We start from the raw sequence: 72,089 nt of genomic DNA on the forward strand, positions 1-72,089 counted from the left end.
ATGCTTCTTCACTCTTCGCATGGATGTCTTAGCATCTGTGGCACATTTTGGGACCACTTGTAGCTCCCAATCCATGTTCAGGTTGTTGAACACTACAAAACTCAGGCAAGTTCGGCAATCAATTATCAATGTTGTGATAGATGCAAAACATGTTCAACATTCTTGTTTGCACTTCAATGTTGCTGAACGTCAGAGGGAGATAAGATGGACAATGCCAAGAAGAGATATTGGAGAGTGTTCGATGTCAATGCTCATGGGCACCACGAATTGGGAATGTTAGAATGCCAATGGTTGATTAATGTTAGTGCTCAAGTCAGCACCAAATGTGGGCACTGTCGATGTTTGATGTTTGTTCTAGCATTGCAGATTAATCAAAGTTTGGATCACATGATGCTTGAATATGGTTTCTTCAAGGAAATGTCACATGATGTGCTTAATCTGTTGATACAATGTTCTGGGAACATTCTGCACATCAAATGTCTAGTACAATCAACATTGACATGATTTCTTTCAAGGCGCAGTAGAATATACTGAGCACTCCCAATTTAAAGATGAGGATTTTCAATGAACATGGTAGATGCTTGCAGATGATGCAAATTTAAGAGAAATACTCATCTTTCCAAGCACTTGTTGAATGGACTTTAGGGATGACATGACAGTGCTGAGCTGGAGATGTATCATTGGGTTTGATGGATCTATATGTTATTGGGGGATTGGGCTTGTTGGGTGGATGTGCAATGCTATGACAAAGCTCTACAATAATTGACTTCTCTAGATTGAAGATAAAGAGTCATGGTGGCTTGGTGTAGATAGCTCAGCCACGATACGAATGCTACCTATGTGACTCAGCTGATCATTTGGAGTAGATTGGGTGGTTGCCAGGAGAGATATAAAGTAATAAACTTTGCATCAAATCAACCGGAGCTCTTGATTAATATCTTTCTTGTGATTTGATTGATTGCATTTGTACCTACTAAGAAATCACCATAACATATGAGGAAATCATTGTTGGGTAGTACGAGCAGTCATCTAAGAAATTATCGCCATGCAAGATTACAGAATCATAATCAGAAGAAACAGTTTCATTTCTTAATAATGTTGTCCAATCTGCAAACTTAGTGTAAGAGAGGTCGCAGGGAAGGACTTCCAACAAGCCAACTAGCTTGGAGGAGAAGTAGGAAATGAAACTAAGACAATTCTTGAACAAGCGTCTGATGAAAACTTTCTTTCAAAATCACAGGCTCCTGTGGCATTGAATGAAGAAGAAGTCACTGTTGTAACTTTGAGGGGGTTTGGGATCTTGCATTTGAACACCCTCATTCATTTGAAGGCCCAAAGATATTTTTTTACAGGCACTGTACTTTTGAAACGTTTACATGAACAGCTTAAAGTTCTTTCCTTAAGTTTTTGGTAATCTAGTAATCTAAAAGTCTCCAACTTACCATAGCTCGAAATCGATACAACAAACAAAATTAATCTGTCCTCAACTCCTTATATTCTCAATGAGACTAGCAAATTCAATGGTAGAATTCGCCACAATTATTTATGATCACTACGCGCCTTGCTCAAGCTCATTTATAAGAAAATGTTTTGATAATGCAAAATGTGGCTTTTTCAAGTCAACGTGTTTTATAATTGAAAGTGGTGAATCCAAGCCACATGGAAGCTAATTTACAGTAGTTTGGAGTGCACTGAAAAGTATGGTTAAAACAAGAACATTGATTATTAAAATTATTGATAGTTGAATTCTCAGATAAGTGCAACCAAGTCTATTTTCTAAAGTAAGGACACAATGGCCTGAAAAAATAGTCTGAGCCAAATCAATAGCAATTTTTCACCAGATCACTGTGGAAGGTGGAGTTAAAATCTGAAGAAGCAATTTTTAATGTCATTAATGGATTACTAGTCCAAGGGAAGATAAATGTTCATTTTTAACGGTTTGACTCAAACATTGAATATGCCAACTGCCAATTTCAACTTCCACAAGAAGACCTCTCACAAAATGCACAAGTCCTCAGTTACCATACAGAAAAAGGAACATTAATCAGAGTGACAAACCAAACAACTCATAAGCAAATAAATTCTAAGTTTTTTAATTGGCATCAAAACATTACTCACATTTAACTCACTAAAAATTAAATAGTCATCTTTATAAGATTGCTTTCGTGTAATTCACTAAAAATTAAATAGTATCTTCAATAGATTGCTTCCGTGTAACTCACTACTACACTCCAAAAAGCTTTTGTATCAGATAGAAATAGTGTAAATAGCTCAATCAAATGCAAAAATAACCTCTCATCTAGAAGAGGGATGTTCCCTTCCCCTTCTTATCTCCACCAATCTCAAAGTGTTTGCATCCCTGCAAAACAAAAAGATATGATAAAGGCATGTACTCATGTGTAAAAATAATGTAGTTTTAACTTTATATACTCTTTTCCATCAAACACCAATTTGAGACTAAAAAAGAAAATCTCATAGCAACTTACCTTGATTGGATGTTGTGAGACATGTTTACAAGACTGGCATTGCAACCTCAACACAATCTTCTTTGTTGTTTTTGCCTACAACATTTGCAAAATAACATAATCGTGAATTTACTAATCTAAGGGCTTTATATGTTGAACAGTCCACCATTAGAAGATCATAATATTATAAAGGCAAATCATATTAGTAGTCATAAAGTTCTGCTTACTTTCTTGTGAAAGACAGGTTTTGTTTGGCCTCCATAACCTGATTGTTTTCGATCATACCGACGTTTTCCTAAAAAAATGAAGTAAAACTAGTGATCTAATTTCGCTGTCTTACCCCAAAATAAAACAAAAAAGCAAAAATGAAAATAGAAAAACTTTGGCTTTTATATCTAGATAATACAAAAGGAAAGACTCACCCTGGGCTGCAAGATTGTCCTTGCCTTTCTTGTACTGAGTAACCTTGTGCAAAGTGTGCTTTCTGCATGCTTTGTTTTTGCAGAAAGTATTCTTAGTTTTTGGAATGTTCACCTATCAGAAGATTAGCATAATACAAGGTCAAAGAAGTATTAATACCTTGAAAAACACGAGCATGAACTAGTCATGTTAAAGAAAAAGTTAAATTTGGAGATTCATTACTAATCTCAGTAGTGTGCACTCTTTCAATTAATGTTCTGATGGGAAACTCAAGAACTGGTGATTTAATAGTTTAGAACTGTTTAGTATACAGAAGTCAATACTAATCTAAGCACAGTACACTCTCTTCAAACTGTGAACACAACTAGTAATAATTTAGTTTCGAATTCTAACAGATTAAGCAGTTAACCATAAAATATTCAAGCACCATTCTAATTATGGCAGCAACAATAATAAACACTTAATTGGGAATTTAAACAGAAGCTGCAGTTCACTGTACACATTCCTTGAACACCAATCTAACTGTGAATATGAATGATGCAAACTTGTGAAGATAAAATTATATTATTAATACCCCTTACTTAGTTCAATTTGTTTTCTTAATATAAAGAAAAAGATTACAAACAAGTCAATTTCCACTCAGAAGAAAACTACACCATATATGTCATTAGTACATAAAGATTTCTTCTTGATGGAAAAGAGTATATAAAGTTCAAACTATATAAAGATTACACCCAAGTCAATTTCCACTCAAAAGCTTCCAATTCCACATGAAATCAACAGGCTTGTAAGCATTTTCCATACATGTCATTCAATATATGCAGGGAACAAATTTCGGGAGTAAATAGAATCTTTTAAAATCATTTGTTTAGACCTTGAATCAAGTCCTCCAATGAACAGATTTCACTTCATGAAAATATGGAAAGACTTATCAAGCTTCCATGAGCTCATTTTCTTTGGTGCTTTTTTTGCCAATGCATCCCAACTATTTAAAGGGTCAGATAGATGCCAATTTCCCCACATTCTTTGCACCACAAGCTATCAAACTAGCAGCATTGAACAAATTTTATGTTTCTCAACATGTTCTATTGTTGGATAGATTTATCGATAAATTCCGCATGGTGTGTAACATAATCAAATTTGTCAAATCTCCTGGGCACACACAAATTTAATTTTAGAAAGAATGAAGCTTTTGATTTCCAATTTTCTATCACCAACACAGTTCTCTCATATCTTTCTTAATGCATAAGATAAGTGCACATGTAGAAATTCTATCTTGAGATGGAACACCTCTAAAACTATCTGGATGGGATAGGTAATGTCCTGTGTGTATATTGGAAACAAGCAACTGCTAGACTGATGATCAGTTGTTCGAATCCCAGCTGGTCTGTGAAAGTTCAACATTGTATTAGAGTCAGGCAAGGTTAGGAGGGCCAAGCACCTCCGGTGTAGCCTAAGAAGATTCACTCCAAGAAATCCACACCAGATCAATTATAGGCTAGCCATAGAAGGCTGGCTAATAGCTCAATAGAGCACTTCAGTAGCAAGTGGAAGGACTTAAGTTCAAGTAACTCCAGATTTGGCCTCTGTCAGAGGTTAGATGCCAAAGCAATCAATGTCTTATAGCTAAGTTACCGATGCTGGTTCTGACACCATGCCTAAAGTGGTTTAACAAAATAAATTGGTGCATTCTTATCCTGTAAAACCTGGGGTCGAGAGTGATATACTCAATGAGGATCCTGAGAATATACCTCCAAATTTTTTGGATGGATTCTATGTCATAGTAGGTGTCAATCTTGACAAGATTACCTTTCTCCATTTTGTCCTTGACAAAAATTCTAACTGCATTGGTCGACATCTTTTTGTCCCTATAGAAATTCATGCCTTCTTGGGGAATGTTAGTCACCTCCGCAATCAAGCCCTAAGAAATTTGATGGGTGACACCATCAATTTTGACTCTCTCATTGCTCTATGTTTCTTTTGCATGATTTCTAATAACTCCCCCTCTAACGAGCAATTTAGCAAATCCTTTCATTATTAAAATGGGATTTTATTTGTACCCTACATTCTATCTTGTTAGATCAACTCAATCATTGTAACCAAAAAAATTTCTCCATTCATCCATGTCATCACCGAGTTTCTGGCAATGGCATCATTGGCAAACCAGTCAGAAATCGAGTTGGCTTCCCACTAAGTGTGGCTTCTGTGAGTCTTTTTGAACTTTCCCAAGTTAGATTTGATGTCCTCTATGATGTTGGAAATCATCCAGGAAGGCACAAATTGACCTTTGATGCAATTGATGATGTTTAGGGAATCACCCTCAAGCCACAAATGCTCGATCCTGGAGGCCAAGGCCAACTTAACAATATGTCTGGCCAGACTAGCTTTCATAAAGTGGTTTTTCTGGTGACCAAGAGGGAATGAAATGGCCATGAGTCCTCTACCTGAACTATTTCTAATTATGCCTCCACTTCTAGCTACACCAAGGTTCCCCTTTTTTGCCTTGTCAAAGTTGGCTTTTTTTCATTCCTCAGGGGGAAAAGACCATCTTGCTTCCTATATTCTCATGGCCCTATCTTTCTTAATAGATTTTTTGATTCCACCTTCCTTGATATTTCCTCCTTTCATTATTGCAAAGTTCTCTTGAATGAGACCTTTGATTTTCTCAGCTATTATGAACTCCGGAGACTCTCTTTCTCTAAATATTCTGTTGTTGTGCTCTTTCCAAATTCCCTAGTAGAAGTGTGGGAGAGTCCAAGAACTCATTAACTAAGAGTTCAAACCAAAGTGATGGCTTCTCTACTGGCAGAAGAAGTCCAAGATACTGGTTGGGGGGCACCAACTTAATCCAAGATCCTTAGTTAAGAAGATCCACACCTTAGAAGAGTAGGGGAAGTGGATGAATAAATGATTGACCATTTCAAGTTCATGCTTATAGAGGCAACATCTATTGGTGATAATTTGGCTTCTCCTGGATAAATTATCCAAGGTTAGAATTTTGACTTGTAGGAGGAGCCAGAAGAAAATGTTGATTTTAGGTGTGAGACCATAAATCCGAGCTTTGGCCCAAATAGGTTTCTCCATCCTATCCCATAAAGAGAAATAACTAGAAGCAATAGAATAAAGTCCATTCAAGGTGTCTCCCCAAATAATTCTCAGATTTTTACTCACTAACTTTTGTGTCAAACCTTTCTATGCATTGCTCTGCCCATCTTACATATCTGGGGTGGTTGATTAGTGGTCCCTGACACGTCTAGTTGTCTTGCCAAAATAAAATTTTGTCACCTTTTCCTACTTTCCATTTGGCCTTGGAGATCTTATTCCAATTGTAGGACCCCTGGGGAATCTTAGTCTCATAAATCGGGAAAGTGAGAGATTGTATTCTTAGATATTTCTCAAATAGGATATCCCTCCAAACACCTGTACTTTGAAAAATGCACCATAGCTATTTAGCTAAAAGGGCATTATTGAGATGTCTAATTTTTCTGATACCTAGCCCCCCATGGAATTTTGGAAGGAAAACAAGGTCCCAAGAAACAAGGTGGTATCTCTTGTGATCTTCAGACCCAGAGACTCTCATGCTAATGTTATGTTCTAGGACCTCTAGGTGCTTTTGGAGCTTTTGGAGACTTGGAGCATTCTTGCATTGTAGGTTAGTTCTCATTCTAGTTGCATTATAGAATACCTTTTAGCATAGTTTCCTTTATGCTTTAGCTTAGTTCTTCTTGTCAGTTATTACATTTCATTTAGTTTAGATCTTCCATTTTCATTGCATTCATTGTGATTCTTGGATGCTAATACTCTTTATCTCATCTTTGAATCTCTCCATGGTGCACTTTGCAAGGGTTGCATATCTTGGTTCATTTGAGAGCCACCATCTCATAGTCTCTTGCACATCATAGATAGAGAACTATAATCCACCTCTTGTGATGCTCTCTTTCATGGGTATTCTTGAGAATAATGTTTATAGAAGTGTGACACATTTTGTACACACAATTGGCCTATGGAATTTTACTGATATATTTTTTATTAGGTTTTTCCATGTAAGTGTCATGTTATGTAATTTATCTCTTCTAGACTAATTTTTACGTTGCTATATTTTTCATTATAGTAAGTAACTTGTTTCATTCTAGAATAATCGTAAATAAATAACATAAACTAACCTTCATCATTTATTCTTCTTGTCCTTTTAGATCTACACACATCTATATGAATTAACTTCAAAGTTTGTGGGGTAGAATATTCCTTTTTCTTGAGATTTGTCCTTGTCTTTGTTCCTAATTAACATTCTCTATACATAGTGTTATAAATCTTGATAATCATTGGTGAATCTATAATAGTATTCAAAGAACTAGTCTTTATCATGTTGTGAAGATTGATGTGTCTCATCTCTTATTAGATATTTAGTATTCACTACTCTGCATAAATAAATAATTTATCCCTTTATTTTTTGATGTATTATAAATTATCATTTATCCTTACAACTTGTACAAATAGCCTTCTAAAAACCTTGATGGTATCACATCTAAACTTGTGAAATATAATCTAGTACCCATTTCTACAGTGCGAGTTAGAACAAATTATGTCTCAAACCTTTATCATAATATTAAACATCATTAGTTTTATGCTTTCCATTAGTGAATATGATTCTCTTACCACAAATAGGTGTAGCTTCAAATTCATTAGAAAACTTAACTAGTATATGATTTTTTATTTGAATTTGAGGAACTTTCCTCTATCACATGTCATATGATTTTAATATATAGAATAAATCATCCCCAATTTTTTTCTTCACTTAGATGTAGTGTGGTCCTCACAGCTATTGACCTTTCATAGTTTTAATGATATTTTGACTTCCAAACCTCTAGTTTCCATTCTCTTTAATTGCTAAGAACAAAAAATTATCATTTGAATCATTTGCAACTTCATCTTATGATGAATAGGTCTCAGGGTACTAAACAAAGAATTCTCTTATGCTTATCATTTTCATCAATGTTACTATTTATATCACCTCCTATATAACTAACCTTCTTTTTATTTCCATTAAAGGATTCTTATAGTTATCCTCTTTAAGAGTGCATCTAACAATATAATGACTTATTCTTCCACGATTCAAGTATTTGAAAGACAAATTAACATTAAATTTTCTTGATCCTCCTTTTAATATTCTCATTAAGTTTTATTTCTTGTCATTTGGGTCATTTCTTGTCTAAGATACATATTTAATCTTCTTTATAGCCTTGGATACAACATCTTTATTTGTGTTTTGACTACTTTTAATTTTTTGTAATCTCAAAACTAAAGATTAATTCATTGACATGACCTAATTCTTATATATCCATGTTATGAGTTTCCTCAACAAAATAGAATTTTGGTTTATAGGCTTTAGTCATAGTTCTCATTACTCTCTTTGAGACATCATTATCTTCTATGATTCTGCTAGTACCTTTGATTGCACTTATACTTAGTGTTGGTAGATTTCAATATTTTCATCTTTAGATATCCTTAGGATTCCAAACATATTCTTTAGACTTTGCAACTTGACTTTCTTGATCCTTTTTTCTCCTTCATACACACTACTTATTTTTTTCCCAAAATTGTTTTGTAGTTATGTAGTTCATAACCTTCAATTTTTTTGAAACTCTAGGCACTAGTTATATGATTTCTATCTTTTGCATTATTTTTGTGTACCTTGATCTCATCTAGACAAGGAGAACCAACTAGATTTGTATATCCTTGCTTCACGATATGCCAAATTCTAAATGGAATGAAGTCCAAATATAATTCCTGTAATGCCTTGCCAAGGGATCCAAAGAATTAACCTAGAATTTCACTAAGTTTAGTAGCATTTTTTTTTTCTAACATGAAAGTAAATACCACATATAACTTATGCACAATAACGGAAGCAATAGCAATGTCCATCTGAAATTAAACATAACATACATAATAGATTACATTCTTTAAGATCCCTTAAAGTTGGATTACATCTAGATACATGAATCCATCTAATACAACATCCACATGAAATAATAATGATAAGTCCAATGTTTATACATTACATTTCAAAATGCTCAATCATCCACTGTACATGTCACAGGGTATGACAAGCTCAAAGATTATACATACATAGAATAAGGTACATCATCCTATTCTAATCCATGATACATCAAGTAAAGATAATCACATGGTACACATGATACATCATCATAGAAGGTCAAACATAATAAACTAAGTGCACAGTTCCTCCCAACCATTAATAGCATCATTCGACCATCGTGGATCCTAGCCATCCCTCCGTGCGTAACATTCCAAATCATCGAAGAGATCATTGGTACTAACATAGTAGGAAAGTCACTCCTAACATATACAACATCATATGCAGAAAGTAATCTAACATGCAAATAAAATCATAAAATAACATAATATAACATATGTTAATCATCAATGAAAAGGATACATATCCACCATCATGTAGGACGCATCAGCCACGATGTCTCAATGAATCTCAAAATGATAAGAGTGGAAAAATACACTACCACTCGACTGCGTGGTACCTAAGTGGTCCACTCCCACCGTGCTGAGGAGATAATCTCAAGTCCCAAACAGGCTATCCAAAATCACATAGTACAAATTTCTATAAGTCCAAGAATCCTAAAAGTATACTAACTCAAAGGTTCCAAACACAAAATCTAACATCTAATCCCAAAGGCACACAATGACATGTAGGAACCTAGTATGCAAGCGGGAAAGTGCCATTGCAATTATCACATACAAGTTACCCTGGTAGTTAGCTAAACTCCATGGGTCCATACTGATCTCATGCGGCCACTAGTATCCTCTCATATTGACGAGGCATACTACGAAATGCAACGTCGCAACCATGTGCTCTCACTACTCCCATCCTAGCCTGTATAAGCACTCAAGGCATGGGTGAGAACAAAAATCTTATCTTTTTAGGTTCATTCAGTTAGTATTAGGTGTGAATGTTATCACTTATTAATCCAACTTACAATGAGTTACCCTGGCAGCCTCTTAGGGCCCCGGCCCCCATTGCAAGCCACTTCTCGTCACTACATGCAGATATCCTACCCTAACGCTCATGGAATCATAAATCTCAAAATCACAAAAGATAATCCATAATAAAATCATCAAATATGCATAAAAGCATCAAATCTCCATGAGCAAACATCCATAGAAAATCATGAACACAACAGCTCTCTATTGGCAACTGAAGTATCACTGATAATCAAAGTATCCAATGGTTCTCAATAACCAAAATATATCTCAATCATACTAATGGAAGACTCCAAAAATGGTTGAGTCAAACATGTCACATCATGACATCATCAAGAATAAATCTACATCATAGTCCCATCATGGCAACTAGAAAATAACCAAGGTTAACTGATCGATGACCAAAATAATGGTTAAGTTAAGTGTCTCGTACATAAGAATCTCAACTATAACAATCAATAATTACAAACAATACATAGAGCATTCCATCACATAACCATGGTTGGGTTTATAAAGATCGAGATTAAAACATCATCATGACATCACAATCACATAACTCCCAAGCCTCTGGTAGACATCCTATAACTCGTCAACACTAGTCAACCCAAAACCCAAACAATAACATAACGAATACACAATGTAAACACATGTTTTGGTTTTTCTAAATTTACAATTTGAATTTAAATGCAAAAGTCTCAGTTTACGTTTCCAAGTTTAGAGAAAGAATTTGAAGGAACATTTATACATTTAGAATGAATACAAATCCATTCTTTAATTATAATTTTAATCCAAACGTCCCCCACCAAATCAATATTTAATATACTTAATAGAACAATTAATTTTAATCATGAGCCTTTGATGTAAATCAATTATCAATTTACAATTATAAAACATATAATCGTATTTAAATATTATATACATACTTATATATATTTATTAAAATATATACATATAAATACATATGTGAATATATAAATTATTTTATCATTTAACGAAATCGAATTAATCAAATTTGATTAATGCCAAAATTGAATATGGCAAACGTTTTTAAAAACAACACACATTACATAATATGACTGCTGGTACGCAGGACCCTACGGTCGCAGTACTTGTGACAAGGTACACTGCGACCGCAGTGGGGGGTGCAAGTCTCGTCCCCCCCCCCCAACTCAATGTTTATATTATTTTTAAAATCACTAACGCGATTTCCATTTGCGATTTGGTTTAAAATATTTATTAAAATGTTTTCGCCCACGGGTATGTTATCCATTTTTTAACAAATATATATTATATATACATATATATGTATATATGTATATATATAAAGGTATATATATATATATATATATATATATATATATATATATATATATATATATATATATATATATATATATATATATATATGTATGTATGTATGTATATATATGTAAAATTAATAATATCACAATATATGAGCATATATACATATATATAGTTCTATATATATATATATATATATATATATATATATATAAGTATAAGCAAATTGACAATATAACAATACAACTTCAATTTTTTCAGAATTCCCCCATAAACTTTTGATCTGCCAAAATTTCCAATGATTAATCTAATGGGTTTGACTATGAATCTCAACCCTAGCCCCGTGTTCTTTTTAGATCCATGCATATAAAAATTCTCAAATAAATTAATCTACCCATATTGAGAATGTACAATAAATTATGAAATTCTTCAAAAGACATTTGGAAGACACGAAGAAGACAGGGAATGCATGATGCGGAAATAGCATAAGTAAAATCACAAGAATCTACCCAGACTCTAATGCTAATTCGCTATTCTTCAGAAAACCCGCAGAGCAAGCTCCTCCCTTCTTCAAAGTTCTCGAGTCCTCCAATGCTCCAATTTGCACTCCAACCGCTATGTCTAAGCCTCTATGAATGCATGAATATAAAGAGCTTTCAGGAAACATCTAGAATGCTTCTAGAAATAGCTAGAAGGTGTCACCAACTAAGCATGGGTCTTTTCCAACCTTCAAGATGAGCCATAGGGTTGTAGACACCATGTGCTTAATTGATGCACTAACCCCCGTGTTGTTGACACTTGAGAAATAGAAAAGTGTGTTAACTCCCATGCAAGCTTATAACTCCAATTCACTTTTTATATAATTTCTATTTAAATATTTATAACTTCTATTTTAATCTTTATAACTTTTCATTTTAATTTTTATAACTTTTATTATTATTATTTATTTGTTACTTTATTATTATTTTATAATTATTATTAATTTTAATTTCTAATTTTCTTTTATTTAATTCTTTTTCCTCAATTAATTCTCATTTAATTAATTATAATCAAAATATCAAATAACATGATATTTTATATTAATTTTCTCAAATAATTAATTTATTAATTAAATCTATTTATTAAGACTTAATTAATATAAAATTCACCATAAACCTCCAAGATAAAATATGAAAACCCATCATAGAACAAATCACTCAAAATCAGTCTAAGGGGTTAAAAATCATGAATCATGTCATCCAACACATTCAATGGGTAAAATATCCAGATACTTGTCCTACCTTACTAGGACAATTGGCTTAAAGGTTTGGGGTTTGGACTTGAGAATTTATCTCCCTTCTCTTATCATTGAGATAGTATAATAGGGTACGCTCATCCCTGCAATTCAGAGAAGTCAATACCCGATACCTACAACCTATAGAAAAACCATGCATGTACATACAATATATAATGCTAAGCTAAACAGACAATGGTAGTAAGTGGTGCATCATGTAGATCCCGACTAAGCAGGTGACTACAACTCCCTTCCTTAACCACATCAGAAATGCCATACAATAAGAAAACACACACACCATACACATGCAAGTATGGGGTAAGTATCCATAATAAAACACATGAGATAATAACCATCAACTAATCATCAACCATAGTTGAAAACAATATAATGATCATCATGTATGCATGAAATGTAAAGTCTAAATGATCTCATCGCATAACCATTGAATCCATAACAAAATATTTGATAGTGTCAAAACAATACCACTAATCCATCAACATAAAATTAGTCCATCATAGTCTGATAATAACAACAACAATGTCCAAAAAAGATGTGAACGAGGGTAGGCACTACATCCACCCCCCCTTGGGTTAGGCTTACTCCTGGAAGCCTACAAACAGGTAGGGATATAACTCCCTCAATCTAGCTGCATCCTCCCAAGTAGCTGAAGAATCATCAGTAGGGTCCCATTGGACCCTTACCTGCTCGATGGTTCGACCCCTGAGGGTCAACTCTCGTTGCTCCAGAATACAAACCGGCTCCAAAGCCAACTACCTGTCCTCTACCTGCAATGCATTCCAATCAAGAACATGTACAATATCAAGTATATACTGCCGAAGCACTGAAACATGGAAAACATCATGAATGCGAGCTAGGCTGGGCGATAGAGCAAGGTGGTAAGCAACTGGGCCAATCCTCTCTAGAATCTCGAATGGTCCCACAAAACGAGGTGCTAGCTTAGAACCCTTTCCATACCGGATTGGACTCTTTCATGATCGCACTCTCAAGAAAACCTTATCTCCCACAAGAAACTGCTTATCAGTCCTATGAGCATTAGCATACTTCTTCTGCCTATCATGTGCCGTAGTCAAGTGCTCACAGATATGCACCACTTGTTGCTCCATATCACAAAGCATCTTAGGACCCAACAGGATGCGATCCTCTAGGCTATCCCAACTCAATGGTGTACGATAAGGACGTCCATATAATGCCTGAAATGGTGCCATGCCAATAGAACTATGATAATCCTCCCAATGTGTCTACCTATCCATCACATACATCCGTAACATATCTTCCAAAACTTGATTCACCCTCTCTGTCTAACCATCAGTCTCTAGATGATATGTCAAACTGAAGTTTAACTGCGCTCCAAGCTCATGCTGCAGTGATGTCCAGAATGCAGATGTGAATACAGGGTCCCTATCAAAAATGATCTTTTTAGGAATACCATGTAACCTCACAATAAACATAAAGACATTAGCTACAGAAGTTGCTATGTAGGAAGACCTAATCAGTGAAAAATGCGCCACCTTAGTCAATCAATCAATGACGACCATGATAGCATCATGACGTCGAACTATCATAGGTAATCCTATAATGAAATCCATGGAGATAATATCCCATTTCCAAGAAGGAATGAGATTAGGCTGCAAAAGTCCAGTTGGGTGCTGATGTTCTACCTTAACTCTCTGACACTCAAGGCACCTAGCCAAAAAATTAGTAATATCTCGCTTCATCCTAGAACAAAAGAACAAACATCTCAAATCAGCATGCATCTTCTTGACACCTGGATGTGCTGAGTAAGGTGAACGATGGGCTTCTTCCAGTATCAAGGTGTGAAGCTCATCTAAAAATGGCACATATATCCTCCCCAAATGTCTTAATAGACCATCTAATTCTCGAACATAACCCACAAACTTACCTTCCAAAGATCTTCCTGAATCTATCTCTCTACACACTTCCTGATACCAAGAATCTGTAGGAAGTTCCTGAAGAATTCGACTTCTCAAATCCACACTAAGGGTCATCGATAATACCACATGTCTCCTGCGAGTCAAAGCATCTGCCACCACATTCTCCTTACCCTAAATGTACTTAACCTCAAAGTCATACTCGCATAGAAACTCCATCCATCACCTCTGGCGAGCATTCAAATTAGGTTGAGTAAAAATGTATTGAAGACTACGATGATCACTGTGTAGATCAAATTTGTGCCCCAACAAGAAATGTCTCCACCTTGTCAAAGCATGAACTACTGTTGCTAACTCGAGATCATGCGTAGGATAATTTAACTCATGATCCTTGAGCTTGCGTGATTCATACGCAATCACTCGTCCATTCTACATCAACACTGCCCCAATCCCTTCAAGAAAAGCATCTGTACATACCATGAAATCACCTTCTGGATCAGGTACAGCTAAAATTGGTGCACTAGTCAAAAGCTCCTTGAGCTTCTGGAAAGCTTCCTCACATTTCTCTATCCATACGAACTTCTTTCCTTTCTTTTGAAGAGAAGTGATAGGATGCGCTATCCTAGAGAAGTTCTGGACAAATCTATGATAATAACCGGCTAAACCCATGAAACTACGAATCTCTGACACATTAGTCAGTGTAGGCTAATCTATTATCACCTAAATCTTTGTAGGATCTACTGAAATACCATCACCTAAAATAACATGCCCTAAATACTAAATCTTCGATTTGAAGAATTCGCACTTAGCTGCATTGGCATAAAGCTGATTATCTCTCAAACACTGCAATACCAACCATAGGTGTTCCTCATGCTCTTTTTGAGTCTTAGAATATATCAATATGTCATCAAGAAACATGAGTACAAACCTGTCCAGATAAGATCGAAACACACCATTCATCAAACTCATGAAAACTGATGGAGCATTAGTCAACCCAAAAGGTACCACTGTGAACTCATAATGCCCATAGCGCATTCAAAACGCGGTCTTGTGAATATCTGCTTCCTTAATGTGAAGCTAGTGGTATCCTGACTTAAGATCAATCTTGGAGAATACTGTAGCTCCCTTGATATGATCGAATAAGTCATCAATCCTAGGTAAAGGATACCTGTTCTTAATAGTCACCTTATTCAACTGTCTATAGTCAATACAAAGGCGCAAAGAACCATCTTTCTTCTTCACAAAGAGCACTGGAGCTCCCCATGGTGATACACTAGGTTGAATGCTCTCTTTGGCCAGAAGTTCCTCTAGCTGAAGACGTAGCTCACCCAATTCCTGTGTAGTCATGTGATAAGGAGCTTTAGAGATAGGCTCTGCCCCAGGAATCAAATCAATACTAAAATCAATGTCCCTCTTCAGAGGCATGCCTGGAACCTCACTTGGAAAGACATCGGCTTACTCCGGCAAAATTGGGTGATCTAAAGTCCCCCTCATGGGATCTTCCTCATCAAGATCATTTACCATGACAGAAAATATCTGACATCCCTTACAGAAACTTCATTTCAATTGCAAAGCAGAAATCATCCGCAAAGATATAGGCCTCGGTATCCCAACTATCTGCACATCATTCCCTTGGTCGTCTTGGCACAAAATAATCTTCTTCCTACAATCTATACTGGCTCTATGAGATCCAAGCCAGTCCATGCCTAGAACCACATCATAGGAACCAAGGGGTATGACTCGAAGATCCACTATTGTATCAAAGCTTCCTAAGCTAAGCCCACACTTATGAACTACAAAATCTGTGGAGACCTTAATAGTTGAGGCTAGTTCCACTTGCCAACCACGATCTTGCTTCACCGCATCCAACTTACACTTAGAAACTATAGATGGTGAAATAAATGAATCTGTAGCTGCTGAATCAAACCATGCTAAAAGAGAGATACCTCTAATAGCACCTATGGTCTCAACCACTATTCCTTGATGATCTGCCTGATGTTGATCAACTACTGCAAAAACTCTATGAGCTCTACCTACATCACCAACTGTAGGCTCTGAAACGGTAGGTCTAGGTCCTGAAAACTGAGGTGCTCACTGAGGACATTGAGCTGCATAATGTCCAATCTGACCACATGAAAAACATTTCATATTTCTGCCAGAACCTCTTCCCATAGGTGGTACATTTGATTGCTGACGACTGTTCCTGCTCACAAAAGACTAGCTACTCTGAGCTGGCTGATTGGACTGATTTTGTTTATTGTGTTGAGCATTGTGGTTGTTCTTGGTGCTAGAACCTTTGCCACCGCCTTGAGCTTGAGAATTTGATCCCTTCTATTGTTGTGTCTGCTGAGGATGCTGCTGATACTGTTTCCCCTTAGAGAAAGAAAACTTCTTGTTACCACCTGAATTGTAGTTTCTTTTAGATCCTGATGCTCCTGGGGCTCCTACAAAACCACCTTGACCAAGGTTGACACTTTTCTCAACAAGGATAGCTCAATGTACCACATCCTTGAGGGTTTTTGGCTCAAATACCTTGACTCCCCCAATAATATGGTTATTCAAACCCCTAATAAAATGTTGTGTCAATTGAGCTGAATTTTCACTGAACCCTGAAAAAGACATGAGCTCATAAAACTTACACTCATACTCAGTCATTGACAAAGTGTATTGTCTAAGATTATGAAATTCATCAGCCCTTTGTTGTTTCCATTCTTCTAGTAGGAATCGTTCACGAAAACTCTCTAGGAATAACTCCCATGTGACACTGCTCATATCAATTCCCAACTTCTTCTCCTCTATCATCCACCAAGTGGCCCCAAAATTCTCTAGATTAGTGATTGCAAATCTTGCCTTAACATTGCTGTCGAACTCTTGCATGGCAAAAATCCTGTTGAGAGAAATAAGCCACTTCTTGGCCACATAACCAGAACCTTGCCCATTGAAAGGCTTAACCTTGGATCTTATAAGATCCTTCATCTGAGTGGACACAATGGACCTCTGACGATCCTTCTGAGGACTTCTAGATTTGGGTCTATGCTCTTGTTCTGTCTGATGCACTTTGGGTTGTTCTTGAATAGGAGGTAAAAATTCTAGAATAGTCTGCATCATCTGTCTCAAACCAACCTCTTCAGACTCAGCTTGGTCCTCTCTAAGGCTCTCTTCCTGCTACCTACTAGAGTGCTCTTCCCTACTCTCTACATGAGTCGATCCCTCATGGGAAGACTCATGGACACTGATAGCTCTGCCACGACCACGGCCTCTAACAGAAGACCTAGTCCCAAATACAATCCTACAAAAGTACAAGGTACTAAGTTCAGTTCTATGTTTAGGTTTAAGTTAAAATTTCCAATTTTTGAAACTAAGTGTTGAAGTATATTCAAGTAACAGTTCAAGTTCTGCTTCAGTTCACCTAGATCAAGTTCAAAAAGATACACTTAATAGTTCAAAGTTCTAGTTGTTCCAAAATACCTAGAGCTCCCAATGTAGAAACTCGGGCTTCGATACCAAATGTAATGCCCTGCCAAGGGATCCAAAGAATTAACCTAGAATTTCACTAACTTTAGTAGCATTTTTTTTTTCTAACATGAAAGTAAATACCACATATAACTTATGCACAATAACGGAAGCAATAGAAATGTCCATCTGAAATTAAACATAACATACATAATAGATTACATTCTTTAAGATCCCTTAACATTGGATTACATCTAGATACATGAATCCATCTAATACAACATCCACATGAAATAATAATGATAAGTCCAATGTTTATACATTACATTTCAAAATGCTCAATCATCCACTGTACATGTCATAGGGTATGACAAGCTCAAAGATTATACATACATAGAATAAGGTACATCATCCTATTCTAATTCATGATACATCAAGTAAAGATAATCACATGGTACACATGATACATCATCATAGAAGATCAAACATAATAAACTAAGTGCACAGTTCCTCCCAATCGTTAATAGCATCATTCGACCATCGTGGATCCTAGCCATCCCTCCGTGCGTAGCATTCCAAATCATCGAAGAGATCATCGGTATTAACATAGTAGGAATGTCACTCCTAACATATACAACATCATATGCAGAAAGTAATCTAACATGAAAATAAAAGCATAAAATAACATCATCTAACATATACTAATCATCAATGAAAAGAATACATATCCACCATCATGTAGGATGCATCAGCCATGATGTATCAATGAATCTCAAAATGATAAGAGTGGAAAAATATACTACCACTTGACCGCGTGGTACCTAAGTGGTCCAATCCCACCATGCTGAGGAGATAATCTCAAGTCCCAAACAGGCTATCCAAAATCACATAGTACAAATCTCTATAAGTCCAAGAATCCTAAAAGTATACTAACTCAAAGGTTCGAAGCACAAAATCCAACATCTAATCCCAGAGCCACACAATGACATGTAGGAACCCACTATGCAAGCAGGAAAGTGTCATCGCAATTATCACGTACAATTTACCCTGGCAATTAGCTAAACTCCACGGGTCCATACTGATCTCATCCAGCCACTAGTATCCTCTCATACTAACGAGGCATACTACGGAATGCAACGTCGCAACCATGTGTTCTCACTACTCCCATCCTAGCCTGTACAAGCACTCAAGGCATGGACGAGAACAAAACTCTTATCTTTTTAGGTTCATTCAGTTAGTATTAGGTGTGAATGTTATCACTTATTAATCCAACTTACAATGAGTTACCCTGGCAGCCTCTTAGGGCCCCGGCCCCCATTGCAAGCCACTTCCCATCACTACATGCAGATATCCTACCCTAACGCTCATGGAATCATAAATCTCAAAATCACAAAAGATAATCCATAATAAAATCATCAAATATGCATAAAAGCATCAAATCTCCATGAGCAAACATCCATAGAAAATCATGAACACAACAGCTCTCTATTGGCAACTGAAGTATCACTGATAATCAAAGTATCCAATGGTTCTCAATAACCAAAATATATCTCAATCATACTGATGGAAGACTCCAAAAATGGTTGAGTCAAACATGTCACATCATGACATCATCAAGAATAAATCTACATCACAGTCCCATCATGGCAACTAGAAAATAACCAAGGTTAACTGATCGATGACCAAAATAATGGTTAAGTCAAGTGTCTCGTACATAAGAATCTCAACTATAACAATTAGTAATTACAAACAATACATAGAGCATTCCATCACATAACCATGGTTGGATTTATAAAGATCGAGATTAAAACATCATCATGACATCACAATCACATAACTCCCAAGCCTCTGGTAGACGTCCTATAATTGGTCAACACTAGTCAACCCAAAACTCAAACAATAACATAATGAATACACAATGTAAACACATGTTTTGGTTTTACTAAATTTACAATTTGAATTTAAATGCAAAAGTCTCGGTTTACGTTTTCAAGTTTAGAGAAAGAATTTGAAGGAACATTTATATATTTAGAATGAATACAAATCCATTCTTTAATTATAATTTTAATCCAAACGTCCCCCACCAAATCAATATTTAATATACTTAATAGAACAATTAATTTTAATCATGAGCCTTTGATGTAAATCAATTATCAATTTACAATTATAGAACATATATTCATATTTACATATTATATACATACTTTTATATATATATATATATATATATATGTGAATATATAAATTATTTTATCATTTAACAAAATCGAATATGGCAAACATTTTTAAAAACAACACACATTACATAATATGATTGTCGGTACGCAAGACCCTGTGGTCGCAGTACCTACGACGGGGTACATTGCGACTGCAGTGGGGGGTGCAGGTCTCGTCCCCCCCCCCCCCAACTCAATGTTTATAAAATGTTTATATTATTTTTAAAATCACTGACGCGATTGCCATTTTCGATTTGGTTTAAAACGTTTATTAAAACGTTTTCGCCCACGGGTATGTTATCCATTTTTTAACAAATAGATATTATATATACATATATATGTATGTATATATATAAAGGTATATATATGTATGTATATATATACAAATATATGCAAAATTAATAATATCACAATGTATGAGCATATATACATATATATATAGTTGTATATATATATATATATATATGTAAGTATAAGAAAATTGACAATATAACAATACAACTTCAACTTTTTCAAAATTTCCCCATAAACTTTTGATCTGCCAAAATTTCCAATAATTAATCTAATGGGTTTGACTATGAATCTCAACCCTAGCCCCGTGTTCTTTTTAGATCCATGCATATAAAAATTCTCAAATAAATTAATCTACCCATATTGAGAATGCACAATAAATTATAAAATTCTTCAGAAGACATATGGAAGACACGAAGAAGACAGGGAATGCATGATGCGAAAATAGCATAAGTAAAATCACAAGAATATACCCGGATTCTAATGCTAATTCGCTCTTCCTCAGAGAACCTGCAGAGCAAGCTCCTCGCTTCTTCAGAGTTCTCGAGTCCTCCAATGCTCCAATTTGCACTCCAACCGCTATGTCTAAGCCTCTATGAATGCCTGAATATAAAGAGCTTTCAGGAAACATCTAGAATGATTCTAGAAACAACTGGAAGGTGTCACCAACTAAGCATGGGTCTTTTCCAACCTTCAAGATGAGCCATAGGGTTGTAGACACCATGTGCTTAATTGATGCACTAACCCCCGTGTTGTTGACACTTGAGAAATAGAAAAGTGCATTAACTCCCATGCAAGCTTATAACTCCAATTCATTTTTTATATAATTTCTATTTAAATATTTATAACTTCTATTTTAATCTTTATAACTTTTTATTTTAATTTTTATAACTTTTATTATTATTATTTATTTGTTACTTTATTATTATTTTATAATTATTATTAATTTTAATTTCTAATTTTTTTTTATTTAATTATTTTTCCTCAATTAATTCTCATTTAATTAATTATAATCAAAATATCAAATAACATGATATTTTATATTAATTTTCTCAAATAATTAATTTAGTAATTAAATCTATTTGTTAAGACTTAATTAATAGAAAATTCACCATAAACCTCCAAGATAAAATATGAAAACCCATCATAGAAAAAATCACTCAAAATCAGTCTAAAGGGTTAAAAATCATGAATCATGTCATCCGACACATTCGGTGGGTAAAATATCCAGATACTTGTCCTACCTTACTAGGACAATTGGCTTAAAGGTTTCGGATTTGGACTTGAGAATTTATCTCCCTTCTCTTATCATTGAGATAGTATAATAGGGTACGCTCATCCTAGCAATTCAGAGAAGTTGATACCTGGTACCTACAACCTATAGAAAAACCATGCATGTACATACAATATATAATGCTAAGCTAAACAGACAATGCAAGAAGTGGTGCATCGTGTAGATCCCGACTAAGCAAGTGACTACGACTCCCTTCCTTAACCACATCAGAAACGCCATACAATAAGAAAACACGCACACCATACACATGCAAGTATGGGGTAAGTATCCATAATAAAACACATGAGATAATAACCATCAACTAATCATCAACCATAGCTGAAAACAATATAATGATCATCATGTATGCATGAAATGTAAAGTCTAAATGATCTCATCACATAACCACTGAATCCATAACATAATGTCTGATAGTGTCAAAACAATACCACTAATCCATCAACATAAAACTAGTCCATCATAGTCTGATAATAACAACAACAATGTCTAGAAAAGATGTGAACGAGGGTAGGCACTACAATTCCATCCTTGCCTTCCTAAAGACACAATTTGATCTATCAAACTTTGATACTTTGTGACAATTACCATTCACCATCCCAAATATTCCTTAAATGGTTAACCTATTGCATGAGAATCTTAGCTTTGGCACCAATTATTGAATGAACCACAAGATTGGGGGTGAATTGGTCTTTAACAAATCCTAAACCTTTTCTAAAAGAACACTTATTAATTATCTTTATTCAACTAATCATCAATGAAAGATAATGTAATGAACACCATATTTTATATGCAAACTCAATTTGAGGAAAACCATAATGAGAATCACACTCATTATATGAATAAACTTGAATATAATGTCAAAGTTAAGGAAGATCACTAGTTTTTATTTGAATTTACAAGTAAGAATTACAACCTTAGTGAAAGATACAAAAGACTTTGACTAAGATGTACAACCCCAAGGCAAGATATAAGATTGTATAAGTTTCCAAAAGGATTCATTGTCTTCTAACATGCACTAGGAATAGATGAATAAAAAATGTGTAATATCTATAGGAGTTGATAAAATCCAACTCCATAGTTTGCCAAGATCACCTACATGCAAATAGCTTGCTAAAGAGAAACTGAAGGAGCAAGAACTTGAAGCAAACAATGCAAGAGAAAATATTTCACAATAGGAAAATGAAATAGCTATGTGAATTGATGAATTTACAATGAGAGAGAGACCAAATATAAAGGCCTCATGGAAGCTTGTAGAACAAGCTGGAATGAGGTAGAAGATAAGGTTGAGAACTAAGCACACTTCCACAAAAAGGTGGAACATGCTAGAAGGGAACAAACTCCCGTGTTGTCAACAACTAACCTGTAGTGCCTCTCTCGTTTGACTTTTGTTAGTCATCCTAATGGATGCAACCTTGCTGATTTTCTGTTGTGATGGGATCATGATTATGACCCTGAGTGGTCTACACTGTCAAGGTGTTTCAATTTATGTTTCTGTATTAGTTCCTTTGATTATGCTTTTGACTGATCTAGGAGATTATGATGTGATTTTTGGTTCATTGAGGTTTGTGCCAGTAGTTACCAGGATCGATGTGGTATCATGAGGTTGTTCTATGATTACCCTGAGATGTGTGCAGAGATTGCACTGTGTACTATTACCATGCTACACTGGACTAGGTTCCTGTAGCAGTGGTTAGTCATGTTTATGACTATGTTTGCTTATGTGTTTTAAATGCCTTTTTAATGTAGAGCAATCAATCATTATTAAATGTGTAAGTAATTAAATAGATTTTTCATGAGGGATTATTTGGTTATGTGATGCAGACATTTACCTTGTTATATTTTGATCTGAGAGATATATGTTACTTGTGATGTTTTACTTTTGTGACGACCTGAGGTTCAGATGTCATACCTTGATGTTAGTATCATAGATTTTAGACTACTATGTTGTTCAGTTAATCATATTGCATGATGATGCCATTTTGAGATGACAGTGTGTTTTATGATGATATCTAGCTATCTGGTATTTGGACATACCTCTAATTTTGTTATGTGATGGATTTAATGCTATGGTTATTTACTTCATTCCTACGTTGTTATGCTTTATGCAAACGTGAGTGATGTAAATAGATTATTTTAATATAATTAATTAAATGGCTAAATTAGGTGATTTAATGCATTTATTACTTTGGCTATGTTATTATATGCAATTGCACTTGATCGTGTTGTTTAGTGTGCAGGATGTATATCCCTGGCAGTGGCACATGGAGTTAGTGATTCAGTCGTTCATATTTTACCAATGTCGCCTTTGTATGGTCGACGTATCCTTAATTAAATGTTTAATGTAAACCTTTCGGTGATTATTAAATCTGAACTCATTTGCATTATGTGATTAGACCAGTAAGTGTGTCGGTGCATTTAGAGTTTCGCTTTGTCATGAAAGTTGTTTAAGGAGATTTATGTGTTTTTGGGTTTTTGGGCTTTTTAATTAATTTATTTTAATTTCTAGCAGCTTTGCTATAGATGAATTCCTATTTATAGGAATAGCCTATTTTCGTTTGGGTCGATTTGGGGTTTAACTAGATTGGCTGGTTATTTGCCCTAATCGATTATTCACCCGAAAAGTGAATAAGTATCCAAAGAGGAATTTAATTCCTCACGTCTCACTTTCAAATTGGAAAGTTGGAGAGTAAAACCCAAAATCCTCTTCATGAGGATTTACTGTTTTGTTCGTTGTGGGAGCTACGGGCGTGGGATCGTCGCGAGGTTGAGCTCATTGGATCCAGCTCGGAGAAACCTTGGATTGCCGTAATTTTCAGCCACTTCTGCGAGATATTTATTTTATGGTTCAGATTCCTGTTTTGCCCTTTTGGCTGTGAGGTAGGGCTTTCCTGTTTTGTTGTTTTTGCTTTGTTTCAGCTTTTGTTTTTGGTAGCCGTTTGTTTGGAGGCTGAGAACTAGTGTTCCCCTCCGTTTTTGTATGTTGGTTCTACCCAGTTGGGCGGGTATGAACATTTCCCTATTTTTTGGGATGAGGGTTTGGAATTTTACGCTGTTATGCTGGCCGTTTTTGCATACGGTGTCCGATTCCATTTATTTTTGGATTTTTGAAGTTTTTGAACCCAAAGGCCAAATGGGTTTTAATTTTAGAATTTTTCCAAAATTTGGGGTTTTTACCTCATTTTGCGTGCCACCTTATTTTCTCGAATTTTCTTGGCATAATGTGGGTCGTGGACCTTAATGATCTGTTTGGATATCAGTCAAACCACTTTTGGGCTTTTATGTTATGTTGGGATGCGTGTTGCATCCGTACTCCCGACGTTGTGTTTGGTTGAGTGATTTTACACTTGTTATGGTTTTTGTTGGACCTTTTCTTTTGTTTCGTGAATGCTAGGATTCGTGTAGAACCCATACTCTCGGATTGAGGCCGATTGAGTGAGTTAATGATGTTTGGTCTTGTTGCAGCATTGGGATTCATGTAGAATCCATACTCTCGAATGAGGCCGATTGAGTGATTTAATGATGTATGGTTTTATTGGCTTGGGATTCGTGTAGAATCTGTCTTTCTCGTGTTGCTTTCAGTTGGGTGTTTTCTTTGCATTGTGTTCTCATTCCTGTCCTTGTGTTATGATCTTCGTGATGCTGGTGCGTCACACATGAGTATGTGCGCGTACATTTGTTGGGTGACTTGTGAGGCCCGATCTTCCGTGGATTTGCCGGAAGTTATGATCATTGGGGTTGGGATGGGATTATGCATGTGGGAGTATGCATGCCCACGGGCACTTGTCGTAGGATAAGCATGGGTAGGGTAGACTAGCATATGGAGGGGGCTTCTATCCTGTAACCTGGTGACTACTTCCCGGTTGGCAGAGGAAGTTTTATATAAGTGATAATTAAATTAAAACTTTGGGTGGTAATAAATACAAGATAATTAAAATGTGTGGGTTGTGCACCTTCCCTCGTGAAGAGTAGCTGCCCTACGTTGTGCACCTTCTGTTGAGAAGAGTAGCTGCCTATACTAGCTTGGGCTTGTCGATGCCAAGCGACTCTCCATGATGTCAGTCCCTACGTAGTAGCCCATTGACGTGTCTAACCAGGACCTGTAGTCTATGCATTGTCTATGTCTTGGATTCAGTCATCATACTGTCTGGCGTGAGTGTTAGCCTTGGATGTTGTGCTTTATGTGTGTTTATGGTTGGATCATTATCTCCATCAGCACGGTGGGTGTGGACCTATGGGTGCCACGTGGTTGGGAGGCGTAGCTACCTTCACCACTGCTAGGGATCGGTGTACAAAGACGATCTTTTGTCCTAGTGCGACTGTTGCTGGATGTCTTCACTTGGTACTTCGGGTTCCAGAGTATGCTTTCTTGTGATTTATGCTTTCATTGGGATGCTTGTATTGTTGAGATAATGGGTGTTGCACACATTGCATAATATTGTTATATTTTATTATTTTATTTTATTATGTAATGTTTCACCTAGATGAACATGCAACATGTAAAGATTCCCATGGAATATTCTTGATGAGTTGTATTGTAACATTGTGAAAATATTTTATGTAATTATTTAATATTGGGGAAAAAAGAATTAAATGCCCAATATTAAATGTGGGGTCAGTGGGTTAGGTAGCACATGGTTTATGTAATACCACTTAGTGGTTTTGTGGGACTTGCTACTATATAAGCAGCCACAAGGGTAGTTGTTGTATAGAGAAAAAAGAGAGTGACAAGGAGAAGACAAAAGGCAAGAGTCGAGCGGGACAAGGCTTGACAGGTTAGCCAAGGGAGCATTTGTGAAGGTTGAAGGCATGGCATGGGATGTGTGGATTCATGCTTGTTCACATAGTTTGCTTGGTTGTGGCTATGGCCATGAAGGCTTCCATGGTTGTATGGCAATGGTATTTTTTGCTGAATAATACATGATGATGGATGCTTTTGTAGGCTGAGTTTTTTCCCTCAATGAGGGTTTCCCAGGGTATATCTTGTGTCACAATTTTGTGGGTATGTTGTCTATTCTCTTGCATGTGGATTTTAATTCTGTGTTTATTTTAGATCTATTATGGGTTATGTGGAAACGGTTATATTCCTTATTGCCAAGTTTCCTTACATGTATATCATGTTTAGATGATGTTATTTTATTTGGCATATTCCCTTATTATGATGTTTAGCATATGATTAGATGATGTGATTTTCTTTAGTAGTATATCTGTTGCTTACTGTTGTTTAACATGTGATAGGTGATGTTATCTATTGTAGGATTATCTTATGTGTTATCACTAGCATATTAGATTTTCTTATGCTGCTATTATGCATGTTTTAGTAGTGACGTCCCTATTATGACAGTACTGACGATCTGGTCGGTGGCTTGGGATGTTACGTGCGAGGGATGGCTAGGACCCACGATGGTCTTATGATGCTATTGATGGTTGGGAGGAACCGCGCACTTATTTGGTTGTTTAGTTCTGAAATGTATTTTGTTCATTGCGATGTTTATTTCAATATGTGCTTTGCTTTTATGTTTTAGATGGTTAGATGTTTCTCTTTCCTTGCTGTTAGTGCTCTTGAGTGTTCATTCCTCAATTTACGTGGATCTGGTACTCTCCGGTGTGGAGGTTTCCTTGTTGTTTAGCTTTTTCTTTGCGTTTTGTGTCGCGCTGATTTGTTTCCTAGCACGAAATTGTATTTTCCTTGCGCGAGACTATTTCTTCCTCGCGCGAAAGAATACACTTCCCGCGTGAGAATGTAAATCTTCGCGCGGTGCATAGGGAATCCTCATGCGAGAATGTGAATCCTCGTGCGAAGCTCAGTAGTCCTCACATGAAGCGGTGAAAGATCTCGCGCAAAACTCGAGACCAGTTTTCCTTCTCGCGCAAGAAACAGGGGCTATCTAGGCTTGTTGGATGAAAGTTCGGAAGTTGGTTTTGGACACCCTTTTGGTTTTTTACACCTTCTTGGTTCAAAAAAAATTTCGTAGGGGTTCAAAATATATCGTTTAAGTATAAGTTGAATATTTTAATATATGCGACAAATTGTTTGAGATAGGTTTCAGACCTCTCAGAGATAAGTTATGGATTCTAGGAAATTTTAGGGCTTCAGAAATCTAGACTTAGCCAATTTTTAGGGCTTTAGGATTTGAGGCTTAGCCAAATTTTGGGATTCTGCATTTTACCCCAGCTTGGTGTTTGTTGATGAGCGGCTGTTTCTTGTGCCCTCATCATGTGCGTTGTTGTTGTTGGCTTTGGTTGTGTGTGTCAGTTTGGTAGTGGCGTTTGGAGATTCGTTGGTTGCCAGGATGGTGGTGAAGTCTTCCGTTGTGATCATTGTGATCCCTGTATGATATTGTCATGTGCATTCATACTTGTAAAAAATAAAATATCTTGGCTTGATTTGAATCCTTTTTTCCAAGGATCTTCGGGCGGGGCATTACATTTGGTATTAGAGCCCATGTTCAAACATTGGGATCTTTGTGTTTATGTTGCCCATGTAGTTGTTGCTGCATTGGTTGAGTGCGAGTGTCTTGGTGAGAACTCGCGATCTTGTTGCTTTGGTATCTACTTGTGATGGACTTGCTTGTCCAGTAGAGGCAACTAGAGTAGTGTGTGGAGAGGGAAGTGAGTCTTCCTGGTTTTGTTAGTGGAATCGATGTGCCTTGGTTGGTTGGTTGCTTGTGTGACCCTTTTTGGATGGAACCACTGATTGGTGTCCATGTGTTGGCTTTGAGAGCCTCTTTGTTTCTCCTTGTGGAGTTAGGTGCTTTGTTTCTTGCTTTCTCCTTGTTGTAAGTTGATGAATGAATCTTATTGTGATTCCTTATTTTGTTGATATAATAATGAAATGGTTCTTTTCTTTGAAAATGAGTGTTTATTGTGAATCATTGCAAAGTAGTAGTTTTGCATTATATATTTGGGTTAATGACTTAAGTCCCCAATCGGATTGTTCTTAAGCTTATGTAAAACTGTATTAATTTGATGGATATTTAAATGTTGCATTGCATGGAAATTATTGCTTTCTGCATATGCATGAGATTACTGATGGTATATTGTTTGATGTGTGTGAGTGTGTTCTCTAACATTGCTAGGATGATGTATTCCTTAGCATTGTGTGGTGATTTATCCCTCTTGTGGGACTGTGCTCGGTCATCACTTGTAATGTGATTTGTTTGATGCCTTATTTTATTTGGCTGGAGGTGCTTTCCTCATGTTGTTGGGCTAGCATTGGTTTTCAGTATTTTTTTCCTCTCTTGGAGTAGTCATCAAATTTTATCTATCGCTCTCGTTGTGACAGTTGTCACATTTGACTTATTGTTGAAGTGAGCTCTTTTTTGTACTTACTATTGGAATTGATAATTCTCCCATTTGGGCTTTTTGATTATGTTTCATGATGACTATTTTGGATGTGTTTTATTGCTGCCTAGTTGTGTGTTGTGACTCTATCATGTTCATCTCGAACCTCTGGTAGTACGTTCAAGGGATAATATCATGGAGAACATGCTAGTGTGTCTTTGTTAGATTTAAAGTTGTTATTGTAACTGAATGGTTTAAATGGTGATTAAACTTAATGTTATTTTTGAAAGAAATTGAAAGGTATGTACTTGTTCTATAGTGACTCTTGGACCCTTGCTTGAAAATCTTTCAGTTCATTACGCATTAGTGCTTATGTTATGCTTAATTAATGAATTTATGAAAGAAAAGTAATGATGGTTTCAATATGTGATTTACCTTTCATTCCATGCCTTATGTTGTTTTGGGCATGTGTGCTCTTGTATGGATTTGGACATTTCATTCGTTGCTTGTCTTGGTGACTAAGGCTGTTGGTTTTGTCTTTGTTGTTTTGATTTGAGTGGTGGCTCAGATCGTAGGTCTTGGTCTCTCTTAGCTTCTTCATTTTGTAGTCCTTGTCAATATCTTTTCGACACTTTTCAAATGGATTCAATCTGAGTCCGGCTGTGAGGCTATGGCTTTTGGAGTTGTTGATCGGTGTTCTAAGTACCTTTTCGAGTAGAGGCCAATTCAATCATGACATATCGTATTTATGGCTATTGGAGAAGTTTAACTCCTCATGTTATTCATAACAGAAGATTTATCTTGTCTTCATAATCTACTAGGTACTTGTTGGGGTTCGTGCTTGGGTTTTTGTGTTTCCTATTGCACTGACCCACCCTTGTGAGGTGTAGTGTGGTTTGTGAGCGTTCCTTGTTGTGGATGATGTTGCCTTATCGTTTGGGAGTGACTTAGTTCTTTGACGAGTCTACATTCTCCTTTCTGGATGTTGACCTTCGCACATCTCCATTTTCTTTCTCTCTTGAGAGAGTAGACTAGTGTGGTTATGCCACTAGCTTAGTTAGTGTTCTCTTGTGAGTATGTTGATGGTTAGGGGAATTGTGAGTTCCCTAATGCATCTTGGGCTGATTTTGTGTAGAGGTTGAGAGAGACTCCCTCTCAGTCCTAATACTCTATAGTATCCTTCTCCCTAAGCTTATATCTTCATGTGGATTGTCTCAGTCAAGTTTTCTCTTTAACTGTTGACTTGAGGCTAGAGATTGAGTTTAGCGGTAGATTGCGCGTAGTTTTCCTAGCATGGTGCTAGAGGGACATGGTATTGTTGGACACATGTTACCATCTCGTGAGTTGGTATGCTGATATTTGATGATTGTGTCCACTGACGAAAGTCTTTGAACCTTGTGGAAAGGTGATATCTTGTCTGGTTGGGTTGTGTTACCCTAGTTTCCAGTGGTAGTTGAGTTTTTGTGCCTTGGTGAGGTGTCGTGCTCCTACGCTTGGTGGTGAGTAGTCCTTTGGAGTGTGTCCTTTTGTTGGTAAACTTTCATCCTCTTTGTTCTAAGGGTGAGTTTACGTGGATTTCAGAATGATCATGTGTGACATGATAGTATTCTTGGGAGTTTGGGATGGTTATTCCCCATGATTCCAACTTTTGTTGGAAGTGCTTAGTGTTTTGACCTGGTTTTGTGGTCATGTGGTTGGTGCATGTTGTGATTGGGCACTTGTTGACGAGGTAGAGAGGGATTTTCCTTACCTTGTATTGTTGACTCTATGGCTAGTTGGGTTCTTCCTAGTGCATAGAAGGTTCCTTGTTGGAGGACCTTGTGTTTGTGTGACACCCATTCTCTCATGGTTAACCTATTTGGGGGTTAATGTGTTGGTTTGAGAATGTAGGAGTGATTTGGGTTTGACTTGTAGAGAGTTGTTGATTCATTCCTATTGCTCGCTTTTGATTTTGTTCTTGGTGTGTTTGGTTTCTATTCTTGGATTGTAGGCTTCCAGGAGTAAGCCTAGTCTTTGGGGGGGATGATGTAGTGCCTCTCCCATTTGACTTTTGATAGTCATCCTAATGGATGCAACCTTGCTGATCTTTTGTTGTGATGGGATCATGATTATGACCCTGAGTGGTCTACATCGTCGAGGTGTTTCAATTTATGTTTCTGTATCAGTTGCTTTGATTATGCTTTTGACTGATCTAGGAGATTATGATGTGATTTTTGGTTCACTGAGGTTTGTGCCAGTGGTTACTAGGATTGATGTGGTATCATGAGGTTGTTCTATGATTACCCTGAGATGTGTGCAGAGATTGCACTGTGTACTATTACCATGCTACACTGGACTAGGTTCCTGTAGCAGTGGTTAGTCATGTTTATGACTGTGTTTTCTTATGTGCTTTAAATGCCTTTTTAATGTAGAGTAATCAATCATTATTAAATGCGTAAGTAATTAAATAGATTGTTCATGTGGGATTATTTGGTTATGTGATGCAGACATTTACCTTGTTATATTTTGATCTGAGAGATATATGTTACTTGTGATGTTTTACTTTTGTGACGACCTGAGGGTCAGATGTCATACCTTGATGTTAGTATCATAGATTTTAGACTACTATGTTGTTCAGTTAATCATATTGCATGATGATGCCATTTTGAGATGACAGTGTGTTTTATGATGATATTTGGTTATCTGGTATTTGGACATACCTCTAATTTTGTTATGTGATGGATTTAATGCTATGGTTATTTACTTCATTCCTACGTTGTTATGCTTTATGCGAACGTGAGTGATGTAAATAGATTATTTTAATATAATTAATTAAATGGCTAAATTAGGTGATTTAATGCATTTATTACTTTGGCTATGTTATTATATGCAATTGCACTTGATCGTGTTGTTTAGTGTGCAGGATGTATATCCCTGGTCGTGGCACATGGAGTTAGTGATTCAGCCATTCATATTTTACCAATGTCGCCTTTGTATGGTCGACGTATCCTTAATTAAATGTTTAATTTAAACCTTTCAGTGATTATTAAATCCAAACTCATTTGCATTATGTGATTAGACCAGTAAGCGTGTCGGTGCATTTAGAGTTTCGCTTTGTCGCGAAAGTTGTTTAAGGAGATTTATGTGTTTTTGGGTTTTCGGGCTTTTTAATTAATTTATTTTAATTTCTAGCAACTTTGCCATAGATGAATTCCTATTTATAGGAATAGCCTGTTTTCGTTTGGGTCGATTCGAGGTTTAACTAGATTGGCTGGTTATTTGCCCTAATCGATTATTCACCCAAAAAGTGAATAAGTATCCAAAGAGGAATTTAATTCCTCACTTCTCACTTTCAAATTGGAAAGTTGGAGAGTAAAACCCAAAATCCTCTTCATGAGGATTTATTGTTTTGTTCGTTGTGGGAGCTACGGGCGTGGGATCGTCACGAGGTTGAGCTCGTTGGATCCAGCATGGGGAAACCTTGGATTGCCGTGATTTTCAGCCACTTCTGCGAGATATTTATTTTATGGTTCAGATTCCTGTTTTGCCCTTTTGGCTGTGAGGTAGGGCTTTTTTGTTTTGTTGTTTCTGCTTTGTTTCAGCTTCTTTTTTTGGTAGCCGTTTGTTTGGAAGCTGAGAACTAGTGTTCCCCTCCATTTCTGTATGTTGGTTCTACCCGGTTGGGCGGGTATGAACATTTCCCTGTTTTTTGGGATGAGGGTTTGGAATTTTACGCTATTATGCTGGCCGTTTTTGCATACGATGTTCGATTTCATTTATTTTTGGATTCTTGAAGTTTTTGAACCCAAAGGCCAAATGGGTTTTAATTTTAAATTTTTTTCAAAATTTGGGGTTTTTACCTCGTTTTGCGTGCCACCTTATTTTCTCAAGTTTTCTTGGCATAATGTGGATCGTGGACCTTGATGATCCGTTTGGATATCAGTCAGACCACTTTTGCGCTTTTATGTTGCATTGGGATGCGTGTTGCATCCGTACTCCCGACGTTGTGTTCGGTTGAGTGATTTTACACTTGTTATGGGTTTTTTTGGACCTTTTCTTTTGTTTTGTGAATGCTAGGATTCATGTAGAATCCATACTCTCGGATTGAGGCCGGTTGAGTGAGTTCATGATGTTTGGTCTTGTTGCATCATTGAGATTCATGTAGAATCCATACTCTCGAATTGAGGCTGATTGAGTGATTTAATGATGTATGGTCTTATTGGCTTGGGATTCGTGTAGAATCCATCCTTCTCGTGTTGCTTTCAGTTGGGTGTTTTCTTTGCATTGTGTTCTCATTCCTATCCTTGTGTTATGATCTTCGTGATGGTGGTGCGCCACACACGAGTACGTGCGCGTACATTTGTTGGGTGACTTGTGAGGCCCGATCTTCTGTGGATTTTCTGGAAGTTATGATCATTGGGGTTGGGATGGGAGTATGCATGCCCACGGGCACTTGTCATAGGATGAGCATGGGTAGGGTAGGGTAGCATATGGAGGGGCCTTCTATCCTATAGCCTGGTGACTACTTCCCAGTTGGCAGAGAAAGTTTTATATAAGTGATAATTAAATTAAAACTTTGGGTGGTAATAAATACAAGATAATTAAAATGTGTGGGTTGTGCGCCTTCCGTCGTGAAAAGTAGTTGCCCTAGGTTGTGCACCTTCTGTTGAGAAGAGTAGCTGCCTATACTAGCTTGGGCTTGTCGATACCAAGCGACTCTCCATGATGTTAGTCCCTACGTAGTAGCCCATTGAGGTGTCTGACCAGGACCTGTAGTTTATGCATTGTCTATGTCTTGGATTCAGTCATCATACTGTCTGGCGTGAGTGTTAGCCTTGGATGTTGTGCTTTATGTGTGTTTATGGTTGGATCATTATCTCCATCAGCATAGTGGGTGTGGACCTATGGGTGCCACGTGGTTGGGAGGCATAGCTACCTTCACCACTGCTAGGGATCGGTGTACAGAGACGATCTTTTGTCCTAGTGCGACCGTTGCTGGATGTCTTCACTTGGTACTTCGAGTTCCGGAGTATGCTTTCTTGTGATTTATGCTTTCATTGGGATGCTTGTATATCATGTTTAGATGATGTTATTTTATTTGGCATATTCCTTTATTATGATGTTTAGCATATGATTAGATGATGTGATTTTCTTTAGTAGTATATTTGTTGCTTACTGTTGTTTAGCATGTGATAGGTGATGTTATCTACTGTAGGATTATCTTATGCGTTATCATTAGCATGTTAGATTTTCTTATGCTGTTATTACGCATGTTTTAGTAGTGACATCCCTATTATGATAGTACTGACGATCTGGTCGGTGGCTTGGGATGTTACGCGCGGGGGATGGCTAGGACCCACGATGGTCTTATGATGCTATTGATGGTTGGGAGGAACCACGCACTTATTTGGTTGTTTAGTTATGAAATGTATTTTGTTCATTGCGATGTTTATTTCAGTATGTGCTTTGCTTTTATGTTTTAGATGGTTAGTAAGTATAAGTTGACGTATATTTAATTTCTTATACTTAAGATATATTTTAATATATGCAAAAAATCGTTTGAGATAGGTTTCAGACCTCTCAGAGATAAGTTATGGATTCTAGGAAATTTCAGGGCTTCAGAAATCTAGACTTAGCCAATTTTCAGGGCTTTAGGATTTGAGGCTTAGCAAAATTTTGGGATTCTGCATTTTACCCCAGCTTGGTGTTTGTTGATGAGCGGTTGTTTCTTGTGCCCTCATCATGTGCGTTGTTGTTGTTTGGTTGTGTGTGTCAGTTTGGTAGTGGCGTTTGGAGATTCGTTGGTTGCCAGGATGGTGGTGAAGTCTTTCGTTGCAATCGTTGTGATCCCTGTATGATGTTGTCATGTGCATTCATACTTGTAAAAAAAAATATCTTGGCTTGATTTGAATCCTTGTTTCCAAGGATCTCTGGGCGGGGCATTACATAACCAATACAACTATTAAATACTAAATATTAAATAAATGCATTAACCTAAGTAAGCTTAAGAAAATAAAATAATTAATTAATTATTAATTATTTACTCTAACAGTATCTACTAATTATGTCAAATATTCAATTCCACAAATTCAACCAACTTTGCAAAATATTATTAATCTACCCATTTTCTCTTCCACATTTACTTCACATTTTCTTTATATTTAGTCCACACAAAACTCACACTCAACTCAAATATATACGTGTGTGTGTGTGTGTGTGTGTGTGTGTGTGTGTGTGTGTGTGTGTGAAACTCATAACTTGATCATCAAAAACCTCAGCTAGGGTAAACATATCTAAAGATATTTAATATTTACACAAATTCAACCACCATGAACACTTGTGCTTAATGTGGTCCACCCCAAAAATTAAAGGGGACTAAAATACTTAATAGCAGGCCTCACACAATTGAATTAATTGAATCACACATAATACAACATCCTTCATTATTGGAATCTAATGTAACATGTAGAAAAATAATTAAATGCATTGACCAATTGGCCCAAAAAGGTCTCTAATGCACATATCTTAATGTTGATCCAAACATGATACAACAAGGCCCATAAAACCCTCTTAACTCATCTTGCACATCCTTATTGAAGAATCACAATTCAATTAATATATTCCATAGAGTTAGCCAAAGATAAACATAATAATGATACCAAATAATAGACCAACCTATCTTCACTTTAAGAGAAAAATAACACAAGATATCTCAACTAGAACATTACATGAACAATCTAAATGTGCCCACCAAACCAAACACCCAAAAATACCAATTTGGAGCATTTCTTGAACCAAAGGTGACCAATATCTAGTCTCACTATCAATACATAACAAATCACAACCTCATCCTCTAAAATATTGGAGACCTAAAAATATAATAGCACAACATTAACAAATCACAAGTCCATGACAACCAAGAACACAATCCACTAACTTATTATGTGGAGGAATGCCAAACATATAACCATAAGTATTTCAAATACTTTTTCCTACACATTTCAACTCTCCAAATTATCATCTTCTAAAAACACTGCATATTGAGTTGATATCACAACCAAACATCAAAACAACATTTGAACACTCATCTTGAACCTCTATCAACTTCCACACACTAGGTAATACATCACATCATCAAGTTGATATCAATGTAAACAAGAAGTTAACATTAATGACAACACTTTACATATATTGATAACACCTTTCATTCTCTTTATTTAAATGTATTAATTAACATGTTCTTTCATAAAAAAATTATGGTAATCACCCTAATTGGTCTAGGAAAAATCTATATATCATAACCATAATTATATTGTAAGAAGAAGAATACTTTCTTAAAATAAAGGTTCCATGGGTATTAATAATGAGAACTTTTTGAAGTCATGTATCAAGTTCATTTGTAATAATGTACATGCATGAGACACTTGAATAAAATTGTTTGACAACACATCCAACTAATTTTCATTAAACCAAACTCAAAACCATTTGACACAACTCCAACTAAGTTTTTAAATATAAATAAATGAGAAAACATTAACAATCCTAAATACCTCCATGCAACTGTAAAAGCTTAAATATGAACTTGAGATGTACCCAATGACCTAAAGAATTATTTTTGAAACTTTGAAATCAATATAATATTGAACCAAGTTGGATTATGATGGTTTATATGACCTTTTTCCAAAATTGGGCTACATATGACAACTCAAAAATTTAAATGACCATATGAAATGGTATACATATTTGTATAAAACAATTTATGGATTATTATTATAAAAAATAATAATGAAACTTTATATTTATATTAATAACAAAAATAGGTTCAAAAAGGGCTCCCAGAGAAAAGAACCAAGAAAGAAAAACCTTGGTCATTGTCTGATACAAAAAAAGGATGCAAAAGAAGAAAGACTGTATCCAGCGAGAATAACTATCAACACCAATGATTCTTGACATTGTGAACCCCAAATGTATATCCCAAAACATTAACCCATTACATCAATGCTCCAAGAGAAGGGAGCTATATAAAGTTGAAGCCCCAAACCACTGTCTAATACCCAAACCACAAAGCAAGTACAGATTTAAAATAATATACATGTTCATTACAGTGTGATTATAAAAGAGCCCAAAACTCATATGAAGACAACTTAATCCAATCATTAACTACTGTCAGATAAAACACCACAAAGCCAAGCCAAGAAGTGTCATAAAAGTCACCATCATTGATCTCCATCCAAAATTCAAATTGAAACCTTGGCAAATTAGCAAAAATCCATCCGATGCAAGTGCAAGCCAGGTCCCTGAAATGTATACAATATCTCAAAAGAACAAGTGAGATCCATAAAAGTAAAACATGTGAAATCATAGAGAAGCCAAGATTTATTGTCAACTACTATTTGAGAAGGGCTCAACAAGATTCTAAGCATATTCTTTTGTCATAATATTAACAAGGTTAGGGAAATCAAGGGGACTAAGTGGGAAAAGTGAAGAGCTAATAATAACCCTATTAGTACCCAAATTAGCCAAACAATCAGGTAATAGGTTTCCTTCTCTATAAGAATGCAAAATATAACATTTAGAGATTGAATCAAGGTGAGAATAGACTTGATGCAATATATACTGAATTGACCAATTATACACATGACATTTAATACATGCTTTAATGATAATGGTTGAATCCTGTTGAACATGCAACTTAGATATAAATAGGGATTTCGCAAATTCCAAACCAAAAAGAAAGGCTAGGGCCTCAACTTTTTATTAATGCCTAGAGGGAGAGCATAAAATTTTGTTGCAATCACACGACCTTTAAAATCTCTAATGACTATGCCATAGCCAGAGTTACCTAGATTTCCCCTAGGATCCCCATCAAAATTGAGTTTGTAATAGTCCTCACTTGGAGGGAGGGGCGCAAGGGATCCACTTCATTTGTGCATAGATAAGAGGAGCCTTGGATGGACATAATGGACCTGGAAGACGAGGAACAAGAAAACCCTTCCACCATTGAATAACATAGCTATCCCAAGGAGAAATAACATGTTTAGACTTATATTTACTTATTGTAGCATTAACACATTCAATAATTGATCTCTCTAATCCTTCTAGAACTTGAGAGATTGGAGATGAAGTTTGTCTAAAAATTCTATTGTTTCTCTCCCACCAAATGGAAAAAATTACAAAGGCAAGAATGCACTTTTAAAGACATGAAAATATTGATTCAATATGTATGATTGGCCATGCCTAGAATAAATCCCACAAAGACATAGGTAATGGCTTAGGAAAATTAAGCTTATTAAGAACAAAATGCCAACAATCTTGGACAAAAGGGCAATGTAAGAGGAGGTGATATGTTGTTTCAACAACTTATTGATAGAGCAAACAATTATATGGATTAGAAATGTTCAATCCATGAAGCCGATCACTAGTTAAAATTTGATGTTTTAATGCAAGTCATGCAAAGCATCCTACTTTTGGTAGGACCAAGTTGTTCCACTAGAACTTAAAAGCACAATGTGTGGTTTGATTATACTAACTGTGTTGGAGAACTAAGTATCCTTGTTTAACAGAGTATTTTCTATCATTAGACGGAACCGAAAAGAGGCAATCTGGATTATTATTAGACATAAAGACATTCCTTTCAGCTAATACTTGTTTGAAAGAAGCAACCTAATTATGGGAGATGGGAAGAATTGAGGGGTCTTTTCAAATGACTAGCCTTGTGAATCTATGTATAGCTAAGACATAGTTAGAAAAATATATTCCCTAAGCTTGAATCACTATGTTTAAGAATTATTTTAAGGAATCAATAGTTACAAGGTGGGGGATTCCATGAATCAAACCAAAAATTGACACTCTCCTCATTGTTCACTTCCCAAGATATGAAAGAAGTAATAACTTTCTGATAAGCCATGATGTAGTCTCAAATGACAGATTCCTATGGCGGGTCCAAGGCAGTAAAAACCTTGGACAATTCCAAGTTATCTAAATATTTCTCTTGTAATAGGTGACACCATTTGGTAGAGGATTTCTCATACATTTGCTAAACTAGCTTACCACCGATAGCCATGTTCTTATTAGTAATATTGTGAAGTCCAACACCTTATGTTTTCAAAGAGGTTGAGATGGCAGGAATAGAAACTAGAAGTGTTTTCTTCTGTCCATTCATATTTTCTTACCAAAGAAAGGTGTGAACTAAAGTTTCAATTTGAGAGATGATACCTTTGGGGGCTTGCAAAATGGAGAAATAATAATTTGGAATGGCAAAGAGAATAGTCTTGATAAGAAAATTCTACTCGAGAGTGATAACCAATGAACCTTCCAAGCACTAATAACCAAGCAGATGGATTATTCTTTGAGTAACCAATTGGGATGTATTAAAAACATAAATTTTAGATTTAGTTGCATTGATACCTTATCCCGAAACTTCTATATAGAGATCAATGGATTTCTTCATATTTTGTGCTTCTTAATATGTAGATGATCCAAAGAGTAAGTATCATCAAAAAAAGAAATGAGTTATGGACAAGGATGTACCCACAATGTGGATAACTTTCCACAATTCCTTTTATTTAAAAGAGTTGATAATTTTGTTGAAGGCTTTCACCATAATGATAAACAAGAATGGAGAAAGTGGGTCACCTTGACAAACTCCTTGGGAAGAGGCACAAAAAACCTACTATTAATGAGAATATAAAAATGTGCACCCGAAATGTATGCTTTAATCCATTTACACTACCCAGAGGAGAAACCAAACTGATGAAGGACTAGGAGGAGAAATGTAATAACCCCAATAGGTTATAATTACTTCAAACACCAAAAATCTTTATATTTCAGTTGTTTGACATTTTGTCAAACACTTTGCAAGCAAGCTCTGATACCACTGTAATAACCCTCCTCAAATCTGCCCTCAAAAATGCTGATGAAAGCTCAAGGAATTTCATTAAACAATTCACATGCAAGGGACGTATGACTGATATAGTATTTTAGCTAGCTTCAAATGACTTTTTCTTCAATTTGCATCAATGAGAACCTTGTGCTAGAAGACTACAACCTTGTGCTAGAAGACTACAATGGACTACACAATGACCTAATATGAGTGTGCTACTAATTTTGACAATATTCAGTGCATATATATAATCTAAGCATGAGAAATGAACACCTACAGCCAACTGACATTTTTACAAACAGTTGGTATGCAAACTAACTAGTTGATAAATAATGATATCAAATTGCTTAAATGACACCAGCAACTATTATCTTCTTAATTGCAATGAAAAATACAATGCTCATGAAATATGGCCAAGACTTTGGCATTTACATGGATTACAAAATGATAATGCTGGTATAATGCACACTTACAGCTGAAAGCTTATAACACCCTAAAAAGCAATACTAACAGAAGAACCTGGTTATAGATGGCTGTAATAATTTCCTTCAATGCTGCCCCTTCTGCTTTGCTTTTTCGATTTGCTTTTTCGACTGCTTTTTTGGATCCGTTTTTTGAACTGCTTTTACGGATTGCTTTTTCGGCCTACTTTTTCGGTTCCATTTTTTCGGGCTACTTTTTCGTATCTACTTTTTTGGACTGCTACAATGTTGAATCTCAAGACCATATCTTTCAATGGCGTCAAGATTTCCAGCTTGAAGGGATTTCGTCCTTCAAACTATTGAGACATAATCTCCAGAAAATTTTCCAATTTTTTTTTATATTTCCAAGCATACTAAAAAGAAGCTCTTCCCTTTCTTTTATAGCGTGTGTTCTCACAAGGGCTCAATCCTTCGTTTTCTTAATGTGGGATAAAACATCACTCCCTTTTATGTAACTTATGTCTCCAATGTGTTATAAAATAAAGTGGACTCTTTTAATTTAAATATTTCCCTCAAACTATAGTCTATGCATTAATAAAGTTAAATATTTAAATTTAACTTTATAAAATAGCTTTATCAATGCATAACAAATTTTATCAATGATAAACAAGTCTTCTTGCCAATTTTAAACAATTACCATCGACATACCGCTGCCACTGGATGTCCGACCATATCCAAGATGACTTACTATAAATAGTAAGTATGCCCAAAGTTGCCTCAAAACCCCTCAGAAAGACCTGCAACTGAAACTATCTAGGCCAAATGGCCTCTAAGTCCCTTTAATGTCCTGGTTAGCCTACGAGACCAAGGGGAAATAGGCTAACGAAAACATCATGCTATGAATGCTAAAAAGGGGACATTACAAGAAAAGACCTATTCAGTTTATTGTATACCTTCATCATATCTAGTTTAGCAACAAAGGCTGCAAATTTAGTGTTCTTTAATGGTATGAAGGGTCTCATGGGCTATTATTGTTCCCTTGGTAGTTTCTCGACCAAGAACAAAACCCCCTTGTTCTGTTGATATTATTTTTGGAATAATAGGCTTAAGTCACAAATAAATAACCTTTGTGATAATCTTATAGATGGTATTGCACAAAGAAATAGGGTAAGAAATAACAAAATAGTAAGGATCATTAACCATTGGGATGAGAGCAATATTTGTGGTATTAAAGTTCTTCAAAATGAAAACATTTTTCCTAGATTCTTCAAGCACCTCAAGTAGCTCAACAGAAATGACATCCCAACATTTCTGAAAAAATAATGTTGTGAACCCATCAGGGCCTAGAGCCTTATCTAGAGGCATAGAAAACACCACAAGTTGTATCTCAAAAAGAGTGAATGGGGCCATTAAAACCAAATTGTCTTGGTGTGTAATCAATGAGGGAATGGAATCCAAGATCTCACCCACAAGGTCGGAAGGGAGGGTTGCGGGGGATCTTGAGGTGGAGGGGGAAAGTAGATTAGAGAGAAACCTTACACTCTCATTTTGGAGACCCTCAACATCACAAATTAGACTTCCTAGATGGTCATGAATTGTAAAAATTGTGTTGTTAGCCTTTTTTTGCTTGTGAGATGAGTGAAAAAACCTAGTATTTTGATCGCCTTGTTAAAGCCATAGTTCTCTAGACTTTTGTCTCCAATATTCTTCTTCACTTACATAATTCAAACCACTCCTCTTGCAATACTTTTTTCCTTGAATGTCTATCCGCATTTAAACCATGGAGTAAAATGTGTTGATTAATCTCAGCTAGTTTTCCTTCTACTACCTTTTTCTCCTCAAAAATATTTTAAAAATGTGTTTATTCGAAATCTTGATAAGCCCTTTGACATACTGCATTTTCTTGTGAAACTAAAACATTTTGGTTCCTGGCTCTAGTGGGGCATCCTTCCACCATTGTTTTAGAAGAACATCAAAATGGGTATGATGATACTAGACACTTTCAAACTTAAAAGATGCTCTAGAAAAACTACTAGGAGGAGAATCTGATGGAAGAATTGACAGTTGAATAGGGAAATGATCAGATTCAGAATATGGTTATATATATGATTGGACAGTATAATTCACCAATTTCCAGCAATTTGAACATTAAAATCTATCCAATCTAACTGCAATCTAGTGGAACTTGACTCTTCTATTAGTCCAAGTGAAAAATCTAGGTTGTGGGTGAACATCAAATAGAGCATTATCATCAACAAAGTCATTAAAGACCTAGGTAGCTCTGGGAAAGGGAGTAATACCTCCAATCTTATCCCTAGGATGAAGAATGTCATTAAAGTCACTAAAAATAATAAACTTGGCACATGTTGATTGTTGAATAATACCTATGAGAGCAAGCCATAATCCTTGTTTATCTATCATAGGGGTAGGGCCATAAACATTTATCAATTGGAATGAAAGTTCATTATGTTGGATGAATAACACTTGTCAATTAGTTCCCTAATAAGGATGCTCAACCTTGATAGTCTTAGGATTCCATAATACATCAAGGCCTCGAAAAGCACATAAGGTAGGAACATGTGAGGAATTCCATGTTGACCAACATCCAACAAATTTCAGGAAATTATTTGTTGATAGCTTAGTCTCTTGAAGCATGATTACATCACATTAAATGGAATCAAGACAACGCTCGATCATATTTCATTTGTCAGGGGCATTACCACCCCTGGCATTCCATGAGAGGACCTTCATAATTAACAAGGAGAACTCTTGGCCCTCCTTGTCGATCGTTTAGTGGAAGGAAAATTACCATCCACAGTTGACTGAATCCCCACATGAATTTCTTCTTTAGCTTTTGTAGCTTTTGATGGCCTACCCCTAGGCTTTGAAGATTTCTTACTCATAGTAGGTGAGAGGGGGTTTTGTAGTACAAACAAATTTATAGGAGAAATCAAAGCTAACATTAACAAGAGGTTATAAATAAATATAATATAATATTCTAATATGTATTATTAGTATATCAATTTAAAATGTTTGTTATAAAATATAAATGAATTTAAGATATTTTCATATGATTAAAAGGTTATAATAACATAATAATTTTAATATTTTGACACTTATTATCATTATGAGTGATGGTCAAATTCGAGCCTTAGAATCAAGTTTAATAATTCATAAATATTAAAACGAGTGTTTTCTCAATAAAATGGTCAAACTTAGAGAATATTTTTAAATGCTATAATGTGTGCTTACATAAGCCCCTCCATTTCTACAATCTTTAACCAAGCCAAACAAATAGTGTTTGAACTCGTTTGTTCCATGTTATGACACGTATACTTCGCAACATCTATAAAAAACCTCATAAATATTCAAAAACGAACTTAATCTTCTCCTAAATAGTCGCGAAGGCATATTTATAGGTCCCGTTGTCCATAAATAGTGTGTTGGATTAATTTATTACTTTTATTATTATTATTATTATAATACTATTTCGTTTTAAGTTGTCCCTCACGTATTTCTGGTTCTTTATTATTCTCTGCTTTTTTATTATACATTCCACTGATTTTTAATTATATTTTCCACTCAGCATGCACGGCACTTTCACGGAAATAATAATAATGCAATAAAGGTATGACCGGAAATTAAGTATTGGCAGAGCATTTTACCCAAGAGGAACGAGAATCACCCACGAGATAAAAAGGGGAATCTGAATGTACGGATTGCAGATAAAGGCGTTTCGTAATTTTGCGGCCATTAAAAACATAGTGGTGTTCAGATCTGTTATCCCAATATGGCATCTTCTAATTCATCTGCCATTATGTGCCTGAATCAATTCGCATTTCAAGAAGCTTCATTACTACTACTGTTACAGGATTTACACAGCTTTAAATCTTCCTACACAGCTTTTTCGAAAAAGAATTATTCTATGGATTAAAAAAGAAAGAATTTATTTTTTCTGCGAGGTTGCAAAAATAATGAAAAGAAATAGACCGCCATTGATAGAAATTCCATACTTCATAAAACACGAAAGACAAATAAATGCATTGAGGATTTTCCTTTTTCCATATACGGAACAGAACAGCTGAACAAATTACCGGAGATTTTTGGAAAAAATTTACAGTAAGAAGAATTTGATAGTTTTGGAACGTTCAGACTCCATGGCTTCTGTAATGTAACGAGGAAGTCTGTTAACTACAAACTTATGGACGGAAGGTGGAAGATTTAACATATGAAACTGTAAATTGATGCAGAGAAACTTCTATGCTCACAATATCCGGCCTTAATCTATACAATTACTTGGAAAAAAGAATTGTTCAGGAAAGAATACCTCAGAATCCAGCATTCTCAAATCCGTGCAAATCGATAACTTTGGTGCAGGATTTTCTCATTAGAGCAACCTTTGCAAGCTTCTCGGCTGTTCGCCAAGCAGAGGCACTTGAGCTTGGATTCGGATTGGGCGGGGAAATTAATTCAGGCTGCGCTGGATTTTGTGAGCGCACAACCATGTCCGCCATGGACGGCGTCTGGTATTCTCTGCTGTAATTCTCAAAACTTTCGCCACGGGTTGTGGCTCTTTGCCCGAGATGCGAGCTGTGAGAAGAAAGAACAAATGCTCGTCCAGAACGTTCATAGGTCTGCCTGTTCGCCATTCTGATTTGAATCTCTGTGATTTCTGATTCGAGTGACAGGTAGAGTGAGCGATCGGAAGTTCGAGCTGAGGCTGCGGAGATTTGTAGATCTGCTTTTGCTTTTTGGAGAATTTCTTGTGCGCCAGACATTTCGCCGCGGTCGGCTAGGGTTTTAGCATCGGCTATGGCTTGAGCTGTTCGGAGGCGCAGCTGTTGCTTCTGTACGTCCAAATTTAGGGCCACCGGATGTCCGATGGAGTCCTCAGGACGCGAGATTGAGAGGATTTTTTCTTGAATTTGCAGGATTTGCTGCGAGACGGGGTCTTTGTATGAGCAATTGACAGAAACTAAATTCGTAGGGTTTGAAGAGCTCAAAATGGAAGATAAATGAAGATCCACCAGTATGTCTCTGCATTCCTCTGCGTAAAGATCTCGGAGCTTTACTGTGCCATGACTGCAGTCATCGGAAATGGAAGTGTCATAGCTCCCGGCGTGCAGACATTTCAATTTTGTGGCTGCACAAGCGGAGAGCGATAAATTTACGTCTTGCACGACGACGCTGAGCAATCCGCCGATGCACTGCGCGAAAGCTTCTTGCACGAGGCTTTCCGATTGAATGAAGGAAAATGTGCCCCCGGATTGTTCAGAAACGGAATGCATCGTTGCGGCGTCGTGATCGACGCCGAATCCAAAGGTATGGACTGGAATTTGAACTGCGGCACTCTGGATTGAAGTTACATGAGAAGTACTGCTGCGCCTTTCGCCGCCACGAGAGCTGAGGCTGTAGGTGTCATGGCCGTCCGAGAGCAACATGATGCTCGCTACGGGGTTTCGAACCCGGCGATCTTCGAGAACTTTTGTGCCTTTTCGCAGGCCTTCGGAAATATTTGTGCCGCCTGTGCAAATGAGGCGCTCGATCACTCGACGGGCGGATCTTTGCCCTTCAGGAACCATGCGCTTTAGGGGAAATACTCGCTTTGCAGTAGAAGAAAATGCAACAATGGAGAGCCTATCCGCGGGGCTTAGATTTGATATTACAAAAGCCATGGCGCGTTTGAGTAGCGAAAGCTTTGTTCCAGACATGCTTCCGCTTACATCAAGCACTGTGACAAGATCGATCGGCGCTCGGCTGTTATTTTTCTCAGAAATCTGTTCTCTTGCCTTGACGTGCACGAGAATCGTGAAATTCTCGCAGGCTTTGCCTGCTTCAACGGCTTCCACCTCAGGATGCAACGATATCTCCATTTTTGTTGTAGGATCGCTCGTTCCTTCGGAATCCGCCGCGGTTTCGAGCTCCTGATCTTTTGCTTGGCCTTCGCTCGATCTAGGATTATCGAGAGGCTCATCGTCGTCGTACACAGGCGGCTCCTGAGAAAAGCTTTGGCGATGTCCCCTAAAGCTTGCAATAGAATCATCTAGGATTCTCAAAACCGGATCCAATCTTCTCTGCTCGTCTTCTGCATTTCTCAAGGCTTCCTGACGCCTGGGAATGAGACTCTCATTTCTCGTCCCTGGAACAACTTTGTTGTCTTCCTTGGCGGGAGCCTGCCATGGCACTTCCTTCCATTTTGCCCTACAGACAGGGCAAATCAAGTTGCCGTGACGGACATTCGAGGCAATGCATTGAAAATGGAAAGAATGAGAGCATTCCGCTGTAAAGATTGCGTGACCCTGCCCGGGCTTCATCGTCTCCAAGCATATTGCACATGAGCTCTGCAAAACATTAAAAAAAGATATCAAACTTCCTGAAAGAAAAATTTCCTCATTTCTCATCCAGGTAAAGATTACACAATTTTCTGATACAAAATAGAATCTCCTCATTTCTCATCCAGGCAAAGATCAGACAATTTTCCGATACAAAATAGAAATCTACTCATTGTTTATCCAGGCAAAGATTCGACAATTTACTGATACAAAACAGAAAACTTCGACGTGGCGATCCTAAAAGACAAGCACTATCAGATTTCGTTGACCGGTTATTCAAAACAATATTGCTTTCACATAATTTCTCTTCTCCAAAGCGAAGAAAAATAACATTACGGCCATTCTTCCTGAAAATATCCAACTTCCAGAAAGCAAAATCTCCTCATTTCTCATCCAGGCAAAGATTAGAAAACTTTCAGACACAAAATCGAAAATTCAGACGCAAAGAGTGACGCGCAAAACCTAAAATACAAAGAGTATATCAGATTTCCTTGCCGGTCATTCAAAATATCACATTCACACAATCTCTCTTATACACATCAAAATCTCGCAAACAAATTAAAGATTACGGCCATTCTTCACCACAACATACTTTGGAGATTCGAATCCCGCTTCGAAACAGAGACGGCGATCGTGGCGACTGCGGCGGGCCACAGTTCGAAGCCAACTCCGTCGGCGACACATTTTCCGTCTGAAGCAACCTCGGACTGCTCTGGCATTGCAGCCGCGGGGATTGAACCGCCGACCTAGGGCTATCAGCACGGCAATTCGCTCTCGGGCTCGGGCTCCCAGCCGTTTGCTGCTGCAAACCACGAGAACTTCCATTACTATTTACTGTAACAACTACTCTCGAACCAGCCACGTTTCGTGACTCAAATCTCGAACCAGCATCATAATCTTCCGCCGTTTCATCCTCAAGCTCCGGAGGAACCGACGCGCAAACACCAAATCCAAATGCGCTTCTCGCCCTTCTCCATCCAGTGCCCATATTTTCACCAGATGAGAATTCCTCAAAGACCAATCTTTCCCCCCAAAAATAAGAAAGAACACACTCTCTTCGTTCTCAATATTCAAAGCTCATGCTTTCTCCACAGCGTCCTGTAGTTTGAATACAGAATCCCGGGTGCTGCCATTAAAGAACCAAAAAACAACCTTGAAAAACCAAAAAAGAAAGAAAAGAAAAAGGGAAAATTATTGAGAGACGCTTAAATCAGTGGAGGAGAAGCAGGAGGCACGGTGGAAAAGTTATAATGGTTGCAATCCAGAGAGGTCCGAGCGTATGAGGAGAGTTCGTAACGGAGGGCCCGCGGATCAAAGCGACCGGCCAGCGCCGGTGAAAGGAACGGGCATTTTTGCGACCAGTCAACACCCGTGCGTGCGTACGTAGGCCCTGACATAGACACTAACGTAAAGGACTGCAGCGTATGCCCATTGCACCATATAACATGCCCTGCAACTTTGAAATTACGGCAACTAACGGAGATTAGACAGTCTTTCACAAATCGGTTACTAACAGTTTGAATGCCTTCTACAGATTTTCCAACAGCAATTTACCATTTTATAGATCGTTAACTACTTTTGGGAACGGGCTAAATCTGGGAGGGTAAGGCACGAACAGTGTGTGTTAATAAGTGTGTAAACTAATTTTGGACGAAATTTTATGATTGTGTTTGAGTTAGAATTTATATTTGGGATGGGGGACCTTGCAGGTCTCATTTTTATGATATATGGATTATTGTGAATGATTATGGGAATCAATTTTGTTTTTGTCAATTTATGCATATGCATTGTTGTCATGTCTAAACTTTTAAATTACCATTAAAAGTTTCAAAAAACGATCGTACATGTACTAATAGTTGATTGTTTTTAGTTTTCTTGGTTGTTGATTAGTCCATTTGTGTAAAAAATACTATTTTTTGGGTGACGAACTATTGAGGGGTCTTAGTGGTGAGTATCAAGCCAACAGTTTTAGACCACCTCGCACTCTACAAGTTCTACAAATAGCTTCGTAAACGCAAGGAAGTTGAAAGGTTGGCTTTGAGCTCTTCAGTCAACTACGGAGGTTCACCGAAAAAATTGACAAATTTTAATATACGGATTAGGAATTGTAGGTGCACAAAGTTAGTTTGGGCAACTACTGGGTCATTTCCCTTAGTCATCAAACATAGGTTAATAAGTTTGATGTTCTCAGTTTTTTGAAAGTGATTGTGTAAGTTTTTTTGTCTTCAATGTTTCGGATCATACTACATGATCCATCATCAAGATGCAAAAGAGTCAGGGAGAAAAAGAAATGTGGATGGTATCCTAATGATGCGTCATGTAGTATGATCTAAAATGTTGATGACAAAAAATCTTACACAATCATTCCCAGAAAACTGAGAACATTTTGCATGGATTGTAGAAATCTGATAGCTTTAAAAAGTTTGACCCAAAAACTACATATTTTAACTGGGAGAACAATACCACTATAAGACTTTGTAGATCGAAAAGATTCCCACATGGAAGATCTATTTTCACTCTCATTTCCATTTCGATCCATTAGAGAATGTTGTCTTAAATTTAGCATATATTGATAAAATAATGTGTGAATTTCCTATTGTACTTTTATGCTTAAAAGTGATTTAAAAATATTTGCCTAGACAAGGAGTCCTCAATGATGTGTTATCCTAGTAATAGTCATTGTGCAACATATAAGGTGTCAAATGAATTAGGATTAGTGTTAGGGTTATGATTATATTTAGGATTAGAGGAAGGGTTTGACCCCAACTAGAGATATATTTAGGGTTAAGGTTTAAGTTTGGGTAAAGAATAAAGTTAGGGTCTACTTATAGATACATTAGGGTTAGGATTATGACTAGACTCAGAAATGGGGTTCATAATAGTGTCACGTTAAGGTTAAAAACTTATGATGAGAGACAAGGTTAGGGTTAGGATTAGATGTATAATTACGTACAGGAATAGAGTTAGGTACAAGTAGAGATAGAGTTGGGGCTAGTGTCAAATTCAGAATTAAGATTAAGGCTAAATTGAGGTAGAAGTTGGTCAACGATAGGGTTGGGGTTTAAGATTAAGGAAAAAGGTTAAGATTGGAGATTAGAATAAGGTGATTATTAGGATTAAGATTAGAGTTAGAGTTAGCTTTAGGTTACATATAAAGATGAAATTGAGCTTATTGTTAGATTTATTAGGGTTGGTATTTAGAATCAAAGGAGGGGTTGTAGAATGGATTGGAAATAGAGTTAAGGAGCTAAGAATTAAGGTTAAGGCTAGGTCAACAGATAGAATTAGGGTTATGAGAATGATTGCATTTTAGATTAAGAAAAAAGAAGATATGTGCCTCACTTGTGCTTCAAAAGTCTTAATTTTTCTTCTTCATATACCACATCCAACAACATCGCAAGATAAGATTTGAGATTGAAGTGGGACTTAGATCAGATTTTATTTGAATTAATCTTATAAAAGTAAGACACACACATCTTGTCTATTTCCTATTTCTGTCTACATATAATTATGATATACACTCTTTCTTTTCACAAGAATTACAAGGTGGTCACATGTAATAAAGACTTTTGAGATCTCATATAATTTGCCCCATAAAAAAACTAATTTCTTTCTATTTCCATCCATATATAATTATATATATATCTTCTCTATTAAGATTTAAAAGACAAGTTTGAATGGGTAAGTGACCAAGGCCTGCCACATGAGTCCGCCCGCCCATTCATTTGAAACGGCCCCTAGGCCTACTTGAGTTTTGTAACGGCCGAGCTCTCGTTAACATCGTGGGGCAGGCGCCGTTTTGTTTGAATTAATTTTCTTCTCCCTATCACTCCTGTGTTGACTCTGAGCCTTTTATTTCTAGAAAGGGTAAAGAACCTGCTCGGGTAATGTGCTTTTTTTAGGTATGCCTTTATCTTTGATGGTTCTTTTTCTCCCATTTAATTTGATGGCCGTATCGTAGAATTCACTTCTTTTGTGCCGTATAATGTAATCAAGACCTACAAAGAGCCGATTATTCTGGAGGGCTGTCAATGTGTTGAACAAGAAAGGAATCATGAAAAGTCTAACAGAGAAATTTAACGTCTCGCATCAAGGCCTAGATAGCCAGCTCTATTTTTATTAAACAATGCCTTAGAAATAACTAGGTAGTCCCTTTCACGAACAAGATGTAGGTAACTATTGTGATGGATAATTGACAAGTAGTTGTTGTTATTATCATTATTGTTCTTTATATGGTGGAAATTTTATAAAAGTTTGAAATAGTGATCTTACTCGTATATATATGCTCTTTATCATTTCGATTTTGAATTGAAGGTTTTTTAATTTTATTAACAAACTATAACATTTGAAATATTGATGTAAAATGTAATTCTAAATTGTTCAATCTAAAAATCGTATGCAATCAATTATACTTATAATTTACAGTATTTGAATGAATTATAGTTAATACATTTTATTAGTGCTAACAAATTTTCACAAACTGTAGAATTATCTATTTTGTACTTTCATATTTGATTGTGTAATTTTTTTAGACCGTCGACGTCTTAACCACACTATTTGATATGTTATAGAGTGAAAGAGAGCTCAAGGGGTTTTAGAATATGTTCAATAGTGTTGAAAATCTGTCAAGTATAATTTTTTAGAGCTATAAAACTTAGATAAAATCTTATGAATTTTGTTTCAAATTTGTATTTTATTTATGATAATCTTAATATCACTTATTACCATAATAGTTAAGGTGGTTGTGTATAAATAAAATTATTATTTTTTAAATAGGAAGCAACAAGAGGGTGTTAGCTTGGGGGGCATAGCACATACAAATACAAGGCCCAACAATTAGGCCAATGACAACATAAAGGCCACACAAAGTTGACATGAGGGGTGTTGGCAGAAAACAATTAAAAGAACAACGCAAAGAGGTCATTGCCCAAACAGAGTGGTCTAAATCTCACATTGCAAGGGAAGGCGGGGGAGAAACAAACAAAGCCTTTAAATTGAACACAAAGGGAAAGCCCACAAAAGAGGGCCAAAATCACACCACAAAAGACAGAGGATATGAGTTCCTTATTCACCTTTAGACATGTGTCTAGGCAATATAATTATTAGGTTCCCCAACAAAGGAGACCATGGTAGGGAAGACAATAAGACAACCGCTAAAGTGTTGAAGAAGCTGAGCCACATCAACAAAACCATGATGCAAGGCCATAAAAGAAGAGGGACTAGAAGTGACCACCCATCTAGAGGGTCGAGCACCAAAAGTGTAGGTGGAAAAATGATGCAGGAGCATTTTGGGTCAATGAGCAATATTGTGTCAACCAAAAATATTGTTTATCTTTTGTACCAATTTTTTGTTTATGGAATAACCATTGTTGCTTGTAGTTTCAATTTGTGCATGTAAGGAAACTTAGGTGTAGAAACAACTTCCTACACTAATCCTTTAAGGAAAGTATTGTGCAAATTCTATTTAAATCCTTACAATTTCAGATTTGATATTATGTAAACAACAATATTGTAGTCAACCATGAATACATAAAATAGATAAAGAAAGAAAACACAAACACAAAGATATGCTGGTGGGGAAAAACCTTTTGGTAAAACAACCCCACCCCCCCAAAACTTGCACAATGTATTATCTTCAACACAAAGGTTAGAACACACTTGCAATACAAGTTCTTTCAAGACACGAAAGACAAATTTAGTCGCAACAAAACGCTACCAACAATACACTTTTACTCTAACCTATTTGCATCCTTAAAGTCACTTATATCATGCGCTTTCCATTTTTAGGAAATCTTCCAAAGAAAAACTGTATTAGGGTTTTACCATTCTTCAGAAAAGTAGGAACCCAAAATTTTTTTAAGTTGATGCCTCGAACCCCACGCGCTAGATGGAGACTCGATTGTACAATACTTGATGATCAATTGCCACATGTCTTACCATTTTCACCCATCATCAAATCTTCCAAAGATAGCTCTTACGTGTCATAGGAATCTATCATAATCATTTCAGTCATGATCTCCTTACACAAAATTCAAGATACCAACACATGCAAGTGGAGTGACACATCAAACATGCCAACTAGACATGTACACTCACACTTAATTACATTATTTATAAAAAAATACATTTACAAAAAAAAAAAAAAAAGAATAGGGATTATCCAAGGTTGAGACATCTTATTCCTAACATTCTCCCACTTGTTGAACACCTTGTAAGAGCAACAAGAACATAACAGGAACTAATTGTTATAGGCTGAAAGACCCATACACTCCAAACACTATCTAAACTTCTTTGTAACCACTGGTTTCATCAATGCATCTACAACATTCTTTATAGGATCTACCTTCTCCAAATTTACCTTTCCATCTTCCACCATATCTCTCACAAAGTTAAATTGCACATCAATGTGCTTTTTTCTGGCATGGAAAGTTGGATTCTTTGCAAGACAAATAGCACTCTGACTATCACAAAAAATAGTAATATGTCCTACATCAACACCAATATCAGAACACAATCTCCTAAGCCAAATGGCTTCCTTACAAGCATGAGTAACAGCCATGTACTCAGCTTCTATAGTGGACAAAGCAACCACAAGTTGTCACTTACTCATCCAAGTGATGGCACCACCAAACATAGTAAACACATAAGCATTGGTGGATCTCCTATTGTCAATATCACCTACCCAATCTGAATCCACAAACCCACGAATGCAAACTAAATGCAAAGCTCCATAAGAGTTACCATGATAACAAATGGAGTAATCTGATGTACCCCTCAAATATTTGAATACTCTCTTAACTACATCTCAATGTACCTATCCAGGATTAGCCATAAACCAGCTTAGAAGTCCCACTACTTGGGCAATATCTGACTTAGTACAGACCATAGCATACATAAGACTACTAATTGCACTAGCATAAGGTACTCTACTCATGTCCTCCACCTCACTAGGAGATTTTGGACAATCATCTATAGATAACTTTGTTCCCATAGAAACAAGAACACACAATTGTCTACAATCTACCATGATGAATCTATCCAACATAGAATTCACATACTTACTTTGACTTAACCAAAGTTTTTGGTTAGACATATCTCTACTAATTTCCATACCCAAGATATACCTTGTTGCCCCAAGATCTTTCATCTCAAACTGTGCTGACAACTGAGATTGAAAATAAGAAATCATACCCTTACCCTTTCCAAGTTCAACAACATATCATCAACATATAATGCAATAATTAGAAGGAGATCATTTTCAACTCTGAAATAAACACAATGATCTAATTTTGATCTTACAAATCCAATTGACAACACAAAGGCATCAAACTTAAGGTACCACATCCTAGGAGATTGTTTCAAACCATATAGAGACTTCTTTAATCTACAAACCAAAGATTATTTACCTTTAACAATGTAGTGCTCAGGCATTGACATATAAATATCTTCCCCCAAATCACCATGAAGGAAAGTTGTCTTTACACCCATCTATTCTATCTCTGAATCATATGATGCAACAAGAGATAATAGAAATCTAATGGATGTCAACTTTGCAATAGGAGAGAATATTTCACCATAATCTATTCCCTCTACCTATGAATACCCCTTCGCAACCAATCTAGCTTTGTACCTTTCAATACTACCATCTGTAAAGAATTTCTTCTTGAATACCCATTTGCTATCAACATGTTTTTGTCCTTTAGGAAAAGGTACAAGGTCTCAAGTTTTGTTTTTATCCAATGAAGCCATCTCATCATCTATGGCCTCAATCCAAGAACCTGCATCTTCCATATCCAAAGCCTCTTTCACAAACCTAGGCTCATCAGTGTTAGTAATCAAAGTGAAGGCACAATTGGAATCTGACATAGAATAACCAAACCTTTCTGGCTACTTTCTTACTCTTGTGGATATCCTCAAGGGCTGAGGTTGAGGTTGTTCTTCCTCTTCTTCTAAACTATCAGAGCTACTAGAGCTCTCCTCATCATTTGATCCAACATGGTCTTTTTGTTTAATCTTCTCAGGGGTAAGAGGCAACTAAACAATATCTTCTTTCTTCTCTTTTTCATATGGTTATAACACAATAGGAGAAGATGTTAGCTCTCTAAAAATAACATTTTTGCTATACAACACCTTACTAGTCACAGGGTTCCAAAGCTTATATCCTTTCATACCAACACCGTATTTGATGAAAATACATTTGACAACTTTGTTCTCCAACTTAGATCTTTTCTCCTCTGGAACATGTGCATAAGCTTCACAAACAGAAACACGAAGATGTTTGATTGAAGGCTTCTTACCAGACCATACTTCCATGGGTGTCTTACTAACAAGGGCTGATGTAGTAAATCTTTTAACTAGATAGCAAGCAGTGGCCATAGCTTCAGCCCAAAACCTTTGTTCAAGACCATCTCCTCTAAGCATACTCCTAGCCTTCTCCATCAATGTCCTATTCATTCTTTTTATAACTCCATTCTGTTGTAGGGTATAAGGAGTTGTCTTATACCTCTTGATACCTTGTTCTTTACATAACTGTTTGAACTCTACTTAGCAAAACTCACCGCCATTGTCAGTTCTCAACAATTAATTTTCTTACTAGTTTGATTCTCTACAAGGGCTTTAAATTCCTTGAATCGACTAAAGGCTTGTGTCTTACCTTTCAGGAAAATAAATACATGTCCTTCTATTGTAATCATCTATGAAAGATACAAAAAAATACAAACTTGGAGATTTAAGAAACTTTTATAGGACCAAATACATCGGAATGAATAAGATCCAAAACATCAAAAGATTTGTGAGAACTAGAGTAAAATTGAACACAATTTTGTTTATCATAGACACAATGTTCATATAAGTCAAACTCGAGATTGCAATCATTTAACCCCTCAATGATGTTCTTATTTTTCAAGGTTCTAAGACCCTTCTCACCAATGTGGCCAAATCTCATATGCCACAACATTGTCTTTTTCTGTAGGAAGCTTTCCTTCCAATGTGTTTGCACCCTTACGTATACATTTTGTACTACCATCAGAACCAATAACTATAGTCTTCTTTACTACTCATTTAGATGGTGGGGATGAAGTGATAGCTACTCTCTTCTTTGAAACAAAAGAAATATTACACTAAGAAATGCATGCATCAAGCTAAAACAGAGTACCTCTCCTAGTACCCTTAGCAAGCACCATAGCTCCTCTCATCATCTTACATCTATCTTTAAAAAAAAACATGCACACCTACATCATTCAACATATAGTTTACAAATAATAGGTTTCATGCAAAACCAAGGATGTGCATTACCTCGTTGATGCCATTTACTCATCCATTAGGGAATCCGATAGTGACCTGTCCTCGTCTAACTATCTTTAGGTGAGAATCATCACCCAAGTACACCTTTCCACCATCAGAAACTTCATACTTTGAGAACCCACTTTGATGAGAGGTCATGTGGAAAGAAGCACCTGAGTCTATCAACCACACATCATCAGATGCATGCACTACCAAGGTTGCAATGAAAGCATCACCATCTTCTTGAGATTCTTCTGAACCTAAATCTAAGGCCTTCTTCTTCTTTGGCTCTTTACAATATTTACGAAAGTGCCTAGTCTTATCACAGTTCCAGTATTTTGCCTTTGACTTTTCAGGAGTCTTTGATTTTCCATGGGATTTGGATCTACCCTTTCCATACTTGTCATTGTGCTTCCCTTTGTTGTTGGATCTATTGTGAACAACAAGAGCTTCCTTAGCTAAATCTGAAGACTTTCTTCATGTCTCCTTAGATAACACCAAAGACACCACATCATCCATTATGAAAGTGACTAAAGTACTTCCAAGATCCATCACAAGATGGTCCCATGAGTTCGGTAAGGAACATAACAGGGTCATACATCAATCCTCCTCCTCTATCTTGACACTAGATGATGTCAACTATGTAATCAATAAATTAAAAGCATTTAGATGATCTATAATAGATCCTCCTTCCTCCATTCTTAGAGAATAACTTCTTCCTTAGGAACAACTTGTTCACCAAATATTTGGCCTGATACACATACCCAAGCCATGTCCACGAACTATTTGTAGTCTTCTCATCAAGAACATTCAGGAGAATTGAGTTAGCTAGACAGAGTCTAATAAGACCTTTAGCTTTTTTATCCTTAAGATCCCAATCTACTTGAGATATTGTTGCGGGTCCCACATCAAGTGAAGTCACCTCCCATAGATCATGATCTTCAAGCAAGTCTTCCATCTTGAGTTTCCACAAATCAAAATTATTGCCATTAAATTTCTCCACCTCCATTTTTTCGTATGATGAACTAGCCATCTCAATCTACAAATAAGATTCAAAATGCTCTACACAAAACTCCCACTCAACTTGAGATTAGCTCAAAAAACTATACCCAACAACTAGGATCAAAAGTTGATCAAGCTTTGATACCACTTGTAAGGAAACTCATGTGCATAAAAAACTTCCTACACTAATCCCTTAAGGAAAGTATTGTGTAGATTCATTTTAAATCCTCACAATTTTAGATTTGATATTATGTAAACAACAATATTTCAGTCATCCATGAATACAAAAAACAAATAGAGAAAGAAAACATAAACACAAAGATATGCTGGTGGGGGAAAACCTTTCGATAGAACAACCCCACCCCTCCAAAACTTGCACAATGTATTATCTTCAACACAAAGGTTACAACACACTTGCAATGCAAGTTATTTCAGGACACAAAAAAAAAAAATTAGTCACAATAAAACACTACCAACAATACACTTTCACACTAACCTATCTATAACCCTAAAGTCGCTTATATCATGCACTTTCCATTTTCAGGGCAACTTCCAAAGAAGAACTATATTAGGGTTTTACCATTCTTTGGAAAAGTAAGAACCCAAAATTTTTTTGGGCCAATGCTCCAAACCCCATGCACTAGATGGAGACTCGAGTGTACAGTACTCAATATCAATTGCCACATGTCATACCATTTTCAGCCATCATCAAATCTTCCAAAGATAGCTCTTACGTGTCATAGGAATCTGTCATAATCATTTCAGTCATGATCTCCTTACACAAAATTCAAGATGCCAACACATGCAAGTGGAGTGACACATCAAACATGCCAACTAGACATGTACACTCACACTTAATTACATTATTTATAAAAAAATACATTTATAAAACAAATAATAAGAATAGGGATTATCCAAGGTTGAGACACCTTATTCCTAATAGTGCATGGTTGGCATCTTGGTGTGGACCCATTGTTGATCCTTACACTAAGTGTACAAAATCTAATGTTCTTGGAGTGTGGATCTTTGTGCCACTTTCTTCGCTCGCTTTTCTCTACTTGGTTCAAAATGCTAGTGTGAAGCTTCTTTAACTACAGTTTCCTATGATGACATAATATATTGCATAGTTGAAGGACATTTCTTGGATCATGTGTGGACCTATCCTTAAGAGTGTAGATTCCCCTTTGGTCATTTTCTAGTTCTTTTGTTTTCTCCTCCAAAGTAGGACCTATTTTGTAATTAGATGCTTGACAAGTCAACTTGTGGTCTTGATGGCTATATAAGAACTTGGATTTTATTTAGGAAAGTATTATGGTAGATAGGAAGTATAAAAATTATCAAGGTTGTGAGCTTTGAGCTCTGATGATGTAATTTCTTTGTACTGCTCATAACTAGGAAGGCCTTATATATATATAAAATCTGTGTTTACTCTTGGTGAGGTGTTAGGAGATTGGAATTGGTTCATTCCTCCTACCTACCTTGCATAAATAGATCTACTAAAAATAAAATCCTAAATGAACATAAGCCACAATGACAATGGGCCTATATATTAAAACTTTAAAGGGGATGGTGGAAAACTAATGAAATTCAGAGTTGCACAACTATAATCTCACCGATGCAACCATTGATGAAACTATGTAAGGTTGTATAATTTTTTTAAACTCACCAAATTGTGTACCCATGAAAGTACATGCACATGAGAAAAAATTCTATGACCATACTTGTAGAATTCCCTCCTCTAGTTTTTCACTATAGTAGTATTATATGGCTAATTGTGACAAAATCCAAAAAACTAAAGACTACACAAGCATTCAATACAATAAGAGTATTGTATCCTTCTTTATTAATAAACATAAATTCACAAAGAAAATGCACATTCCAACAAGAATTACTACATGCAGAATGAGAGCACCTACAACATAACTTTATTGCATAAAATACTTGTCTTGAATACATGTGTTACATATCATTGCATTTATAGGAAACCCTGTCCATCATGTTATTTTCACAACTAGGTTTTTTACAAGAAAAAAGTATGGAAAGACTACTAAGATTGAGCTATTTATATACAAACTGACTCCTATATAGTTGATAAGTAGGTCTGCACTTTTATTTTCTTTTATTTAATGGTGCATGAACCCTTACATGACTCAAAACTGTAAATAGAAGAATAAAAGAATGGAGAGATCTCTGACAAGAAACTAAAGCTTTGGGGCCTTCTAAAAATATGATCTTGACCTTCTCCATGTGCACCCATAAGTTAATTGTCAATGAACTCAAAAAATAAAAAATTAGAGAATGAAAATGCTAAATTTAGCAACTTGCAATTAACTAGCATCGCATCTAAAAATTGCAAAAAATTATCGCACCTATGGAGTTGCAAAGGTGAAAATTGGGAAATTCTTCAAAATTTTAAAATTGTAGACTTGTGGAGGTGCACACTTGTGAAAGTGTGTACGTGCAAAGGTCCCTAGACCAAAATTGGCAAAACTTCCCCTAAGTCAATATCTTCAATTTATCGCATCTAGTTCTTCTTGTTGTTCCACTGAAATGATATCTAGATGAGATGTTTTGAACTTCTCTATAGTCATGGAAACTACCAAGGGATCTAGTATATGCAAGGCTTCATACTTAGACCTTAGACCTTTATCAAAATCTTTGACATTTTTTTGAATTCCATCAAAACTCTCCATTTTATTGTCCAATTCCTTGAGTGTCACCTCCGCCTTGAAAACTCTCCTTATATCATCTTCACATGGCACTACTTTGAAGGATGAGTAGAATATTTGCATTACAACCTCTATGGATTAAAACTTTGATTTGGAATCATCCTCAAAAAAATTTAGACTTATTATATTATTGTGCTTGTTTATTTCCATTATCTTGGCTTGGGCTTTCTCCCTCATATCCTAAACATCTTTAAATATGAAATGCATGATCTTGTTACCTACTTGTGTCTTTTTGACCTAGTCTTCAAATTTGTCAAGTTCCTCTCCTTTGAAAAAGGAAGGTAGCATTTTGTACCTCTTTCTAGTCATCTTATTACTTTAATAAAAAAGGATTGGGCATCCTTTCACAGTGATTTCATGGTCGAACAATATCATGTGTTTACTTAAAATAGTACATTGACTTCATTTAATTTGTCAACCCAAGAGCATAAACTTGAGAGGATGACTACAAATTATATGCTCTGATTCTCCTTCAAGTCATTACAACTAATGTGAAGGAAGTACTAAAGGAGTTCTATGCTAGCAACTGAAACAACAACTTAACTTAAAGCTTGATAGTAATGTTGCAATAGTAAACCTATCTATTCACCTATGATGTAGGAACAATTCATTAATTATGTTATCAATAGTTGCATGAGCAACAAAATTATATCTTGCAAGGAAACAAACAAGGAAATGAAATCTATTCTAATATAATAGTTCACTCACCAAGTGGGCCCCCTTGGATGATTGAATAGAAAAGATAATCAAGATAAGAGAAATAGACTTGAACTACTCATTCTATTCAATCATGGTGAAGGAATTACACTTGACTAAAAATTGAATCACGCTTGACTACTATGAAAATCAACTTGTCTTTGTCTTTTTCCAAAAACTACTCTTGAAGCTACAACATACATTATTTAAAAGGAAACTATAACTACTTCCTAACTCTGTGATCACTCCATTAATGAGGATCAATTACACACTCATAAATTTTGAAACCAAATTGTCATTAACCATGAATAAATCCTCTAGGAATATAGTTGTTCCAATATAAAGCATATAATGACTTGCTCCACTCATGATGATTCAGCAATCCAGTTGGCTCTAACTTTAATGTTGAGGTGTTGACTCCTAAATATCTACAAAAAGTACCTAAAAAGCATTCAATGCACACACCACTTCCACATACATATATTTATTTTATCATCAATATTAGAAAAGGTGTAAGTTCAAATTACCACTCTTAAAATCTTATGGCTACAAGAGGAAAACTACCCAAGACATAGCATAAATGAGGAAACATTTATCAGCATGAAACATCACTTCATTATACCATTTGCGTCCATAGATTCAAGCAATTATAGCATATTTTAACAATTCATACTTTTACTTAATGTCTCATCATATATAAAGCATATACATGAAAACATAAGTTCATTTGCTAAAAACCATAAAGTCATGATTATTTTTGCAAGATAACTACTTAAAAACAAGATAAAAGATCTTACAACAATGGCCTTTTAGAGGCCCACCATTCCTCTAGTTGAGCTATTGCTAGTCCCTAACAACCATGAAGTTTCTGATTCTAGCCTGAACTCTCCAATCATTGGTTGTCCTCTCCCCTGGCTCATTCTTAAAATAGTCAAAGTACCCATAATTTTCCTTAAGCCTTCTCCATCACTAAACTTCTACTATCATATCATGATCCTTTGCATTGTCATTTACTACTAGTAGTGGCTGCAGGAGAATATGGGCCTGATACTTTGATGGAAGCTAATATTTGCACCAATTCCTTCCCAATTCAATATACCATGGAATCCTAATAGTATCAAGAGTTAAATTTTGAGGAGAGTGGAGTTCTCTTATCTTCAGGTCATGTGGCATCCATGTCTGCCTTTGTCTTGAAGCAATACTAGTTGTCTCAACATATCAAGAGGAGTGTTATTTCCAATCTGCAAAGGCTTGTTCTTTGACTGAGCATACTTTACTTACTCTAGTAGGGTTTCCTAGAATAGAAATCCAATCTATAAATGTTTGTCTAGAGTGTTGAACTTCTGGTCTCATGAGCAGAGGTATTGTTATTTCACTATTCTTTTAAGGTGTAGCTTGATGTTCCCTACTTATCTCATTCTGCATCAAAGACATCAATGCTCTCAACCACACATCCCCTATTTACAAGAATGAGTTTTGCTTTATGTCATTAGGCACTACTAAATTATGGAGATAAAATTCACACAATAGATTCTTTAAAGGGATTGGAAGAAATTGGAATGCATCATAAAACTCATACGGAGTTGCAATAGAGGATTAAGCCCTTCCACAATTCTATTAAAATTAAAATTTACAAGCTACTCTTTAAGAAATGGTGATCTGTATTCCACCAGTTTAGGAATCAATCCTATAACTTGTTCAATCCTCCTTTTTAAAACTTCATTCTAGTCTAACTATTGAAATAAATTAATTCCTAATGACAAAGGTGTGGACAAATTGGGTGGTGGCAATGGTTCCTGGTCAAAAATGTCTATCCATTCAGAAGTCAAATGAGGATTTCTATTGATACTTAATGGTGTGGAACATTCTCCTTCTCTTATGAAAATTATTGGCACCACATTATATTCCTTACTGGATTCAACTGCTATTGTGGATAGTGTATTTAGCCCATCCTGATTGAGCTTTTCCATTATTTCCTCAACAATTTCTTGCTTGAATTCTAGATAGTCCTTAGAAAGAAGGTCTTCTGGATTCTCACTGGAATATACTGCATAATAGATCTTTCTTCAAATTCTTAAAATGCTTAAGGTTCATTAGACTAATTATCACTATCAACAATCACATAGTTAACACTAAGGTCAACTTTAGGTTGTGGAATCTAATTATTACACTCATTGTCAGTAGCTATATTTTGTTGCAATTTTTCCTTCGAAGAGAACTCCTTCTCAACCTCAGATGATTTTAAGTTAACCACTAGGATAGAGGCTTCAATAACCTTATTTCCCTTAGAAAGCCTTTCACTTCACCTCGTAGGAGGTGTAGATAGGCATGGAGGATTCTTTTGTTTCCTCTTGCCTGTAGACATTTTGAAAATAGGTGATTCAGGAGGTTTTTTTTGAAACTTCCTCTTCTTGTGAGTACAAGGTTTCATTATCATTACTTTTATCATCAGGTTTTTGTTCTAATTTTTCTTCCTTAGGTTCCATGTCTTTACCTTTTCCTTCCTTAATGGTAGACTTAGTCTTAACAGATGATGGTGTCTAGGGGGCACTGGCAGTTTCCTTATTTTTGCTTTTCTTTTTACTAGAGATAGAGGCATCAACTTTATAGATTCTCTTCTTAGCTGGTCTAGAACTAGAGGGAGAGGTTTCAGGAACTTTTTCAATCCTAGGAATGACCTTACAAAAACTAGTAGATGTCTTTACTCTTTTTCCAACCCCTTGGCCTCTTGGGAAAACCAATCGAGGCTCTACCTCTTTTAACTACAAAAAATCTTCCCATGTCCAAATTGATTGCTTGTTTAATTCTCTTTCCACGACTAATTTTATTAAGCAATGATGGGAAATAGATTGATCCTTTCCTATTTGTACTAAAGAAGCTTGCTTCTTGACAATGTTAAATAGGAAATTGGGAATATTTACATGTTGATAATCGTGTCATAGATGAACCATAATCTTGTAATGTAGGGCATGTAGGTATTTGTAACAACCTTCACAAGTAAAGTATTCAATGATGAATGTTACTGGCTGGATAAAGCTAACGACTATAATAGTCTAGAGGTACCCTACTTCTTGTCAATATCCAATGGAGGATTAGAATACACACTAAACTGTGCCCTAGCCATTCATAGGTCAAAATATTTTGCCCAATTTTCTCCTTCCTGAGGTAACCTAGTGACTTTGATTACCACTTCTTTTGTAAATTCAATTCTGAGGCCCTTAACCATTGCAAAACTATCCTGCAAGGTGATAAAAAATTGAAGGGTGACCTCCTCATCAAATCCCTTAATATTGAGGTAGTAATCTAACCATCCCCTTCTCTGAAACATTTTGTAACTAGCCACATCACCCAACAAAACTCTATGATCAATTGGTTCATACCTCTGGAAACCTCCAACCACTATTACTCACAACAAAATTTTGACAAGATCGTGACATTTTCTAGAGTTAAACAATGGAAAGTTAACATAATTTTGAATATTATGGCACCAGACAGAGAAAATGGCATGCTGTCACTTTGTGCTTCATAAAGGTTTTTAATGCATGCAATCTTATGATATCCTTTCTTGCATTTAATCTCATATTTTTCACTCATGTATAGGTCTGTCACCCTTGACAACATTGCCAATTATCATTAAAGGTTAAGGTAAGCTTAAATGTCCTTAACTTCCTTAATGATGCAATCATGGAACGACAAGTCATCAATGTGTGATAACAATCATTACATAAGACAATAGCTTCTAAAGTTTACATGCAATTCAAATTTTTTGAAAAAAATGAATATTCCCCCCCCCCCCCCCCGCCCCCACAAATAAGTTCAAGTATGGGTCCCACCAGGCTAGGAAATGAAAAAGGAATAAATTTAAACAACACAAATTTCTAAATAAAGAGTGAGTAAAATAAAATATATGCAAGAGTATGTGACACATACTTGGTAGATGTTGTAGGAAAGAGTTTTGTAAAAGATCATCATAAATGATGGAGTGATGGAATATAGTGGAGGGATGAAAAAGAGAGAAGGTGAGATAAAATGTAAGATGGAGAAAGTACTTTCAAGAAGAAAGTGTTTATTATAAAAGGCTTGAAAGAATTCAAGATTTGGCAGCATTTAGGGTAGAAGACGAAAATTGTTTGGTTGGAGGAACGAGGATATCTTTGATATGCTGAAACTACTCCAAGAACTCCTCACAACTTACTAGTTTGTTATAGAGCTTGAGGTGATGTCCGTTGACAATAACTTGAATCGAACAAAATCAATAGTGAACAACTAGATTGCTCCATTGGGAAATACAACAACAATTTCATACAATCCTAACCAGCAAGTTTGAAACTTTCCTAGATTGTGCTAATACTTGGAATCATAAAGAAGTGCCCATTCTCCTACATAAAACATTTTATCTTTGATAAAATCATCATACCATTGTTTCCATTGATGTTGGATGAGTTTAGTGTTGTTTAATATAGATTTGCGCTATTCATCAAAAACATTTAAACTTAGGATTCAGTTTTGTTGTGCAACAGTGAGTTCCATACCAAGTTCCAAAGTGGTCTGCAATGTTTTATATTTAAATTCTATAGGCATTACAATTGACCTACTATAGACGAGCTCAAAAGGAGTAAAACCTATGGTAGATTTCTAGGTGGTTCTATAAGCCCAAAGAGGTTTAGGAAGGTGTATGGCCCAATCCTTCCTATCAAGTGCTAATATTTTGGTAAGAATGGCTTCTAGCTCTTTGTTGGTAACTTTCACTTGGTCATTAGCTTGTAAGTGATAAGGTGATGATTTACCATGTCAAATAGTATATTCCTCCATGAGAACAACTATTAGATTGGATGTAAACTGAGCTCCTTGGTCAGATGTCAACTCCCTAGGGACTCCAAACCATGTAAAGATGAATTCATACAAGAACTTTACAACATTATTATCCCTTGGGTGTTTCATGGGTTTGGCCTTTACTTACTTAGTTACATAATTAGTGCAAAGTAAGATACACGATTTACCTTATGAAGAGGGTTCAATAGGGCCTACAAAGTCAATCCCTCATTTATCAAAGGGTGCAACAACTACTTGAGGTTGTAGGGGCATTTCATTGGATTTAGTGGGTCTTCCCATATGTTGAGACTTATCACATTTCTTGGTGTATCTGGCTGCATCCTTGTGTAGACTTGGTGAATAGTACCTAGTTGTCAATATTTTTAAGGCTATCTTTTTGGCTACAAAATGACCTCCACATAGTTCATCATGGCATGCTCTCAAGATATCATATGTTTCATCTTCTCTGATGCACCGATGCATTACTTGATTAGGGCTAGTATAAAACATAAATCTAGAAATCCAAGAAGAATTAAAACTCTTTTCAGAGAGTAACTTCCTTTCTTTGGTAGAGAAGTGAGTTGGCATCTTTCTTGTGGTGAGGTAATTTGTAATATCAACATACCATAGATTTTATGCTAATAATAGGAAAAGATGTTCATCTAGAAAAATAACATCAATGGTTGTAGGATCATTAGGGAAATGTTACTAAGAGAGAAATTCAGCTACCACATTGTCCTTGCCAGGTTTATCTATTATGGTGATATCAAATTCCTACATAAGCAACAACCAGCGAGCTAATCTTTTTGATATTGCAGGCTTATTCATAAGACACTTTTATAGTAGAGTGATTAGTATGAACAAGTATTTCATATCCAGTAATTTAGTGTCTAAATTTATTCAATGCATAAATAATTGCAAGTAACTCTTTTTCAGTAACTGTATAGTTAAATTTTGCACCTTGCAATTTTTTACTAATTAAATAAATGACATGTTCAATTGAGTCTACCTTTTGGCCTAACACTACACCTATAACATACTCTGAGGCATTGGTACAGATGTGGAAAGGCAATCCCCAATTAGGTCCTCTTAAAACTGGTGCTATGGTGAGGACTTCTTTAAGTTGTAGGAAAGATGTAGCACATACAAAGTCCTAGGAAAATTCATAATCCTTTTTTAACAAGTTATAAAGGAGTGTTGCAAGTTGACTAAAATTCTTGATGAATCTTCTATAATATCTAGCATGTCCTAGGAAACTTCTCTGGCATAGGCAAGGTACTAATAAATTCAATCTTGGAAGGATCATCTTGGATGCCTTTGATGAAATGAAATGACCTAGCACTACTCCTTCCATCACCATAAAACATTTTTCACTATTTAGGGAAAGGTTATAGTCTTGGCATCTCTTGAGCACTATCTTTAATTTGGCTTTTGATTTCTCAAAATTAATCCCATAAACAGTGAAATCATCCATGTAGATCTCCATGCAGTCAGCAAATATATCTAAAAAGATACTTATGATAGCTCATTGGAATGTGGCTTAGGTGTTACATAGGCCAAAAGGTAAGACTGAGTAGGAAAAGGTACACCATGGGCATGTGAAAGTTTTTTTTCTTAATCCTCTGGAGCTATTTCTATCTAATTGTAAACACTAAAACCATCTAGAAAAGAGAAATATTTCTTGCCAATTAGGTTGTCAATAACTTGGTCTATAAATGGTAAGGGAAAGTGGCCTTTCTTAGTGGCTGAATTGAGCTACACAAACTCACCATTTTCCTCCCTTCTTTTGTACAATAACTAGGGGTGGAACCCATTGGCTATCAAAGATGGGGTAGATAAAACCAATACTCAATAATTTCTACAGTTCATTTTAAACTATATCCTTTAAAACAGGGTTAACTCTCCTTTGAGGCTGGCGGACAAGTTTAAAATCAAGACTGATGTAAATCTTGTGAGTACAAAGGATAAGGTCTAGTCCTTTCATGTCCATGTAGTCCTGAGCAATTTTATTTTTGATTTTCCAGCAATAGCTGCAACATAATTTTCTGATGGGAAGGTGATAAGGCATTATTTACATTTAGCTCCTTTCCTTGACCAACTTTCATCTTAATAACCTTATCTGTCATAAATAGTTGGGTAGCAGGAGAAGAATCTATCTCATGAGGTAATAAGGAGTGAAGGAATTGGGATGCCTCTAAATGTTGAGGTGTGTTCAAGGGTGGTAATATGGTTTCTAGGATACATTCTGCCTGAGGACACATTTGAGCTTCTACTCCATATTCATTCATGATAATGGATGAAATGATGTCATCTTCTTCTCAAGAGGCTATAGATGACTCTCAACGTGTCATCATTAGCTAATGGATGGACTTTACCTCTGGATCTTCACCACCCAAGTCTAGCCAGATTACTTGGTTGTCTATAAATAGTGACTAGGTAGGGGAGTATAAGGTTAGGTTCTTAGTATGTATACCATTGGATATTGTCATTTTACTGGACTAACAAGCTATATAGTCATCTGCAATGGCCCACCATGGTCATCCTAAAATTAAAGGATACCCTCCCATGTTAGCCTTTTGGGAAAGGAAAAAAAATTCCATGGGATACTTCCAAGAATTCAAGGTGACTATGACATCTTCTATCATCCCATTTGGTTTGATAGTAGAACTATGAGCAAGCTGAAGTATGGTTGGTGTTTCTCTAAGACCAATGATATGCAATCGAGACAATAGCTCCTTTTTCATGACATTTATAGATTCTCCTAAGTTAACTAAAACATTTTGGACTTGTATCCCATGAATGGTGATAATAACCACGAGACTCCCAGGGTCAAAATATTTAGGTACAATTAATTTTTCCTACATCAAATTAAATAATTGTCCTAAGACATGAATAGTTTTTTATCCTTCTTCTTTCTTCCTGGTTGTTTGATACATGCTTCCTTGATAACTTTAGTATAGGTAGGGACTTCCTTGATAGTATCAAGTAATGGTATTTGCATTGTCATTTTCTTGAGCTAATTGAGCAAGTCAATTATTGCATGGGTTTCTGCAAGCCAACCTTGTGCCAAAAACCTATGAGGAAATGAGGGTTCTTTGGCTACAAGAGAAGTCTGTGGATTTGACACATCTATCTATTCAATTAGGGAATCCTCAACTTCAATTATTATAGGCTTTTGGGGTGAAGGAAGAGTAGTGCCTGACCTTAAGTGGATATCAATTAAGGAAATAACATAGCTTTGTTGTTGTGCTAGTTTTTTGGTATTGTTGAGATTAGGATTAGGCTGAATTGGTAGTTGAGTCTTCTTGGGAGGAGCATTAGTAGCTATAGGAGGAGGCATTAGAGCCTACTATTGAGGTGGTAGCATTAGAGCTTGCTAACTAGTTTGGGTATTCTAATTTTGGTTTTGCTACCAACCCAACAAAGGTTGTTGCCAACCCTGCCAAGGTTGTTGCTAATTATTATTTCCACTAAAACTAGTATTTTGTCATTGATTATTACTATGATAACTTTGAAGAGGATCTTGTGGCATACCTTGTATTTGAGCCCATAGTCTTTGTTGAGCAATGTAGAACACTTCTCAATTTTCATCAATGGATTTAAACTCAGTTGGAAATGGTTGTGTCTCCAGGCTTGCAACAGACTTGCATCTACAGTGCCTTTTCTTCTCTCTATAGTGTAGAAAAAATTCAGCTAATATAGCATCTACTTCATCCTTTTTCCTTCTAGCATACATGGTATCTAGCTAAGTGGCTACATAATTAATGATGTCTTATTTGAAATCTAATAGTAAATTAGATAGTTCCATCTTTGATACTCTTGAACTACCATTAGACTTATGTGGTAGATCTCTAAGTCCACTACCAAATTTCATAGTGGTTGTAGAATAATTTAGACATATCCTTTGTATATCAGTCTATTTTTTCTAAGTGATATATCCTTCTACCATTAAATCTAGAGCTTCAATACTCCCATCATTTACAACTTTTAGAAAAAGGTGTTTCTTTGATTCTTCATTCAGTTGATGTTGTGTATTACGCTACAGGTTGAACATGAATCATGAAACATAGTCTTCCAAGGTTTCATCATCCTTTTGGGACATTTCAAAAATGTCATCCTCTTTCAAATCTCAACCCCTACAACATTATTTGTACTTTGTTAGAAACAAGTTGCACATTGTTAGCACTTATAGTTTTAACGCAGTTTGCTGTCATGGTCTCATTCTCATCATGGAAGTTGAACTTGAAGTTTTGTTCACTTCGACTTCAACTTCAGATCAGCGATAGTTTTCATCTACCAATCCAGCTTTCTTTCCCCCGTGCCTCCCTTTTTTCAAGCCGAAGTAGAAGTTGAAACCCGTCCCTCCAAAACTTCAACTTCAAGTTCAGTATCAATTTTGTGCACTAACATAAGCTGTTTGTAGGTTTTGAGTCGCCGAATCAGATCTAAGGTGGGTCCCATTACAACACTTCCTGAGGCATGCTAAGTCATAAATAGAAATATCTAAGGTGGTACGTGCTCAAGCTACGACAAAAATTAGAAAAGAGTAATATTGTTACGACATGATTATCCAGTTGAGCTGCGTACGTGTAGATTTGAGGGAATGAGTAAATTGAATCACACGCGGCGTCCTTCCCTACTCATGCCACATTAATGAGCAATTATTGCCCTTACTCACTGAATCTGCTCCATAATCTCTTGCACAAGCCTGCCTTTAAATGCATTGATTTTCGACCTTTTTTTTCACTCTTTGCAATTTCTTCATAGGAATTTCAGCATACTGGGTAGGAAGGGCGAATTGCAGGCTGAGTCTCTATTGAACTGTAAGTGCATTTTTTTTTCTCATTCCCTTCTACATTTCAATTGTATTTTCTTTTTTTTGGGCAACCTCAAGCCTTAGCCTCTTTTAACAATCATGACACTCTTTCGTCCAAAGTTGCCTAAGTTAGAAAAACCACCTTTGCTCAGCTCACTCCCTGAAATTTGGGACATATTCTTAGCAAATAGAAACCCATCTGAGGTAATAGAGAGAGCTAGAAACATGCCATCAAGTCCTATTTACCAGAGATTAGTAGAGAGTGGGTTGATAAAGGCCACTACTTTTCCTGCTACTATCCCATACCCAGAATGCGTCCTTGAGTGTGCGAGCCATTTCGACCCTATTTTTGGGTGCGTTAAAAAATCATCGGGGGAAGTAGTTAAAATCAACAGAAATAGTGTAAATTCCACCCTCAGGATTCCTCATAAAGAACCCTATGAGCCATGGACATTCGAGGAGGCTGAGCGCCTGTATGTAGCAAATAAAACCAGCTATGACACAAAGATTGCTTAGTCTTGGCTCTTGAAGCCTGCAGAAGGGGGTTCTAGGCTGCCTAAACCATTGACGATCGAGCATTTTATCAAGGAGATTGCAGATATTGTCTTCCTGTTGAATAGAATTAAAGGAAACGAGCATGCTTTCTATTGGGAATCCTAGATGTATTTCTTTATTTAGAAGATAGTTGAGGGAGTCAAGTTCATCGATTGGTCAGACCTCATAACCAAGAATCTGCATAAAGGCTTGACTAATGTTACCAATTGTGATCCTTTCTTTCTATCTTCCTATCTAATTTACATTTTGGCAGCGTCCAAAGATTGGGATTATCTTCCGCATACACCCTGGGTTGATGACATGCCTATCTATCAATACTATAAAGACCTCTCGGATGACACAATGTGCAAAGTATTTAAGAAAATAAATGATGCCTTTTTGGGGAAGTTGGTATTTGAGCTGCAAGGGTGAGAAAATGATAGAATGTTAGAGGAAGCCATGCAAGCTGTTCAGATTTATGGATGTTATTTCATTTAGTTTCCCAGATTTACATATATTAGAATAGGTGGATTTCTTGGTGAACCCTTAAAATTGCCTCGCTACTATTCAGACTCCATGGTGCTAGTAGAAATGTGTAGGCAGTTTGCTTCTCTTGTCGAATCCTTTCAAATTTAAAAGAAGGCCTCTTCAGTTTTCTTCCCAATTGAGATTGGACATTATAGATGCCTTAGTGTAAAAGAAGCTCTATTGTCAACCAAGTCATTGACCCATTTGTCTTAAACCTTTCACTCCTTGACTGGATTTTGACTACACTGGCTTTATTAGAGACAATGTGAAAAATGCATTTGCTCTGTTTCACTCCCCATAGCTAGAGGACTTCTGGGAAAATTGTCACAATGAATTCGAGGTGAGGAAGAGACTGTGGTCACGCTTAACCATCAAGCAAGTCATCATGTTCAATATAGAGCTGGATACTTATGGTTTGAAAGATGATGATTTAGAGGAAATAGTTGATCAATTTTACCTGGATCAAGTTGAATGCATGCCAATTCCAGAAATCGACTGGGAGAAAAAAGAAGAAAATGATGTGTATGCTCGCTCCAAGGATGTAATAGCCAGAACTGCCAAATGGATAAAGTCGAAGGCGGCAAGCACTCCCAGCTTTTCTAAGAAATCTTCAAGGAAAAGAGATAAAAAGACTCCCTGAACGCAAACTAATCAAAGTGTTCCTGAATTTGTTGCAAGTCCACTTGAAGTTGAACTTGAAGCAGCCCCGAAAACACTTCAACTTTAGGTTCAAGAGGAAACTTCGCGAAGTAAAAGGATAACTCGCTCGAGTACAAAGAAGGCACGGATCGCTAAAAGCCAGAGCACCATAACTGTGGACCTCGAAGTAGTGGAAGACCCACCCATGGTAGATAATTTACCAGAGTCTCAGAGCTTGGCAGCGACCGCCGATAATTAATAGGGTAACCTTGTTCTGGCCAAATGTCCCTCCATTGCAAAAAAAGAACAGGCAACTCCCAAATGGCTAGAGACGTCTCTCGAGAAGAAAAGAAGCATTGTTCCCATCTCCATGCCAATTGATGACCTGGTTAGTAAATGCCTAGGTAAGACACCTAAAGTGAAGAAAGCAAGGACAGAGTCGAGAATCAACTTTGACAAAGTTTCAAGGCGATGGACAGTAGAAATAGCCACACCACCCGATGGAAGTGCTTGC

The 72,089-nt window shown here is 36.3% G+C and overlaps 2 protein-coding genes across 2 annotated transcripts; both read right to left on the bottom strand.

Annotated features, from left to right (window-relative positions):
- Positions 1-2,183: 2,183 nt before the first annotated feature.
- On the bottom strand, positions 2,184-44,002 carry LOC149579636 (large ribosomal subunit protein eL42z/eL42y-like). Its single transcript, XM_089802360.1, has 5 exons — positions 43,871-44,002; positions 2,888-2,999; positions 2,693-2,760; positions 2,487-2,561; positions 2,184-2,359 (listed from the first exon to the last, which is right to left on the bottom strand). Exons 1-5 carry the CDS (start codon positions 44,000-44,002, stop codon positions 2,300-2,302), a joined length of 447 nt encoding a protein of 148 aa, XP_089658486.1. The 3' UTR covers positions 2,184-2,299.
- A 232-nt stretch (positions 44,003-44,234) lies between these two features.
- On the bottom strand, positions 44,235-48,069 carry LOC149579637 (E3 ubiquitin-protein ligase WAV3-like). The gene is made up of 2 exons (XM_089786204.1): positions 47,130-48,069; positions 44,235-46,546 (listed from the first exon to the last, which is right to left on the bottom strand). Exons 1-2 carry the CDS (start codon positions 47,523-47,525, stop codon positions 44,534-44,536), a joined length of 2,409 nt encoding a protein of 802 aa, XP_089642330.1. The 5' UTR covers positions 47,526-48,069; the 3' UTR covers positions 44,235-44,533.
- Between the last annotated feature and the right edge of the window lie 24,020 nt (positions 48,070-72,089).

The sequence above is a fragment of the Cupressus sempervirens genome, chromosome 1 (assembly GCF_028749045.1).
Source record: "Cupressus sempervirens isolate cs-2001-9-10 chromosome 1, ASM2874904v1, whole genome shotgun sequence".
Classification (NCBI taxonomy): domain Eukaryota; kingdom Viridiplantae; phylum Streptophyta; class Pinopsida; order Cupressales; family Cupressaceae; genus Cupressus; species Cupressus sempervirens.

Bases quoted from the DNA above. Each gene is read 5' to 3' on its own strand.
- LOC149579636 (XM_089802360.1), bottom strand. From the start codon at position 44,002: ATGCCATATTGGGATAACAGATCTGAACACCACTATGTTTTTAATGGC. The intron at 3,000-43,870 runs GTAAAATGCTCT...ATCTTCTGATAG, and splicing joins GTGATTCTCGTTCCTCTTGG to GTGAACATTCCAAAAACTAA. The intron at 2,761-2,887 runs GTGAGTCTTTCC...TCATTTTTTTAG, and splicing joins GGACAATCTTGCAGCCCAGG to GAAAACGTCGGTATGATCGA.
- LOC149579637 (XM_089786204.1), bottom strand. From the start codon at position 47,525: ATGGGCACTGGATGGAGAAGGGCGAGAAGCGCATTTGGATTTGGTGTT. The intron at 46,547-47,129 runs GTATGTTGTGGT...AATGTTTTGCAG, and splicing joins GCGGGATTCGAATCTCCAAA to AGCTCATGTGCAATATGCTT.